Raw genomic sequence first — 72,089 nt, 5'->3', positions numbered from 1 at the left:
TGCAAGTAAAGGTAAGCCCATGGAAGCTATTGTTGAGCAAGTCCGTGATGGCAGTACCATCCGAGTTTATCTTCTTCCTGAGTATCAGTTTGTGCAAGTTTTTGTTGCTGGACTTCAGGTGTGTAGTCCTGTTTTCGTGTGAGGAGTTTACATTCGAACTTCATGGTATAAAGAGTGCTGGATATATTCCATGCAGGCTCCATCGATGGGAAGGAGATCTACACAAGAAACTGTCGTTGAGACAGATGCTGCATCAGCTCCAAATGGAGATGCTTCTGTTGAGCCTCGTGGTCCTCTAACATCAGCTCAAAGACTCGCTGCCTCAGCAGTATCGTCAGTCGAGGTTTCCTCTGATCCGTTTGCAGTGGAAGCCAAGTATTTTACTGAGCTTCGTGTTCTTAATAGAGATGTAAGGAGGAACTGCAACACATTAACTCACATGTATCTGCATTTGAAATTTAAATGATTTAACTGTGAGCTGGATTTTGCAGGTTCGCATTGTTCTTGAAGGTGTTGACAAATTCAACAATCTGATTGGGTCGGTTTACTATTCTGTTGGGGAAGAAGTTAAAGACTTGGGTCTGGAGCTGGTTGAAAATGTACGTGGTCTTAATTAAACAGTTATTTGTTTCGACATGATTATATATTGAAACTAACTGGCCAATAAATGTTTTTGACTTGTCACAACGTTGGTGGTATAACTAAAGATCCTGAAACTAGTACTAAAATTTTTCTTCCCCTATTGAACTTGTACTTACTACTTAAGGTTAAGTTCGTTGGCCCATTGTATTAGTTTTTTTTATTTTCTTGGTAGACTTAGCAGATCATTTCTGTTATATGAAACCGCTGGAAATTATGATATTGGATGGTGTTGAATAAAAGTTATGACACTGGTTGCTGTTCCTTTTGCTCAGGGTCTTGCGAAGTATGTTGAGTGGAGTGCCAACATGATGGAGGAAGAAGCCAAAAAGAAGCTAAAAGCTGCAGAACTTCAATGCAAGAAAAACCGGGTGAAAATGTGGGCAAACTATGTCCCTCCAGCTAGTAACTCGAAGGCAATTCATGACCAGAATTTTACTGGAAAGGTAAATAATTGCTTGCGTGAATGTCATGGTGTATATATATTGCCTTTCCCCCTCATTTCATCAGTTCTTACTTCTTACTAGTTTGTACTCTCTTCAGGTAGTGGAAGTTGTGAGTGGGGACTGCTTAGTAGTTGCTGATGATTCTATTCCATTTGGGAGCCCAATGGCAGAGCGCCGAGTCCGTCTTTCGAGCATTAGGTCTCCTAAAATGGGTAACCCACGCAGAGAGGAGAAACCAGCCCCTTATGCTCGGGAAGCCAGGGAGTTTCTAAGACAAAGGCTTATTGGAAAACAGGTATATATTCTTTGTGTCTTCTTAGTTAAGTTATCGCGTCACAAGAGCAAGATCTCTGACTTATTTTTTCCTGGTGTAGGTTATCGTTCAAATGGAATACTCAAGGAAGATTAGCCCAGCAGATGGTGTTACTACTTCTGGAGCTGGTGATACTACTAGGGTCATGGATTTTGGCTCAGTGTTCCTTCCTACTCCTACCAAGGGTGATACAGCTGAAGCAACTCCTGGAGCTAATATTGCGGAACTCATTATCGCCCGTGGCTTTGGGACTGTGGTTAGACATCGCGACTTTGAAGAGAGGTCAAACCATTACGAAGCTCTACTGGCTGCTGAAGCTCGTGCTGTCGCGGGGAAGAAAGGAATTCAATCTGCAAAGGACTCTCCAGTCATGCACGTCACAGACCTGACTGTGGCATCGGCCAAGAAGGCTAAAGATTTCTTGCCATCCCTGCATAGAAGTAGGAGAATATCTGCGGTTGTGGAATATGTCCTGAGCGGACATCGGTTCAAGCTATACATTCCAAAAGAAACATGCAGTATTGCCTTTGCATTCTCTGGTGTCAGATGTCCTGGCCGTGGCGAACCCTATTCAGAAGATGCTATTGCTTTCATGAGGCGTAAGATCATGCAGAGAGATGTCGAGGTAAATGGACATATTTACATGGCATGAGACGTAAGATCATACTCTTTTTGTATGTGTGTCTTACATGATCTTTTATGATAACAGATTGAAGTTGAAACTGTGGATAGAACCGGCACTTTCTTGGGATCAATGTGGGAGTCAAGGACCAACGCAGCAACGTTTCTTCTTGAAGCTGGCCTGGCGAAAATGCAGACTGGCTTTGGTGCAGACAGGATTCCCGAAGCTCATCTTCTTGAATTGGCAGAACGATCTGCTAAGAATCAGAAACTGAAGGTAACACCAATAGATATCTTTTTTAACTAAAGAAAAACATCTTTAGTCCAAAACAAAACTGAACATCCTAAACCGTATGATTTCACAGATTTGGGAAAACTATGTTGAAGGAGAGGAAGTTGTAAATGGTGGCTCTAAAGTAGAAACAAGGCTTAAAGAAACATTAAAGGTTGTTGTCACGGAAGTGCTTGAAGGCGGACGATTCTATGTTCAGACGATTGGAGATCAGAAAGTAGCTTCGATTCAAAACCAGCTTGCATCTCTGAGTCTTAAAGACGCTCCCATTGTTGGATCGTTTAACCCTAAGAAGGGTGACATCGTCCTTGCACAGTTTAGCCTCGATAACTCCTGGAACCGTGCAATGGTAAATCATCAAACCCTTAAACATCTCTTCGTTTTTACTATCACCTTTGGTTATTTATATTATACCTACTTTGTATTCAGATTGTTAATGCACCCCGAGGAGCAGTTCAATCTCCAGATGACAAATTCGAAGTGTTCTACATCGATTATGGAAACCAAGAAACAGTTCCGTACAGCGCAGTTCGCCCTATCGAGCCATCAGTATCCTCAGCACCAGGACTCGCGCAGCTCTGCAGACTTGCCTACATAAAAGTACCAAGCGTGGAAGACGACTTTGGTCCTGAAGCGGGAGAGTATTTACATACCGTAACACTGGGAAGTGGTAAAGAGTTCAAGGCAGTGGTAGAGGAGAGAGATACTTCAGGAGGCAAAGTGAAAGGCCAAGGAACAGGAACCGAGCTTGCTGTTACTCTCATCGCTGTTGATGATGAGATCTCTGTCAATGCAGCAATGCTTCAGGTTCGGTGCCTCATCTTCTCTTCTCAATCCTCCAAATTATTTATTGGTTCATTATATAAACCTGAGAGTGAAATGTGTGTTGTTATGATTACAGGAAGGAATAGCGAGGATGGAGAAACGCAAGAAGTGGGAGCATAAAGACAAGCAAGCAGCTCTTGATGCGCTTGAGAAGTTCCAAGATGAAGCTCGCAAATCTAGGACAGGAATCTGGCAGTACGGAGACATCCAATCTGATGATGAGGACAGTGCTCCGGTCAGGAAACCTGGTCGCGGGTAATTGTTTGTCCACCGGTGATCAATGGTGGTTCCAAAGAGGGAACAGAGAAGCGTCGGTTTCTATTTAAGAAGAGAGATGTTGCTTGCAAAGCATCAAACTTTTTGTAACACTTAGAAATTCTCTTTTATTTATTTATAGACTTGAGGATTTTCTATATTTAGGAGTACTGGACAATGTTCTTGTTCTTTAATTTTGTTAGACAGAAGGATCTCATAATAAGGTTTAAGTCGACAACGTAAGAGGGGGCTTTTATATATATGTACTTGGGCGTCGTCATTCACGAAACCGACTGAAACCGAACCGAAATCTTGATTTATCCATAATATCCAGAACTGAATCGAATACCCGAATGCCACCTATACTTGATTAATATTTAATTGTTTTTTTTTACAATTTTCTCTAATATTCGTCTTCTCGAAGCAGTTAAAAACTTACATGTCCTTATATCGTCATTCACAATTAGCCATGGGCCAAAAAATTGGAACTGAAAAACCGAATCGGAACCGAACCGAAATACTCGAAATAACCAAAACCAAAAATGAACCAAAACACTCAAATACCCCCGAATGGTTTTTATATTTCTAAATCGGAAATAACCGAATCAGAACCAAAAAGGGAACAGGTATCCGAATATCCGAAAATAACAAGTTTCATCTTTCTGATATAAGGTAAAATGTCATCAACAATCCGGGTTGAATAAAAAGAGTGAGAACATTATTACCACCAAACCATATTATCTTTTATGTACTCTTTTATATTATAAATATATACGATGTTTCTAAATTAAAATACAGTAAATGCTTATAAAAAATTAACACATTAGTGACTCAAACTCTTGTTGGATTAATGAATATGCAAGTGTGTAACCAGTAGACCACTTAGATTAACATATTAACTATTATATTTTGTATATATATGTTTGATTCACGTATTAAACGGATAACCGAACCAAAATCTCCAAACTACATATTGGGTATAAGAATGATACCCGAAACCGAACCGAATACCCAATATGTAGGCCTATTCACGGTTAAACAGGTCATCGGTTTCATAGCAATTCAGATTACTGAGGAATAGCCTGAAGACTTCGAATCCAATCTGATAGATTTTGGGACTGCCACAAAAATGGACCAGTGAAATCTATATACTATATAAAAGTCGAAACTATAAGCCATTGAAAACGTCAATATAGGATTTTAAACAACCAATGACCAATCATAATATTCCAAATTATTTACAAAATATGAAACTTCTAAAATAAAATTTCTCCAAAATAACAAAAAAATATGGTAAATTAACAAAAACAATATTAAAAGATATGAAGTCAATATATAACTATATTTGAAATTAACAAATATTATTTTTGAAATGGACTTGAGTTTAGAAATATAACCGTTAAAAAAGCGAGTATTATCAAACATAACAGCGAAACGTAGATTTTCCTCCAACTTAATTTTCAGTTTAAAAAAAAAAAAGCTTTGTTTGTTGTTTGGGTTTGCTGTTTATGAAATGTAATGACATAAATTACAATCATTATTCACGACTCAATACATTCTATTAGTATGATTTGAATGCTCTTATCAACCTAGTTTATTTGTCTTTCTTGTTCTGTTACTAAACTCTGTTTATATGCATTCTGTTGATAACTCTTTCAGGTTCTTTGAATGTGTGATCTTATTAACATATAGTTGTATCAAGAATCTGAATATTATTATTTTTTTTTTTTTTGGATGATCTCTAGACTAATTTAGACACAATCATGGAACCAGTGGGATCAAGTATTAGAGAGAGATGAATGTGATGGATCTACAACTTGGTAAGTTAAAAGAGTGAGAATCAAGATGGCCATTGATTAGTTTTAAGGCATTTTGCTTCTTGATATGTACTCTGTTTCTGAACCCGAAGTTCTCTTTATACTTGTTCATTCTCAGTGTAATCTCTCAGTTCTAGTCTTTTGTTTGTATAATATGTCACGCAAGTCCCATGGTTTTTGTGTTTGAACATGGTTTTTGTGTTTGAACAGATGATAATATCGCTTGCAAACCATGGGATGCATTGGTTAGAGGACAAAAGTCACTGGCCTTCCTTTTGGCTGTCTACTGCTGCTAACCTGTCGAGGTAAATTCTCTGTCTATGAAATTAGTTTCACGTTTGTTGAATTTTTGTCTTCAGAGGATGGAATCGAACGAGAACAAAGTCAAACAAACATATATGTTCAGTTCTCTTCGATAATGATGTCTTAGGATTTTGAAACCCAAAAAAGGTCATAGGCAACCACTAATCTTATAGTGTGTTTGTATCAGAGATTCTTGTTTTGGTACATTGTTGCCTCGGACTCGGAAACTAGACCCATAAGGATTCTTGGTTGGTAGTGCGTGTCTAAAGAGGGATATTATGGGATGGATAATAAGAGTCTTAAGAAAAAGACTCTATGGGATCTGTTTTTGATTAGGTGGAGGATAACGAGGGATAAGAAGTCTTTTAAATAAAGATTATGAATCTGAAACAGATCCCGTATGGTCATGCTTACAAGTCTTTAGGCAAAAAAGACTATATGTGAATGGATAAAAGATATGACCAACGGCTTAGAAACAAAGTCCTTAGATGGTAAAAACGACTAAGGGCTTGTTGGATGGGGAAAAAACGACCAACTTTTCAAATAAGTCTTAAGACAAAGACTGAAATAAAAAGCCAGAATCCTTGTTTTTAGACACCTAAGGACTGATGGCTGAAACAATACATGTTGGATGGAAAAAAAAAGTACAAATGGCTTAAAAGAGTCTAGAAGGCTTACAAATCTCTAGACAAAGACAAGATTGGTCGATGCTGGATGGAAATAATGACCAGCAGCTTAAAAGAAAGTCCTTAGATGGAAATGACATAATTTTAATTCTTGGGGGATGGGGAAAAGACCAACAACATCTCAAATAAGTCTTAAGACAAAGACTGAAACGAAAATACACATTCCTAAGTTTTGCTGCCCACGGCTTACAAAAAGGGCTTAGACAAAGACACAAGTCCTCTAGAAAAGACCAGATGAATCAGGTTTTACACATGCTGGATGGAAAACACGGCCAGCAGCTTAGAAGAAAGTCCTTGCATGACTAATGACTTAATTTTAACACTTTTTGGATGGGAAAAAAAATAAAAACCAATGGCTTGAAGAAGTCTAAAACCAAAGCCAATGAACCAAAAGGCCTAAAGAACGCCAATGGCTGACAAAGTCTTAAAGAAGAGTCGTAAGACAAGACTATGTAGGATCTGTTTTTGATTATTTGGATGGAGTGGAGGATAACGAGGATTAAGAAAGCCTTTAAGTAAAGACTATGAATCTGAAACAGATCCCGTATAGTCATGCTTACAAGTTCTTATATGGAAAAAACGACTAAGGGATATAAGGAGACTTGTTGGGCGGGAAAAAACGACCAACATGTCATTTAAGTCTTAAGACAAAGACTGAAATGAAAAGCCAGATTCCTTACTTTTTGCTACCCACGGCTTACAGAAGAAGTCTCTAGACAAAGAACATATGTGTGTTTTTAAACATGCTAGATCGAAAAACGATTGATGTCTGAGACAATACTTGTTGAGCGGTTCAAAGAAGTCTAAAATGACATACAAAAGTCTCTAGGCCTTTAGACATGATGGAAGGAAAATAGGAGGGATGGCTGAAACAATACTTGTTGGATAAAGAAAAGTACAGACAGCTTACAAACGTATCTAGGCAAAAGACAAAACGGGCCTAGACAGACATATATCTCTAAACAACGATCAAATGTGTCTGTTTTAGATATGCTGGATGGTAAAAACGACCAGCAGCTTAAGCAAAAGACATACAATGAGTTTTTCAGCATGTTGGATGGGGTAAAAAAAACAACAGCTTAAGAAAAAGTCTCAAAAAACTCTTTAAGACACGGACTATGAGTTGGTTTGTAATTTGGTGGATGGAAAGAGTGACCACCACTGTCTGAAAGCAGTCTTAAAACGAAAACAACTACAAGTCTTCTTAAGACTGCGCTGATATTAGAAGTCTTTTGATAAAACACTATCAAAGGCTTAAAGAATCATAACACAATGATTCGTTAACCAGGATTATGATTCGAAAAGAGATTCTTACAGCTAGTTGGATGGAAAAATACGACTAAAGGCTTAAATAAGACATGTTGGATGGTAAAGAAGAATGACCAACACAAAGATGTTTTAAGACAGACTTTTCACTGGGAACTATATATATGTCTTTGCGAGAACCACAAGGCTCAGATAAACTATAAATTGACAATAGTTTTTGTACTCACGGCTGAAGTCCTTAATAGAAATAAAGTACAAATGTCTCTAGACAAAGACAATAGGAGTCGGTTTTTGGACATGTTGGATGGAAAGAGTGAGCAGAGGCTAAGAAAAGAAAAGTCTTTAGATGGAAAGAAGGACTAATGGTTGAGTTGAGTGAACAAAAAACGATCAACAGCTTAAAAAAGTCTTAAAGACAAATATTATGAACCACAAGTAGGGCTGTTCAATATGGTAAAACCGAACCGTACCGAACCGAACCGAACCGAACCGAAATAGACAATATGGTTTGGTTTTGGTATATACCATATAAACCGAATGAATATAATTTTATAAAAACCGTAGGATTTGGATATGGTTTGGTATATAACCGATTAAACCGAATAAATCGAACAAAACCGATTAAAAGTAGAAACATGTAAATATGTATCTATTTTATAACAATACATGAAAATCTATTTGTTATATAAGTTAAATTTCTGTTAATAACTATTACCATAATGTTATAGTAATAAAGAACCTTATATAATTTGTAAAACACTTGAATACATCGCAATTCAGACATCTTATTTTCTAAGTTTTTTTTTTATCTTTTTGCTTTATTTTAGTATTCACTAAATTAATATGAAGATGATAAATTTGATGGAAAATAATTAATGGAAAATTTTCACAACTTTTTTTTTATCTATAAACGAACAGAGTTTCGTGTTCAATCGAAAAAGCATGACTTTAATGAACACTAAATATGGAAGAGTGGAAAAACTTTTTTTTCATGTTTCTGTTTTGTTTCATATTTTTATTTTCAAAATTTCAGGCTCTGATTTTAATTATAGATTTGATGATTTTATTTGATGGTAGAAGCATTTTTACGTTTTTGTTTATTTATTTGAACATGTAATATATTTTTAATAAATGGCTGTGTTGACAATATGACTCTAAAATTCATTTTATATGATCTCAAACTAAATAATTATGTTTTTTTGGTATAAAACCGAATAAACCAAAAACGACGGTATATAAATCGAACCGAACCGAAGTAAATATGGATTTAGAATGGTAGTTATATTTTACTAACCGAAATACCGAAAACCGAAAAAAACCGAATCTAAACCGAACCGATATCCGGATTGAACAGCCACAAGGCTTAAACTATCTATACAGTCGTCAAAGACTAAAATGAAAAAAGACATATCGGTCGGGTATTGGTCTTGCTGGATAAAGAAACAACCCACGGCTAAGAAAATTCTTTCAACAATGACAATGGCTTCTTGGTTTACAATTTGTTGGTTCGAAAAAACCGACCAACAACTGAAATTAGTCAAACTTTGACTGAAATGAACAATCAGATTCTTTCTCAAACCAATCACGTCTTAGACAAGTAGTGTTTGTTGGTTTCTCATTTTCTTGCATGGAAAATGGCCAACAGTCTAAATAAGTCACAAGACAATGATTACAAATCGAGAAAACAGATTCTTAAGTAACCACAAGGATCAGAAGCCTTTTGAGAAATACTCGGAGTCGGTTAAGTTTATGAGTTGGATGGATGGAACGACCAACAGTGTCTAATCAATTAAATAAGACTTGTTGGATGAGAAGTGACCAGCAGTTTATAAAAATGGTCCTTAGATGGGGAAAAAGACTTGTTGGATGAAAAGAAAGAAACGACCAACGCTTAAAGAAGTCTTAAAACAAAAACTATGAACCACAAGGCTCAAAGAAATATTTTTGCTCAATAACCACAAGACTTGAAAGGTATACTATGATTTGGATGGATATAATAGTCATGTTCTTTTGATAAACGCAGTATCTAGCGTCAGCGTCACCAAATATTCGCATCAACTACTTTGTGAAAGAAACGCGGACAGAGATGACGAAAAAAAAATGTCGCCGTAACAGCAAAAGGAGTCGCCGCGTTCTTGTTTAATTGACGCTAGAATTTCAAGCGGTCAAATATCATCGGAAATCTGACGCCGCGTCTCGTTTAATTAACACCGGATTCAGTGGTTCTTTGCCATCATGCTTTTAAAGCAACAAAATTACAGGGTTAATTGGAGACGTTGACGCTAGACGCAGCGTCTATCAAAAGAACAGGGTTAATGACGACCAATGGGGCTAATAAAGTCGACAATGGCTGCAAAACTCTGAAGATAAAGACTAAAGAAGAATGACCAATTATCTAAAATCAGTCTTAACATAGAGACTCTAAACAAATTAAAAACTACGGTTCGGTATTGGACTTTCTGGATAGAGAAACAATCCACAACCTAGAAAACTCTTTAGGCAAAGACAATGTCATGGTTTACGATTTGCTGGATGGAAAAACGACCAACCGCTGATATAAGTATTTAGACAAAGACTGAAACGGTTTTAAGAAGTCATGAGACAAAAATTATTGACAAAGATCATGAATCGGAAAAACACATACTTACGTTATCACATTGCTTAGCAGTTTTTGCACAAAGACTACTATGGATCACATTAGATTTCTTGGACGGGAAAGCGACCAACAACTTACATATGTCTTTTGATTAAATAAGACTTGTTGGATGGGAAAAGCGACTAAAACAGCTTAAAGATGTCTTTTTGACAAAAGAATATATTGTGATAACCACAAGTATTAAAGATTTCTTAAACCAATGGTTGAGAAACTCACTGATAGCTGCACATATTCTTGGAAGTTTCTACACAAAGACTTTTTTTTTTGAGCAACTTCTAGACAAAGACTATGGGTCGGTATTTGACTTGAAGAATGAATGTCTGAAAAAGTCACCAATAACTTCAAAAAGTCTTGGAAGTGTCTAGACAAACACTATGGCTCTGGTATTCAACTTGAAGGATGATGAATAAGTCAATGATGGCTTCAAGAAGTCTTAAAAGTCTCTGAACAAGGACTATGGGTAATTTGACTTGCTGGATAGAACAACAACCCATAGTTTAGAAATGTCCCACAACTTAGAAAATATTTAGACAAAGACAACGTGTTGGTTTACGATTTGTTGGATGGGAAAAAACGACCAACAACTAAAATAAGCTTTAAGACAAAGTTTGAAACGAAAAAGAAAAAACTGATTCCTTACATTACGTATGACCCACGGCTTACAAAAGTCTCGACACAAAGACAATATGGGTTTAGAAAAAGGTCCTTGATGAAATAGAAAAAGTTCAAACGGCTTCTTAGACATGCTAAAAGGAAAAAAATACCAGCTTCTTAGACAAAAGTCCTTCGACGGAAAAGAAAAAAACTAATGGCTAAAAGAAAAAAAACTTGTTGGATGGAAAAGAAAAAACGACCAATGACGTAACTTGATGTATGGAAAAAGACCAACTGCTTCACGAGGTAAAGATTCTTGACAAAAAGATTGTGCATCAAGAAATCAGATTCTTAGACTTTTTTTTTTTTGCTAAAATAGATTCTTAGACTTGTTGGATGATAAAACAACTAACGCTTTGTTGTATGGAACATGACTGGCGGCTAATTAAGTCACACGACTAAGATTCTTGAACAAAATTTATGAACCCGAGGCAGATTCTTACTTAACCACACGCCTTGGATAAATTCCTACTTAACCACCACTGCTTAAAGGACTAAAGACAAAATTGAATAGTTTTCAGCAAGTGAAAGTAGTTAATCATGATATTCTTTGGTTTTATGGTTTGACAACATATGTTGTAGTATTGTATGTATTTTTAGGGTTAGATTTTGGAAACCTTGAATGTTTTTTTGAAAAATTAATTTTTTACCTATAAGTGTTTATTTTTGTGTATAGTAAACACTTTTGAAGTTTAATTTGATTTTACGAAGTGTTTAGTTAGTTAATTAAGTTTAGGGGTTATGTTTAGGGTCTACACGTACGACTAACTTGTAAGTCATCTGGTGAATAATTTAAACCAGACGACTTACATGTAAGTCGTCCAAATATTCCCGCCTAAAATATTTTTAAAAATTATTTTCCGCTTAGATAATTTAAACCAGACGACTTACTTGTAAGTCGTCTAGGAAGTCTTCTATTTTAGTTTCCCGCTAAAAATATTTTAATTTCCCGCTAAAAATATTAAAGTCTTCTGGGTGACTTACAAGTAAGTATTCTAGGAAGTCGTCTGAATCAAAAATATTTAACATAATTGGATTTTTTGTCTCCCTATATAAAGAAAAATTTACACATTCTCACTCTTTCTCTCAAATGGCTGCAACAAAAATGTAATGTTCATCATTCTAAAACTTTTCAACCTCTCTCTAATCTTTTTGAACTTATAAACACTAAGCTTTATATCAATTTATTGTTTTTGTTTAATGTCTTTCTCACTAATTTATCTTGTTTTTGCAGGTTTTTCATCACATGGTTCTCATCTTCCACTCATTTAAAGGTAGATCTATCAATTTTAGATATGTATTTTTGTGTGTTCTATAAAAGTAGATTTATCTAATCTTCCACTCGGTTTCTCTGTTTTTAAGCCATTTGAACGTTTTTGGATAAGCAGGTTTTTCAGATCTGGATTTGGATATGCAGGTTTTTCAGATTTGGAAGACGTCTTGGACGACTTACCAGTTAGTCGTCTAAAATATAATGCGCTAGATGACTCCCTGGAAGTTGTATGGACTTCCTGGAAGTCGTCTGACGGAGTCTTCTCCCATGTTTCTCCCTTTCATAACAGATCTGAGCGTTTTGGTAAGTTTTTATGTCTGATTTTTCTTCATTTGGTAACTTTCTGTTGTATAAAGTTCGTACTTTTTTCTCAAACTAAAACTCTCCAAACCCACTCTAATCTCTTTGACTTGAAAAGACCAAACTTTATATGACTTTTTCAGTTTTGTCTCATGTCTTTCTCACTAATCTATCTTTTTTTTGCAGGTTTTTAATCAGATGGTTCTCATCTTCCACTCATTTAAAGGTAGATCTATTAATTTTAGATATGTATTTTTGTGTGTTCTATAAAGGTAGATTTATCTAATCCTTCATTCATTTTCTCTGTGTTTAAGCCATTTGAACGTTTTTGGATATGCAGATTTTTCAGATCTGGATTTGATATGCAGGTTTTTCTGATCTGGAAGACTCCAGGGACGACTTACTTGTTAGTCGTCTAAAATATAATGCGCTAGACGACTTCCAGGAAGTCTTCCAGATGACTTCCAGGAAATCTTCCAGACGGCTTCAAGGAAGTCGTCTGGACTTCTTGAAAGTCTTCTGACGAAGTCTTCTTCCATATCAAGTGGAGTCCAAGCTTGTCTTTGTAGAAGAATTTTTTGTAAAATCAGTAATATATGTGCTAACAATGTTTTAGGCGGGAATATTTGGACGGCTTACATGTTTTAGTTGTGAATTTTTTGTAAAATCAGTAATAATGTTTCCCAAGATGTAATATATGTGCTAACAATGTGTTTACATATTTACAAATCAATGAAATAATATACTTCAATAGCCTTTTTCTTATCTTTGGATCTCCCATATGCAATAATAAACTTCAATAGCCTTCTTCTCATCTTAATACACAACAATGTTGGTAGCTTTATATTGATACAACATTTTAAGAAGTATTTTAACCCTTCTTCCAACTCATAACAATAATCATCATTGGTGTCTATAACAATAATACTTAAAATATGGAAACAAACAATAGTAACTAGTCAAAACGTATCGCATTTTTTACAAGTTTGTGTTGAAAAACTTAGTCAAATTTAGTAAAGCTAAAAGAGAGAAAACATATTTTGAAAATATAAGTTTTACATATCTTGAAGTTACTTATCACTCTTAAATATACAAGTTATTCAAAAACTAGCGTAGAAGACTTAAAAACTAGCGTAGAAGACTTCCACGGAAGTCTTCTCGGATCAGTTAGAAACTTTAATTAACGTGAATGTTGGTAACCTCATAAATATCACCAATTAAGTTATAAATTTCATTCAGTAGCCCTAATATTGACTAATATACATGAATTAACAAAAAAATATTAAAAAGTCTTTGTAGGTTTAGAGAAAATGAAAGTTTATTAAACATTGACACAGACGACTTCCACGGAGGTAGTCTAGACGACTTCCACGGAGGTCGTCTGGACGACTTCTAGGAAGTCGTCCATTTAGGTTAGTTTTGCAATTGATTTTTAACCTAGACGACTTACAGGTTAGTCGTCCACCTTTGTTTGATAAAAAAAAATCGAGATGACTTACATGTAAGTCGTCTAGGGAAAACAGGTTAGTTTTGCATTTGACCGGAATGTGTAAGAAATTTGACTTTTCCTGGACGACTCGTCCTGTAGAAAATTAAAAAATAATATTTTGTTTTTTCTAGACGACAAACTTGTAAATCGTCTCAGGTTAGTTTTGCAACTGAATTATTAAACAAATTTTTTTTTTCTTGACGACTTACACGTTAGTCGTCTCGAGTTTTTTTCCTAGACGACTAACATGTAAGTCGTCCAAGATAAGCAAGGTTTGACCAGAATCTCAGAATAAAATCATGGATGACTTACATGTAAGTCGTCGGACGGACGACTTCCGTGTAAGTCGTGTGGAAAAAAAATATTATTTTTTTAATTTTCTACTGGACGACTAACTTGTAAGTCATCCAGGAAAAGTCAAATTTCTGACACATTCTTCTCTGATTCCTTATTAACTTTTTGTTTGTTTGCTTATATTAATAAACATGATATATAATATTTTTAGAAAACTGATTTAAAATTAAAATATATTTATTTAGAAAGAATAAGATTTATAAAAATAAATAAATATAATTTTAAAAGACAAATAATAATATAAGTCACTGAAGGTGTGAGCATCAGATTTTAAACCACTAATCATAATATGTCAATTAATTATATATATAATTGTAAAACTTCCTAAAATATTTTTTTCTCAAAAATAAAATAAAAATTCATACAAAATCAGGTAAGCTATCAAAAAATTATTAAAAAGAAATGAACTTAATATAGCTTTTTTTGGGACAGCCGAACTTAATATAGCCACTATTTTGAAAATTAACATAAAACTAACAAATGTTGTTTTTATTTGAAAAAAATATATTTTGAAACTTTTATGTCAAATAAACTAAGCAAACAAAAATATCATTTAAATTAATAAAGTTAATATATTCTATTTTTAGAACTTTGACATAAGAATAACCAAGTTTACTTAAGAAAGAAAAAGATGTTTAAAATATATATAAACAAAAACTATTTAAAATTAACCAATTTGACATTTACTATTTTTATAAAATTGACATAAAATTCACAAAACATTTTTAAGAAGAATACAAAATTTTGAATTTCAAAGCTATAAGAATTTAAATCACATATGATTAAAAAAGGTGAAGCTACATAAATAGTGTTTCACATAAAAGTTCAAATATCAATAAAATATATAAAATCACTATTTGAATTTAATATTTTAAAATGTTAAATTTTTAAAAATAGTTCATATATATAAAGTAAATTAATGTTATGTAGCTCGTTAATAACTTTTATAATTTAACAGTTAAAGATTAATAAAAAACTTATGTCCTAAAGTATGTTAAGAATATAAATATCATATGTATCAAACAATATATTATTAATATCAAATATGCTAAACTTATAAAAGTTTAAAATAAATCAATATGTATTTTTATATGCCATGTATATTGAATGCTATAAGACATTAAGGGTTTTTTTTTTTTTTTACAACAAAAGGCTAAGAAACTAAGAAGATTCATGGTCCGAGAGCTACCTCTGAGGAACTGAATCAACATAAACCTTGTCCGCCAGAGTATTTTGCGCCCTTAGGATATGTTTGATAGTAAAGTTAGGAAAGAATTCCTTACATCACAGAAACTCCTTCATGTATGTAGTGAACGCCGACATTAAGGTTCTCACTTAGGATTTTGAACTATTAATCATATAAGGGGAATTTTCATGTTTATAACATTATTGATATTATTATTTATGTTTACCTTCATTGAAGAGACATTTTCACAAATACTTTATTCATTAAGAAGCAAAAAACTTTTATACCCTTGCTTTTTATATATAATAAATAATTATTTAAATAAATGAAAAAATAAACAAAAAAAGAAAAAATAAAATTTATTTCTTATTAGTTTTCGAATCATATGTTTTCAAATTCGAAATTTTTATAAAAATGTTTTATATATTTTTCAAATTTTCTTTTTAAAAGTCGAAAATTCTTTTGAAAATATTTTTATAAACATTTTTTTTAAATTAAGTATTTATTTATATATTTATTAGAATCTTAAATTTCATATTCCAAAACTCCACTCCACCGTTCAACTCTAATCCCTATGTTTAGATTAGTTAACAATCAATATAAAATTAAAATAAGTGTTATTAGGAATGTGGTATTTTAGGCAATTTCTCATCATATAATATGCCAAATTATTACTTTCAAGTGTCATAGCCTTCAGAACAATATTTTTTCCAAAGTAAAAATGGAAATTCGTATAAAAATTGTTAGCTAACAAAAATATTAAAAATTAATCAACTCAATATAGATACTATTTGAAAATTAACATATATTTTAATTTTTAAGAGAAAATATGATTTTACATAAAATATAATTTCACCAGTACATATAAAATAAAATAAACTAACAAAACAAATATCACTTAAAATTAATCAACTTGATATTTACTATTTTATAAATTTGACAAAATAAAATATTTGAAATTTTATAAATCAAATATAATTTTAAAAGTCAATATAAAATAAACAGAACGAACAAAAAAATATCACTAAAATTAATCAACTTGATATATACTATATCTATAAAATTTACATAAATTAACAAGCAAATTTTTAAAAGAATACAATATTTTATTTCAAAAGTATAAGAATTTTAATCACATGATTAAAAAGTTCCAGCTAAATAATATTAAAAATAAAATATTAATAAAATATGGCAACCCATAATTTTATTTTAATATTTTAAAATGATAAGATTTCCAAAAATATTTCTTAAAAAATAAATGTATTATTAGTATAAAATTTCCAACCTAATACAATTAAAATAAAATCAATATGAATTTTAATATATATTTTATTATTTCTAAAGCATTTTTAAGTTTTTGTTACAAAAAAAGTGCTCAAGAAAGAAAATGACCAAAATAAGATTTAGTAAAGAGACAAAAAACTCTTATACCTTAAATATATAAATAAAAATAAATACATAAAAATAAATACATAAATACATAAAAATTTATAGATTCAAATTATATGTTTTCAAATTCAAACTTTTCTAAAAAAAACTTCAAATTCTTTTTTTCAAACTTTTTCAAAAAAATTCAAATGATATGTTTTCAAATTTAAACTTTAATATATTTTTTATTTTTAAAATTCTAAACCCTACCTCAAAACTCCACCCTTTGACTCTAAACTCTAAGCTCTAGATTAGTTAACTCGAGAGGTATAAGTTTATATTTATCTTTTTAATGAAACATTTTGGTCATTTTGATCTTTAGAGACTATACTTGTGAGTTGTGACAAAAACTTTTAGGAGAAATTGCCACAAATAGCATATTCATAGTACCACTTTTCATGTTTATACTAAACACTTTTACCCTTACTTTTAATGAAGGGTAAAAGATACTTATACCCCTAGGATTAACTGATCTAGACTTAGGCTTTAGAGTTGAAGAGTGGGGTAGAGTTTTTGAAATGTGAAATTTAGGATTCTAATAAATATTTTAAAAAATATAATTTCAAACATAATTTTCGATTTTCAAAAAGAAATTTTGAAAAAAAAAATTTGAAAATTAAAATTCAAATAAAAAAATTTATAAAAAAATTCGAATTTGAAAAAATATAATTCGAAAACATAAAAAAAAATTGCTTTTTTATTTTTTTATTTTTATTTTTTTATTTAGTAACGATTATTATATATAGAGAGAACAAAGATATAAGAGTCTTTTGCCACTTAATGAAGAAAATATTTTTGAAAATGTCCATTTAGTGGTGGTAAAAATGAAAAGTGGTAAATAAACATGAAATTTCCCCAACTTTTAAGGGTTATCTAAAGGTATTTTTCTAAAAAGTTTCTATAACAAACTAAAATACTGTTTAATTTCAATGGAAATTGCCACAAATACCACGTTCACTTTTACCCTCACTTTTAATGAAGGGTAGAAGACACTTATTCCGGTAAGATTAACTAATCTAGACTTAGGGTTTAGAGTTGAGGGGTGAGGTAGGGTTTAGAGTTGAATGGTGGGGTAGAGTTTTTGGAATATGAAATTTAGGATTCTAATAAATATATAAATAAATACATAAAAATATAAAAACATTTTTAAAAATATTTTTAAACATCATTTTCGATTTCCACAAAGAAAATTTGAAAAAAATAAAAAAAATTCGAAAAAAATTCAAATTGAAAATGTATAATTCGAAAATATATATTTTTTTAATTTATTTAAATAATAATTTATTATATATATAGATAATAATGGTATAAGAGTTTTTGCCACTTGTTGAAATTTCCCCTAATTTCAACAATTTTCTTTCTACGGAGGCATTTAATTTTTTTTTTGGTTTTTATTGAATTTATAGAAAAACAATTGCTGGTAAAAGTAAGCCACGGTTTTCAATTATTCTTTAAACCAAAACCAATAAACGAATTTATTAATTCATAAAAACATATTTTTACAAAACACTATGATCTTATGTTTTGACACACATTTTTAAATTAGTTACAATCAATAACTTTCATATAAATTTATTTAGAACATAAGGAAACAAATCTAACATGGTATAGTTTCCAAGGTTTTTTTAATATATCTCTTTTTTATTATTTGAGGAGCATTATTAACAATTAACCTTATCTCCATGTGTGATTAACCAAAATGCCATTACTTATGTGTCATCATGAGAATCATTTTCACAACCTTTATTAAATAATTCTTCCTTGCCTAGACTAATTACATGTAATGCCATTATTTATTATTTGGATCCTTTCATACAATATACAATATGATTCTTTATTGCATTACTAAAAACCAATTGATAGTTGTAAATAATATATGAATTGTGATTACATTACTAAAATTATGGTGTACACTGACGGTTATTAACAATACACTTAGACAACTACGAAAGGTTGTCTTTCCCTTAACTTTTGCAACAAGACATTTTTATTACAAAATTAACATAAATGCTGACAGACATCAATTTGGAAATTTATATAATTCTTTCCGGTTAAGTTTAAAGTCAAATATCATGTTCTTTACGATTCATAAATGATACATGACATTTTTTAGGGACACGATTCATAATTCTGTTCTACTATAAACATTGGTACGTGCCATTAATTTTGATTAATTTGTTTTGTATTTGATGGGATACGTGACATTTATTTTGGGATTGGGCAATAGAAACTCGATTATATTGTAAAATCAAAATATATTCTATAAAAATTTTAAACGCAATCTCGAGTGATTGTAAAATACATTCAAAAAGGAATGACATATTAAATTTCTTTCAATCCTTTAACTTTTGCAACAAGATTTTTTTTATTACGAAATTAACATAAATGGTGATAGACATTAAATAAGGAAATTTATATAATTCTTTCCGGTTAAGGTTAAAGTCAAATATCATTTTTAATATGGACTTCTTTTATTTTGGCTTCTTTCAAAAATCCATATTTTTATAATATATTGTTAATAATCATGTTCTTGAGTGATTGTAAAATACATTCAAACACGAATTCCATAATAAATTGTTTGCAATCCCTTAACTTTTGCAGCAAGACTTTTTTATTACAAAATTAACTTAAATACTGACAGACATTAATTTGAAATTTTATATAATTCTTTTCAGTTAAGTTTAAAGTCAAATATCATGTTCTTTACAATTCATAAATGATACATGACATTTTTTAGGGACACGATTCATAATTATGTTCTACTATAAACATTGGTACGTGACATTAATTTTGATTAATTTTTTTCGTATTTTATGGGATACGTGACATTTATTTTGGGATTGAGCAATAGAAACTCGATTATATTGTAAAATCAAAATGTCATATATAAAAAATTTAAACGCAATCTCGAGTGATTGTAAAATACATTCAAAAAGGAATGACATATTAAATTTCTTTCAATCCTTTAACTTTTGCAACAAGAGTTTTTTATTACGAAATTAACATAAATGGTGATAGACATTAAATATGGAAATTTATATAATTCTTTCCGGTTAAGGTTAAAGTCAAATATCATTTTTAATATGGACTTCTTTTATTTTAGCTCCTTGCATATAATACTTTCTATAATTGTATAGAAATGTACGAACAATTAGGGATTTGCAACATTCCTTTGTGACAATGGGATATTCATTTTTTTTCAAATCTCCTGGGTCAGAACTTTATTAATTGTGTATATATATCATACTATTCTAATATCTACGGTATTACAACCTAAACGTTTCAAAACTAGCAAAGAAAATGAGTGGCATGAATTTCATCTCTGATTTGAGCCAAAGAAGTCTTTGTGGAAGATGGGTGAAAGTCATAAAACTTTGGAAGCAGTATTCGGCTGCTAGTGGAGAAACCATTGAAATGGTTTTCTTATGCTATATATTCTTTAAATCTTAAAAAAAATCAAATGTTACTTCTGCTAATCTATATAGGGGTGTTCAATTTTGATGTCGGTTCGGTTTCTTCGGTTTTTTCAGTTTTTCGGTATTCCAGTTTATAAAAAATAGCTACCATATTAAAGACCATATCTATTTTGGTTTGGTCTGGTTTATATACAGCCAGTTTCCGATTTATTTGGTTTTATACCAAAATACCATAAATATAATCTTTTATAACATTTTGTCTTTAATAACATTTTGTTTCATAAAAAAAAAGATCTTTTATAATTTTGTAAATTTTACTTTATATAATTAAATATTGGCTTTAATAAAACACGAAGATACTTTCGTTTTTAAATAGACTATTTTATTTTAAAATTTAAAATAATTAGTAAACATATTAAGTTGATAACAATAATATTTTCTATAGAATAGAAATATTAGCAATCCATAATATTATTAACTAAATATTAGTGTACATATATGTCAGCGTAAGAAAAAAAAAATTTTGTTTTTTTTTTATTTTTTTAATTTGATAAAGATGAAATATATCTTTTGACTTAAAAAAAAATATTAAATTAGTAAAATAAAAATTTTAAGTATGAAGACCATATCAATAAATAAATTATGTATATGTTACTAATTATATTATAGAATTTACATATAATTATACAACATATTTTCATTTTATTCGATTTGATCAGTATAATTAGTTTATATGCCAAACCATATCCATATAGCGCATTTTAAAAAAAATAACATCCATTCGGTATATTCGGTATTACCAAATTCAAAACATTTTTTTCTATTTCGGTTCGGTTTTACCGGATTGAACTCCTAAATCTAAACCATGTATAATATCTCACTATTGCTTTTACCTATTCAATATCTATTGATTAAATTTATAATTTTTTTTAGGCTACTCATCCCGCGCAGGGCGCGGATCATCACCTAGTTGTTATTAAAACAAAGTACACGATGAATTCTCATATATCTTTAGTCTGATTTACTTCATGTAGCATATAAATTTAAGATGCAAAAAAACGATATTTTGAGAATACTGTTTATAAGACATGAAAAAAAGTCTTAATAGACATGTCAAATAAGTTGGTTAAAATTTTCAATGAAATTTATATGAAATACTAATAATAAAATAGAATGAAGAAAATATAAAAGCACGATATAACAAATAATCAAAATATGAAATTTATCTACATACTAATACTATCTAAGGATTCTAATCAACAAACTAAAGACACAAAAATTTCACAAAATTCTACATTCAGAAAGAAAAGTTCCAATATTATAATGAAAACGCTATCTAAGAGATTTGATATATTATCTTTAGCATTTATGTAATTTCTAAAAAACAAGTTTTATTATACCAGAATAGTAATTATCATACAAAAATAAAATATAATCTATTGCATTGCATTATAGTATATTACAGAATCATACAAGCTTTACTGCTATACAACATAATATCAATTACAACTTAGAAGATAGATCTAATAATTTAAATTCCCTATATTATTATCACGATCATTTAAATTTGTTTAAAGTTAGTTAAGAGTTGAGACTCATAATATTTATTTTAATTTTATATTATCTAACCAAATCTCACACAGTATAAACATTAAAAATAGAACTATGAATGTGGTATTTTTGGCAATTTCTCTTCAAAAATACATATATGTTCATAAACATAATTGATACATTTATAATTACAAAAATAACTATCTAATAAGTAATTATTTTAAAAGATATAATTTTATAAGGAAATACAATAATAAAAACAGAAAAATATATTAAATACAACAAATCATATAAATCAATTATATTTTTAGTTCAAAACTAAACTAAATTTTTAATCCAGAGTTATCATTTATTTATAAAATACCAAGATACAAAAAGCTTACAATCCTTAGGGCATGATTAACCCTAGCACCCCAAATGGGGTGCTTAATTTTTTTTTTTTTTTTTGGTTTTTGTCTAATTAAAAAAAAAAAATTAAAAATGAACCAATCGCGGGCCGCCACGTGTCAGTGGAGCCCGTGAACAGTGGGAACAACCGGCGCTTACTGCGCTTGTTTAAGCGCTCTGCTTCCATTTTTTTTTTTTTTTTAAAAAAGGTTAAGCACCGGGGTAAGCACCCCGGTTAATGGTGGCCTTGGTTACTATTCAAAGAGGTCCACGACAGTTACAACTTGCAACTAAAACTTAATGTCTCTGAAGTGTAAAAATTTATAATCATGCTGCGTTGAATGATCTCACACAGGATGAAACATCATAGGAATTATTAAGTTCAGTAAACAGATGACTATTAAATCGACAAAACTCCACAATGTCGAAGTGTTTCCTCTACAAATTAGTGAGACAAAACGATAAAACAAAGCTTTTAGCGATGAGCTATAACAATTTGATCCATGGCTGCTAAAGTGTACCAGCAGGACTTTGAATCATACTGGACTTTAAATAGTAACCAGATGCTTTTTGGACAAGGAAAGGAACAGAAACTACAATTTGGCTAAATCAAGAACCGTCTCACTTACATACTGTCCCTCCTGTCCAAACTTGGTCTTACACCTTAAAAGGCTACAGCAGCAATTAACATTCGAACAAAAGCACAAATCAAAACCAACACGAGAAAAAAAATCTGATCTTCCTTTCAGCGCATCCGAAAACTTTCCTTTCCTTCTCATTCTAAAACACTTATCTAATTATCACGTCTCGGTTGCCTTTTGCGTGGAGCAGCGGTTTCTTCCTTCTTCTCTGCCTCATCTTCACTTTTTGAGCTCTCTCCTACTTCTGGTTTCTTCTTTTCCACAGTTGCTGCCGCCTGTAAACAACCCCATTTTTTATTATTTCTTTAGCACCTCTTCCACTTGTCCCCCATATATTACGAAATCCCAAAACAAAACAAAAATGACAATAAAATTTGTACCTTCTTCCCACCGAAGATAAGCTTGATGAAGAGCGAGAAAAATACTACGACAATGGAGACGAGGACACCAATGGTTAAGTTTGGTTGTTCCTCAGCTTTCTCAATCAGTTCCTACAAAACGACACCATTTTCAAAATCGCTTTAGGTCCCCTCCTCAAGGTCGAGTCATCATGATAACAAGGTAACATGGTTTAAATGAGGGAGAACTAACCGTGATCTTAGACTTGTACGCACTTAGGAAAGAAATGTCTGCAACCTTGTTCAAGAGGTCGAACACAACCTTCTGCAAACAATCATGAACAGAGATGAATAAATGTATATATTTTACGAGAAGCCATATATTTTTGCTTCTGTTGGAAAATCAAACTTACCTGGTAGCTCTTGAGACCATCTGCAGAGCCAGCAGCTTCCTCTTCTGCCTTTTGTTTCTCTTTCTCAACATCAAACTTAGGCTTCCAAGTGGTCTGTCTGTAAGTCTCGGCGACCTTCTCGTCTTTCGCTATCAACATGTTGTCAAACAAGATACCGTCTTGCATTGTCCAGATCTCTATACCTATGGCTGCAATGGGTTCGTAATTGGGTCTGTCTAGCTCAAAGTAGTCAGGGTTAGGGATGTCTCTGGGTTTCCAGATTCCCTTGTAAGCAGGGTTATCTATGAGAGGTGCACTCCACTTGCCCTTGTAAGCAGGGTTCTTCTTCATCGGTCTCTTCCATTCACCACAACCTGGTGCTGTTTCACACTTGGGGTTGTCAATCTTTGGAGCCTCCCACATACCATCTTCCTCATCATCCCAATCTTCAGGTTTGGTCGCCTCTGGGTCGTCAACCTCCTCAGGCTCATCGTCTAACCATCCTTCTGGTTTCTCAGCTTCCTCATCTGCGATCTCCATGGGTGCATCCTCGTCCCAGTCGTCAGGCTTCACGGCACTAGGATCAGGAATCTTGGCTCTTTCATCCCAGTCTTCTGGTTTCTTGTCCTCAGGGTCAGGGATGGTCTTGTCAGGGATCAATGCAGGCTCAAAGTCTTCTCCAGAGAGTAAATTAGCCTTTTTCTTCTCCTCTCCATCAACCAAAATTCTAACCTCGTTGTCGGGCTTCACGATGGCGGTGTAGACATGGGAAAGCTTGTCATGAGGAACAGAGGGAGGGAACTTGAGGTGGTGCTCGACGTACTCGCCACTCTTGGGATTCTTGTGCTTCAAGATGAAATGCACTTTGTTAGTGGCTCCACACTTGTCAGGCCCAAACATGATAGAGTAAGGAGATTCACTATTGAACCCCTCAGCAGTCCATCCAGCTTCTTGAGGACGGAGGTATTTCAAGTAAGCACCACCACACTCAAGCCCCTCCTGGAAACGAACCTCGTACTGAAGAACAACTGTTCCATCCTTGAGGCTTAGGGGCTCGTCAAGCTCTTTCACAATACCATACTTACGGGCCTTCTCGCTTACGAGAAGTCCATAATCATCATGTCCCTCACTCTTTGCATGCTTCCATACACCTGAAACAGATAAAGAGGTCTTAACAAAGAAGAAGCTTATACGCAAAAGTGGGATAATGATCAACAGCTCAGGTTCGACAACTAGAGAAAGATTCAAGTTTTGCAGCAGAAAAAGCAAAACAAAACATGCATTCTCCAAATCCGTTTATAAAAGAGGTTACAGATTATCACTAAGAAAACATTTTGCATGAGAAGAACAACCATTCAACATCATAACGTGAGGCCACGAATTAACATTCTCGATTTGATTCCTCTATATGATGAATGCAACACATTACAACTCACTTCAATAATTCAAACTCTGAATCATTAAACTTCCTAAAAGTGACGAAGATCACAAACACATACTAACTACAATGCACTGTGAGTTTACGGATATACAATTACCTTCGTAATCACCATTCTTCGAAACGATCCAGCGACCTTCGAATGGCTCATCGAACGATTCATACAACACCTGAACAGAAAACGAGAATCCAGTTAAGTCAATCACTTATCTAAAATCTTCAGATCTACCAAAACCATTTTCTCAGAAAATAAAAAAAAAATTACCGTCTGATCGTCACAGTAGCAAAGCTTCTGGAGCGAAACGAAAGCTAAGATAAGCAAAAGGCCGGATAATAGTTGCCGGTTTCTCATCATTGGAAACCTCAGGATCTAGTCGTTCGTACACCGGAGAGCAGATCGGAGAAAAGAGTAGAGTGTTAGTATTTTCCAAAATACTTTCTGAATAATTAGATATATTTATTCAATCCCGTAGACTCGGTCGTGAGTTTCAATTTGTTGTTTCCACCAATGAGATCGCTTGCCACGCGATGATAACCACTCATATGCCGCCACGTCAGTCAAAAGCGAGCTCTCCTACGTGCATGTTAATATTGCTATTATTGGGCTGGGCCTACCAAACAGTTAATGAGTCTTTCGGCTCTACACTTTGAGAACTTATTAATTTGTGAATTTTAATCAATTTGGAAATTCAAACTAAACTGAATTGTATTTCTTCTCTGATTAAAAAATTTATGCAGAAATCCCCTTCTTATTATTTGGGGAGCATTTAAAATAAATAACCTTTAGTTTATGTGTTTATTACAAGTATGTCATTTTTCTTACGTGGTAACTCCACAAGCTCTCTCACCTATTCTATTTAAAAACCCTTTGTTAACTAGAGTAATTACACAACATGCCATAATTACCTTAGCTTTATATACATATATTTGTATCACATATTCACATATATACATAACACATTAAAAGTTGTTATCATTTATTTCTTGCGTTTAATTACCTTAACCGAAGTTTTTTCATTAATTTGTTAATTAACTTAACTGAAGTTTTTTCATTAATTTGTTTCAATACAAAAACATTACTCTTTTCTGGACATACGTATTGGTCTCATTTTTTATTCAAAATGAATATACATGCCAATAACCAAGTTTTATATTACAACAAAGTAAATTATAAGAAACGAAAAAAGTAATGTTTGATGATCAATCAAAGTTTGTTTTCTTAAAAATATTAAAAAATATTTGATGATCAATACGTGCTCAAGTGATTGATTTTCTATTATTAGTATTTTTATATTATGTGCCAGTAATGTTTGATGATCAATCAAAGTTTGTTTTCTATTTGTTTCCTATACCACCACCTCTTTCTGATTGATTTCTTTTACAGAATTTCCTATATTTCCTTTTGATGTTTCCTATAATATCTCTGCATTTATCCCTAAGTCATTATGATTGAATTTTTTGGTTCGAATACACATTTTATTCACGATAATCATGCAATACTTGCTGCACAAGTTCAATCTTTGACATAATGTAATTGAAGCAAATTGACAAATTTGCATCTCTAGTAAACTTAGTTGTTCGAACTAGCCAAATATGGTAACAACTGATTGATTGCTCAATCACATTATACACCTTATGTTTAATTAAAACGTGTAGTATAATTTTTTTCACTATAAATATATTGCTAATACAATTCATCGACTCATATCATCATTCTTCTCTACCTCTCTCTCAAGCAGAAAATTATCTCAAGCAAACTCATGGCTGGATTTAACTCTGTCTCCGATTTGAAACCTTTCAAGACAATTTGGAGAATTATATTTAAATTAACATAGGCCGTAGCGGTCCCAAAATAATTAAATTACATGGAGAGAATTATCATGTGATAGGGAGTAAGTATTTCACGTTTGAAATTCAAAGTTACTCATTTAATTACTTTCATATTGCCTAAATGAATTTTTTTCACTGATTACAGTAATGTTGTCATCAAGTGTGTCGCTTATGGAACACTTGCTCATGTTTCCCAAGACTTATGGAATTCTACAAGTGCAAATGTTGTACTCTGTGTGTTGCAATTTTTGCAAATTAATTGGGGAGTAGGTAATATATTGTACTAATTTGTAATAAACAAATTGTTGGATCTGATATTCCCTTCATATATTGCTGAATAATTTTTTTTTCATTTTAAGGTCGACTGAAGCACGTGACCAACATTGATAGGTTTTCCAAAATTATTTTTGAACCCAAAGATGTTCCAAAAATCAATGCTTTCAGAAAGAGGTATATCCCATTAGTTCATTTTGTGAATTTGGTAAGTAGGTATGTTTAGTTTGTTAAACTACTTCTTAGTTTTTTCTTGGTATAGAGTTCATCTTTTCCGCGGCATTTTGTTTTTTCAGATTTTTATTTATTTCTTTATAATTTGGGACCGTTAGTAATTTGTTTTTTTACCTATGTTTCTTCTAATATTATAATCATAATTTTATTAAGACATGAATAATTCTATTTCTTATGTTTTGTTTTGTCTTAAATTCATAATAAATTAATATAAGTTATTGCACACTATTATACATTTTTTTCCTTACAATATATCTAATTTACACATAACCAATTAAACAATCTTTTTTTTAAACAATTAAGTTTACATTATGCACGATTTATGGATTAAAGAAAAACTCTTTTCGGTCACTCACCCCGCGCAAGGCGCGGGTTATCAGCCAGTTATGTATTATTTACAAATCATAATTTATACCATATGTTATTTATTAATAAGACTAGGTGCTCCACCCCACGCACGTGCGGGATCGTGTTTCATATTTTTACCGCATTTTAGTTTATTCATGCATGTAATATATGATTTGCTTATGGTTTATCCATTTTTAACTTCTTCTCTTTTTGTTTCTTTTCTTCCAGTTTTTAACATTACATTATGTTATTTTATGTATATTGGCCTTAATTGGAGAGTGTTATCAGCCTTAATTGCACATATGTTTTGAAGCACTGGGTTGCGACGATAAAATGCCCAAACAAATATTATTAATTGCTAGAAAAAGAAAAAATGTGAACCATTTATTTAATAGATTAATAGTCTCTCTAAAGAAAAGCAACACTTAGTAGATATTTAGTAATTTACTTATTTTAAAAAGCTAGGATTAAACGTTCAATTGAAATGTTTAATTCTTCAATGGGTAAAGTTCGAGGCTTTCTTTACAGACACAAAGCAAAAGCAACTCTAAAATTTGACAATTTATAACTTTTAAAGCAGGCTAAACGTCTTAACATGTTTAATTCGAGTCTCTCTCACCACTTGATCAACTGAATTTCCCTGTGTGAGCAGTTGAAGCTAGGACTGGATATTTTATCCGATACCCGAACCCGAATCTGAATCCGACCCGAAAAACCCGAACCGAAGTAGCAAAATACCCAAACGGGTTTTGTATTGAACAAGTTTGGATATCCGAACCCGATCGGGTATATCCAAAACCCGAAGTAATACCCAAAGTCATCCGAACATATGTATACTTTAACCCAAATTTACATCTTTTATCCAATATGCAATGACTGGTTTCTCTTAACCGATTTTGATTCAATTAATATTATATAAAATCAATACTAAATCACTATTTTCTTAACCTAAACGTGTGCACATACACAATATAAATATGTATCTTCTTCTTAAACGTGAGAGATTAAGGCACCATCTGCATATCCATCTCTCATCTTCTCTCCCTACAAGATCTTCTTTTCTAAATATTGTTCTTCTCACGATCCATGTAAGGTTTTTCGGAGACATTAGTGGTTTCCGTAACAACCAAGCCACCTCGAAACATCTTGTCGTTTTTCATACGGAGGGGTAGTTTCCATCCATGGAGCTTCCCTTGTTACTCTCGATCGTGTTACGTAACGAAAGCAAGAGAATGAATATTTTTTTTCCAAGAATTATGTGGTTTTAATTTTTTTTTATCAGTAGTTCAAAAAAAAATTATCAAATGCTTTGAGTTTTTTTCGGTTATATCCGAAATACCCGAATCCGAACTAAAAATACCCGAACTCGACCCGAAGTGTAGAAATGCTCAAATGGGTTTTATGCTTCTATATCGAAATATCCGAACATTCAAAATACCCGACCCGAACCCGAACGGGTATCCGAACGCCCACCACTACTTGAAACATCTATGACAAGCCTATATGATTTTCAAAGAAGGCTAAGCGTTTTCAGCTGTGAAGTTGGTGGCGACCATTCAGATACCGTCATTTCCCAGCGACATCCTTATTCCATAACCACATACTCCTAGAAATGCTAAAATAAAAACTAGACGAAACGAAACATGTTGCTAACAGAGAACATTATTAGTAGCAGAAATCTCACCATTGTTAACATTCTTTTAGTGAGAATATGGTAATGGTGATCCCAAAAATTGCTGACGAACCAAGGTTGCAACCAATATGTTGTAGAATATGTCCATAGCTGTAAATAAACAGCGAACTACGCATGATATTATGAACAATTCAGATTTTCCTGCACCCACAAGACAACCACAACATCTACTAACTGCACTTGCACAACCTTCCGTACATGCATGACAGCAATCTGTTCACATGCACACAGTTCTTGCTAGATTGGTAAATGGCAGTATGTGCATATCATGCATAAATATTTCAATATATGGATAAAGGCAACACAAATAAAAAAAAACTAATTATTGATTTATCTTTGCTTCTCTGCCAACTGACTTGAGAGAAATTAGAAAGAGTCGTGATAGGATCTAGAGCTCAGATTCAACGAACACACACTCACTTCTCTCGATCGAAACTCACACGAAAAGAAAGCACACAAGAACACAAAAGAAGAACACACGAGATTTAACGAGTTCAGACCCTCTGTTAAGAGTAACAACCCTACGTCTCGAGCTGATCAAACTCATGTAATTCACTATCTCTTTTTCTGTACAATGGATCAACGAAGAATTCCTATCTTGCTCACTCTGAATGTATCTCACAAGGGAGAGGGGATTAACCACATAAGCCCTTTATATATCATGGACTAATTACGCATATTAAGCTGACTAAACACGTCATAAACCATGAGCTTAACCGCCTTAACTGAACCGGACGTCTTCCACTTCAGTCCAGCAGCTTAATTGACTATACCAGTCTCAGTTTAAGCCTAACCAGATTGATCTTCATCACCAAAGCTCTACAAAACCCCACCTTGATGACATCAATCTGAATAAGCTCCTTAATATTGCAAACTTATGCATTCCCAATGCCATAGCTAACACCTTAGTGCTTCGCTACTCCAAGACAACTCAATGCCTTCTCAAACTTCTCAACATGTAGAACCTTTGTTAACATATCAGCAGGATTCTTCACTGTCGCTATCTTTAGCACCTTCACATCACCTTGTGCTATGATATCTCGAATGAAATGCATCTTCCGGCTTATGTGTTTCGTCCTCTCATGATGGACGTTGTTCTTCGCAATACAAAGTGCACTTTGTGAGTCACACCACACATCAACACTCTTCTGCTCATAACCAAACTCTTCAATCAAACTCTTTAGCCAGATGCCTTCCTTTACAGCTTCAACCATCGCCATGTACTCAGCTTCAGTTGTAGATAACGCAACTACATCGTGTAAACCAGACTTCCAGCTGATAGTAGTGCCTCCTGCTGTAAACACATATCCTGAAATCGATCTTCTTTTGTCAAGATCAGACGAGAAGTCTGAGTCACAAAACCCTTCAACTTTAAAATCCTCTTTTCTTCTGAACACAAGCTTCAAATCCTTTGTTATCGCAGCACCCATTTCACAGCCAACCAATGATCAGAACTTGGATTGCTCATAAACCGACTGATCAAACCCACTGCATACGCTAAGTCGCACCTTGTTCCAACATTGCATACATCACACTGCCAATCGCATTAGCATATGGTACATCATCTCCTACCGGTTCTTGTCCATCTCCTTCTTTGATTGCCGATAGCCTGAACTGAGTTCCAATAGGAGTGGTTACTGCTCTAGTTTCACTCATGTTAAAAACTTGAAGAACCTTCTTAACATATCCTGTCTAAGACAATAAAAGTACCCCACCTTCACGATCTCTCTCTATGTCCATACCAAGTATTCTTCTAGTTGGAGCCAGATCTTTTATCTCAAACCTACTTCCCAACCACTTCTTAACCAACTTGATCTCTTCCAAGTCCGTTGAAGCTAGCAGCATGTCGTCAACATACAAAATAAAATAAACCTTAACACCTGCTTTAGACTCCTTAATGTACACACAATGATCAAATTTGCTGCTTCTGAACCCTTGATCAACAACAAATTGATCGAAGCACTTATTCCACTGTCTCGGTACTTGTTTAAGTCCGTACAAAGCCTTGTCAAGCTTGCACACATAATCTTCTTTTCCTTTCACAACGTAACCTTCTGGTTGCTCCATGAATATTTCTTCTTCTATAACTCCATGCAGGAACACAGTTTTAACATCTAACTGCTCCAACTCAAGATCTTCATGAACTGTTATTGCAAGCAACAGCCTGATAGAGACGTGCTTGACAACCGGAGAGAACACTTCCTGCTAGTCAATACCTCTCTTTTCGAGTAGCCTTTGGCCACCAATCTTGACTTGTGTCGATGCCTTTCCACTCCAGGTATCCTAGGCTTTAATCTGTAGACACATTTACAACCTATAACCATCATGTCCTTAGGTCTTTTCACCAACCTCCAGGTTTTATTAGTTTCAAGGGAGACCATTTCTTCATTCATTCCTCCATTCCAGAGTCTCTGCTTCTCATTGCTTCCTGATAATCTCTCGGCTCATCATGACTAACTTCAATAGCCGCAATTAGACCAAATGCTGCTAAGTCATAATCACCTAGCCTTGCTTGAGGTATTATCTCTCTTCTTAGTCTGTCTCTGACTATATTATAAACTTCATGGGTCTCTGTATGAGTAACACTGCCCTCGCCTTCTTCGCTATCTGAGTCAACTTCTTCCACTTGAGTCTCTAAAGATAATGTTGTTTTGACAGCTTCTCTTTGATCTTTATCAGTCTTGGTATCAAGTGTTATAGAGCTTCTTGTCTCTGTTTCTCTAGACACATCTTCTCCATTTAGACGTTTTACTTCATCTTTGTAGATTTTATCTTTGGTAAAGATCACATTTCTACTGATTATGCACTTCTTCTCTTCCAGAAGTCACACCTTATACCCTTTGACTCCAACATGATAATTCAGAAATACTCTTTTAACTGATCTCGGCTTCAACTTGTCTTGATCTTTATGCACATAAGCGACTGAACCAAATCTCTTCATGTGGTTATAACCCGACTTCTTTCCTAGCCACAGCTCCTCTTGAATGTTGCTGTCAATAGCTGATGAAGGACTTCGGTTTTTTTTGATACATGGCTGCAGACACTGCCTCAGCCCAAAACTCTTCTTCAAGACCAGACTCATCCAGTAGACACCTCACCTTCTCCATTATTGTTCGGTTCATGCGCTTTGCAACACTGTTGTGTTGTGGTGTGCAAGTGCATGTTTTGTGTCTCTCAATGCCATGCTCTCTACAGAAACCTTCAAACTCAGTATCACAGAACTCGCGCCCATTGTCTGTCCGCAAGCACTTCACTTTCTTATTTATCTGATTCTCAACAAGTTTCTTCCATTCACAGAACTTCACAAAGGCTAAATAGCAAATATATTATATAACCTGAAAACCCTAATTTATGCAAACCAGGTTTAGAAAACCACTAATGTTGTATTTTACAAGATTATTCTATCAATACACATCAAAATCTTGTTAGTTAATTATACATGGAGTTAACTCTAAATCATCATACTCTTGTTTTTAGCATATGCAATCTTCTTCCCTTGTTTTAGTAAAAGAAGTTTATGTTGATGAGAAAATCCTTTTTCATTTGATTAAATTATGAGAATGAGAATAAGAAAGCAAGAAAATTTTGTATCTTTTGTTTAGTGTATTTTTCCGTGTTTCGGCATTTATATATATGCAATTAACATTTTAATAGAATCTTAAGAATCTACATATTAAATTTATCGGTTGAACATTAGTTACCATCTAAATTATAGCATAATGAATGTCTTTTAGTAAATTTATGTGTTGGATCTTCTTTATACCCGTCTAACAAAGTTGAAATCAATTTTGGTTTTTGGCAACAATTCTAATTGTTGAAATATACACCCATTTTATATTTTTTTTCATAGAATATGTATAACTATGAACTTATAATTTCAACAATCAATCAAAGTTTGTTTTCTTAAAAATATTAAAAAATATTTGATGATCAATACGTGCTCAAGTGATTGATTTTCTATTATTAGTATTTTTATATTATGTGCCAGTAATGTTTGATGATCAATCAAAGTTTGTTTTCTATTTGTTTCCTATACCACCACCTCTTTCTGATTGATTTCTTTTACAGAATTTCCTATATTTCCTTTTGATGTTTCCTATAATATCTCTGCATTTATCCCTAAGTCATTATGATTGAATTTTTTGGTTCGAAGAGTTAGCATATATATCAAGTAATCATATTTTTATTTTTGTTTTGTTTTGTTTTGTTTTTTTAGAAAATTTAAGACTTATAAGAATATTAACTTAAGATGCTGACTTTAAATATTTTTATTGGTATTTTCAGTTATTTCTGATTTTTAAAGCATATAGTCCATATCGTATTAAAATATCGTATTAAAGGTTACGGACATAATTAGATTTTTTCTTGTCAAGCTCTTATTATATTAAGCTTTCAATAATTAGCTATAAATATAAATCTACCTTTTAAAGATAATTTTTACAAATTTTAATTTATCTTTTTATATTTTTGTGCTGATTTTTATTTATTTTTTCAAACGTGATTATTTATAAATAGTTTTTAAAAAAATCTTTATTTCTTTTTGAATATTTTATTTTTGTTAATTTTTTGTTTAATTTCAAATATATACTTATTTTATATATCAAGTTAATTATTTTTCATAAAATAATCTCTATATTTACTTTATCAAATTAAGATGCTGATTTTTATATTATTATAATGATATTTTAAAATTCTATGTGAACACTTAAATAATTTATATCCTCAATTTTGAAATCATATGTTATTTAGATTTATATGTAATGAAAAAGTGATTTAGATTTACATTGTCTTTATTATTTGAAATCCTTATATTTTTAAGATTATTTTTGTTACTTAATTTTATGTCGATCTTCCAAACATTTACTTTTTATAATAAACTGATTCTTTTAGTTATTTGCAATTTTGTTTACTAAATTTATTATTGATATATTTTTGAAAAAAATAGCTTCCATTTTGAAATCATATTTTGTTAGATTCATATGTAATGAAAAGTGCTTTAGATTCATATTGTTTTTATTATTTGAAATTCTTGTATTCTTTAAGATTTTTTTTGTTAGTTAATTTTATGTTGGTCTTTCAAAGGTTTACTTTATATATCAAATTGATTCCATTAATAATTTTGTCTTTTCACTAAATTGAATAGTAGTTTCCTTTTTATTTTGAAATAAACATTTTTTGAAAATTTTGAAAATTTTAAAATAATATGTGGATATTCTCAATGATTTATTGCATCAAATTACATATAGTACATATTTTTGTTGAATATTTTCAGCAGTATATAACCTAAATTTTGTAAATCATGTGTTTTAGATTTATATAGTTATAAATGTTTGAAAGTATTGCATTTTTAAATTAACTATTATATTTTTTTGTTATTTTTATTTTAATTTTTGAAACTTTATTTTATTTAGTATAGATTTGTACATGATGTTTTTAATTTTGTAAGTTTAACTTATTTGATAATTATTTATATTTTATTTTGAAATAAAAAATTTCGTAATATTAACATTTTTAGAAATACCAAATTAAAAAAATGATTTGGTAAATTTTTGGTACTTTAAAATAATATTTGAACATTTTCAATGATTTATAATATCAACTTATATATAGTATATATTATTTTGAATATTTTCAATAGTATATAACCTAAACTTTGAAAATCATGAGTTTAAATTTAGATTTATATAGTTATACTTGTTTGAAAGTCTTGTATTTTTTAATTTTCGAAAAATATTAAACATTATGTATTTTTTAATTTTTGAAAAATATTAAACATTATGTTAACTTAATACAGTATTTATATTTTTGTAAATTTACCTTATTTGATATTGATTTATATTTTTGTTTGAAATAAACATTTTTTTTTGTAATATTAACATTTTTAAAAATAGTAAACTTAAATAATGATTTGTCGTACTATGATTGGTCGTTTAAATCCTATGTGGACTCCTTCAATCGCTTAGAGCCTAGAGATTTGATTTTGCAATTAATATACAAAACTTTATTAGTTAAAATGCAAACATTCAACTGTGGAAAAAATATTAGACTTTGTAAATGCTAATAAAAATCCAAATGACGATGGTTACGACTCAGGACATAACTGTACTAAATCCAGCACTCTTGTTCACTCTCTCATCTCTTTCCATCACTGCCCTAACTTTAACCACGTCCTCCCATCTCTCAGCATTTGCATACATCTCCAGCATCACTTTATACACTCCTCCATCCTCTGGACTCAATTTCTTAACTCTCTCTGCAGCTTTCTCTGCTACCTCTATGTTCCCGTGGATTCTACATCCTCCCAACAGACCGCTCCACGCCAAGAATTTCTCTCTGTTCCCTCCATCTTTAGGCATTCTCTCAATCATCTCCGCTGCTTCTTCAATCAACCCTGCTCTTCCCAGCAAATCCGCCATACACCCGTAATGTTTCATCTCTTTATCGACATCATACAGAGACCCCATTTGGTCGAAAAGCTTCTTGGCTTCATCAACTAGACCAGCATGGCTACAACCCACTAAAACGCTTATGAAACTAACTCCATCAGGTTTGATACCAGAGCTAACCATCGTATGGAAGTAATCAACAGTTAGCTCGCCGTAACCGTGCATGGCAAGACCAGTGATCATTGCATTCCATGTGAACAAAGTTTTGTCTGAACATAAACTAAAGATCTCCATCGCTGTCTCGATGAAACCACACTTCGCATAGAAATCCACCAATCCAGTAGCTAAAAACGAATCTACGAAAAGTCTGTTCCTTTTCACATAATCATGTATAGCTTTTCCTTTCTCCAAATCTCCCGACTGTGCACAGGCCGAAAGAGTTGAGACAATCGCAACGTTATCAGGTTTGAAGCCAGAAGCAATCATTTCGTCGAAGAAGCTGATAGCTTCTCTACAACAGTTCATCTGCGCATACCCAGCAATGAGACTGTTCCACGACACCAAATCACGAAAAGGCATTGAATCGAACAACTCTCGTGCACGAAAAACCTCACGTGCCTTCACTAACCCATCAATCAACACGTTGAACGTGACAACATCTCTTTGAGGATTTTCGTCGAACAGCTGCAAGGCTCTATCAACCGAAGCAGAGTAAGCACGTAACAGAGTGTTCGAAGTGAACAAATCAGACAACAACCCGAATCTCAAAGCTTGACAATGCAGGGCTTCGACCAAGGTAAAGCTAACGTTCTTCTTCGCACAAGCCTTGAATACGAAAGGGAAAGTGTGGAAGTCGGGAGGAACGGAACGACATCGCATTTGGACGAAGAAACCGTGGGGAGGCAGAGACGGCGCGTGAAGGGAATAGACTCTAATGATCGTGTTGAAGCAAAACGTAGATGGGTTTGTAATGAAACTGAACACCGCAGCTGCATAACTCGCGACGACAGAAGTGGATAAAGGATGTGTCGCTGTCGGAGACGGTGTTACAGAGGTGATAGCGAAGAGGATATTGGTGAGAACAGAGTTCTGATTCGGACCGTTGGAGATCCGACCGGAAGTGATGAACTGTGCATGAAACTGATGCACATGTCTTAGGGTTTTACACAGCTTCTGTATTGACATTTTGACTTGGAAAATGATGCAAAGCTTTCTTTTTTTCTTTTAAAGGAAAAGTACTCTTAAGAAGGAATCAACCAGATCTCTTGTTCACATTTTCTACAATCGGAAGCTAAAGTCTTTTTTCTCCATCATCGAATCAAATGAGCTTATCACTATATCTCTTTAATCAAGGGCTAGATTTTTCTTCATAGCTTCGTAAACAAGGTAGGAGATGCTTGCGGAAGGGATGACTTTGAAAAGATTGGGGAAGATTCCTCTGTAAAAGCCTCTTACACCTTCCCCTTTTAGCGTCTTCAGAAACTCTTGCCTCATGCTCGTCTTTGCGCTATCAGCTTGCATTCTGATTAATAATAGTTTTACTAAACTCAGTTCAGATATTTAAAAAAGAAAAAAGGAGAAAAATGATTAGGTTTTGATAGTTTAACCTTGTTCGTACGACTTGCAACGGGTAAACACACGATGCTCCAAGAGCTCCTGATGTCATTCCACATCCTAGTTGCACGAGAGGACCCGGCTCTGCACAATACAAAGTCTTTAGTAGCATCAGTGTGAAAGATCACGTAAAAAGGATTTTGATTAGTAAAATCTAACCGTCATGATGAATGTATGTCCTTGAAAAGTCTTTGAGAGTTTCGTAAGCAGCAAGGTCAATCCCAGCGTAAGGTATAATGCCAAGAAGAGAAGGATAAAGACCCTTGTAAAACGCTCGAGGTCCTTCTTGCATCCAAATCTCCTTGGTTAGTTTCAACAGATTCGGTGTCTTCCCAAGCTCACTCACACAAGTCTGTAACCTAGTCTTCACTAGATCCATAGGGTAAATAGCGGTTTGAGCCACTGCGCCAGCCAACCCACCAGCCAAAAGCCTCCCCTTTGTGCCAATCTCACCATCTCCTCCACCGATTATGGGCTTCAGCATCTCGTAAGCAGCAAACTTGATGGCGCTCTCAGGAGCAACTTTCGTCACATTCAGCCCGTTGCCTCTGAAGAAACCCAACAGCTTGTCTTCCCTCCATATTTTCTTGATGGTCGGGACAACTCCTGATTTTGTTCTCTGGACTTGCAAAACAACTTTAAGACGGTCTAGAGGCGCGGTTGCGGTTCTAGAAACAGCTCCGGCAAGTCCTCCGGCGAGGAGTAGTTTGCTTCTTTGAGCGTGTTTGCTTATACCGTCGGGTATGACAGGCTGCTCCCCAATGTCTATTAAGCAAACTCTTTCCCAGTGATGATAAATATTCTCAACAGTGGCTTCATGGGGGTGCAGCAAAAGAAAGTCCCTCCACTCTTGGAAAGTTATAGTTCCGTTCTTGTCCTTGTCAACATGCTCCATAAACGAAGCCAGTTCCTTATCTTCAATTTCAATGCCTACAAAAGCCATAAGAAGGGCACTATGAATCTTATAGGGAGACTAATTAAGGCATCAAAGTTTCCTCTTTTAGCAAAATACACATCACAAAGCCATAAGAGATTCCTCTTTTAGATTATTGGAAAGCAAACAGTGGCAGTAATGGAACAGTGTGGGAATGAGAATCAGAATACCAGACTTAACAAGAGCCTGGGAGAGCTCCTCGGGACAAATGTCGTCGTTGCGTTCGACATCAATGGCCTTGAAAATAATGTAAAGCTCAAGCTCCTTAGCGTCCATGTAGCGACGAAACTCCTCGTAGTCAACGCGCCCATCTCGATTCGAGTCGCAGACTCTAAGCAAATCTCTAGCGTACTTGTACTTTGGAGGAATACGAAGCGAAGTCAGGCCTTTCTCGATGTGGGTGTCGTCTAAGAACCCTAACTTGGAACTGTCGAAGAATTCGAACAGTCTTCGAATCCTGAGGTCTCTCTCTTCCTTGGTCTCGTGTAATGCCACCAGCACGTCTTCCATCGTCGTGGCTCCGGGTTTCTTAGACGGAGTTTGGTTGAGTTTTCCGGTCTCCATTGCTGAGTAACGATCAATCAAGATACCCAGATGAAAAAGTCGGAGGCTTTAGAGCTCCAACGTTCCTGGAAGAAGTGTAGTCCCGTAAGAATTCAAAAAAAAAGGATACTCATTTGAAGCGAAAACGATGATAAGATTTGAAGAACATGTTGGAGAAGTGAAAACACCGATCTGATTTTCAATCTTGTTTGTCTCTTTGTGGAAGGAAACAGCAAAATATCTACCACCACAACTGCTTCATTATTTTCCGTGTGGACCACTTCCAATACTTCCACGTTCACACAAAACACTCCAGTCAAATTGAAGCCGGTCTAATTTGGTTTTAAATCACAGCAATGATTCAATTGAAGCCGGTTTAACTGGGTTGATACGTCGGAAGGAAAGTTCCTAAAATCATTTGTAGTTACTCTTGTTAAAATCGTAGTGTCGAGGTTGACAATCGTATAATATTAGGTGGTTATAATGTTTTGCTAGAAACCGTTTATAATCTATGAATTTAGAATTCATTACTAATATTATATGATCTTACAGGGTCACACACCTAAGCAAATTGGATCAATGATAGTTGGTTTTAGTTTAGATTAAAATCAGTGTTGGATTTATGAATAATCATATGATATATGGAATCTTATAAGTGCACATTTATATAAATATATATGTAATGGGTTACGATGGGAGGAAACTAATTAATTAGCCCAGCCCAATTATTAGACCGTATTGTAGGTCAACGTCTCCCTCCCATATATATATATATATATATGCATGTTATAAGATGAAGTTAATTAATTAACTTTCCAACCGCTTTTCATTCATAAACCCTAGTACCAACGAATAGTTCATTGGAATTTTGAGATTTGATCTCAACGGTACTAGCATCCCGTATCGATCCAGTTTATGTGTGTGTGGATACCGGTAGAGGCACGACGTTTGGAGTGCTAAAAATCTCGACTTGGTTTATTCATCCTTTCGCTGCAGAATAACCAGGTATATTCGAAACTCTAATATCTAAGTTTATTTCAGTATTGACATGAGATTCTAGGCATATAAATTCATAAGTTGATTTATAAATAGTTATAAACCGGTATGAATTCCAACAGTGGTATCAGAGCATACTTGCATAATACTGAAAATAATTTGAGATAACTTCAATGTGTTTATAGAGATATACATGTCCGTTGTTAATTAGTTTGTTTATGAACAAAAGAAATTGTGTTTGATCGGATATATCTAGCTAATTCAATTAACCAGTTTCAAGTGATTTAAGAATATCTAGAAATACGCGTTGTCATGTGATGATTATGTATGTTGTTTACACATGGTTTATGCATGCATATAATTTAAAGAAAGCACTCTTGTTATTGTAATACTTGTTAACTTTATTTTAGATAAAATAATATGTATCATGGAATCATGTGATTGTGTGATCGTCACCGAGAATTGGTTTCTGAAACCCGATTATTCAAACAACATGCGCACGTCAAAGAAATTGTTTCTGTATAATTGATTTCAGAAGTCAACGTGTATTATTGTAACCTAGTTGGTCAGATTCTGTGTAACCTTTTAAACCGGTTAAACAATTTTTCTGGTTTATTTGGTTAGCTTGACCAATTTGATTCGATCGTTTCTGTCCCTATGATTTAGAATTCTAATTTGATTAGATTCTAAAATTAATATAATTATTCATAATCCAATTAAAGTACATATAATATATGTATTAGTTATATTTATCTTTTATATTAGATATAAAATTTTAAATATAAAGTTAAATTGGATAAAATTAATTTCTCAATCAATTTCAAGTATTTTTGATGTCTATCCAATTTTATCAACCATCAAGGCTCGTTTCATTGTAAGATGGACTTGCCAAAGCAAGGTGTTTGCAATTACATGAGTGAGGTGGATGGTAACGGTTACCATGTGAAACAAGATTGGTTTACTTGACTAGACTATCAAAACGATTTTGGGCTTAGAGACATAGGTTGGATAAGACATAAGATGTCGTCTGACAACCAAGAATTATATTGGATATAATTAGCAAAGTGTTGCTTACCTAAATAGCTTTATATTCGGGCGATGAGCCAAAGCTCACTCGGATTTTAGTGAAATATGGATCTTGGATAATTATATTCATTTGAAGAAAATGTTTTGAATATAATAAGAGTTTTCTTAATTGTTGAGATTTCTCTAATTCCTGAACATCATATTAATATTCGTTATTCTTCTATTCCAGCAATGTTAACTCCCCACAAACCATTTTCATTCCAATATGCCCTTAAGAAGGACAAATTGAATGGATCAAATTTCCTCCAATGGTATCGAAATCCGAGAATTGTTCTCAAACAAGAGTTTAAACCCTACTTGGAAGATCTGAAAAAGAAAAAGACTTTTGAAACATCGTCTAGTGGTATTTATGTTATAGAAGTAAATGTTACTACTTCTGGTTCTACTTCATGGGTATTGGATACCGGCTGTGGTGCTCATATTTGTACGAATATGAATGGCCTAAGCAACAGTAGAATTTTGGAGAAAGGTCAAGTGGACCTACGAGTGGGAAATGAAGCAAGAGTTGTTGCATTAACCGTGGAAACATTTCACTTGTCTTTACCTTCAGGCTTGGTTTTAGAACTTAAGAGTTGCTACTATGTACCTTCTATAAGTAGGAATATTATTTTCATTCCTTGTTTGGATTTGGAAGGGTTTCAGTTTTCGATCAAAAACAAGTGTGTTCCTTTGATCGTAATGATATCTTTTATGGTAGCGGTCCATTAGAGAATGGACTTTATATTCTAGACCAAAGTGTGCATGTCTATAATATCAGTACCAAAAGATTCAAGTCTAACGACACGAATCAGACTTTTCTTTGGCATTGTCGTTTGGACCACATAAATGAGAAACGCATTCAAAAGCTTCATAGTGATGGACTTTTGAGCTCATTTGATTATGAATCATATGAAAATTGTAAATCTTGTTTATTGGGTAAAATGGCTAAGGTTCCTTTTACTGGACACGGTGAAAGAGCCAAAGACTTGTTGGAACTTATACATACTGATGTATGTGGACCAATGAGTATACATGCTAGAGGAAACTATCAGTACTTCATTACATTTACTAACGACTTCAGTAGATATGGTTATGTTTATCTAATGAAACATAAGTCTGAATACTTTGAAAAGTTCAAAGAATTTCAGAATGAAGTACAAAATCAGATTGACAAGAAAATAAAAGCTCTTCGATCTGATCGAGGTAGAAAATATTTGAGTCAAACGTTTAATGATCATCTGAGATAATGTGGAATTGTTTCACAACTCACTCCTCCAGGAACACCACAATGGAATGGTGTGTCCGAAAGGAGAAATCAAACTTTATTAGATATGGTTCGATCTATGATGAGTCATGCAGATCTTCCACCATCCTTTTGGGGATACGCTCTAGAATAGATGTCCATCAAAATCAGCTGAAAAGACTCCATATGAGATGTGGGCTGGAAAGGTTCCAAATTTGTCTTTTCTGAAAATTTGGGGTTCTGATGCTTATGTCAAACGTATGTTTACAGATAAGCTTGGACCAAAATCTGATAAATGCTTTTTTGTTGGTTATCCCAAAGAAGCCAAAGGTTATTACTTTTACAACCCCACCAAGAACAAAGTGTTTGTTGCTCATAGTGGTGTTTTTCTTGAGAGAGAATTTCTTTCTAAGAAGAACAGTGGGAGTAAAGTACAACTCGAAGAAGTTCGAGAAACATAGGAGATGGTTTCATCATCTTAGGAAGATGATCAATTAGATTTACGAAGAGTCGTAGAATCTACACTTGTGAAACCTGAAGTGCGTAGGTCCGAAAGAACACGTCACGAATCTGGTAGATATAAGGTTTGGGTGACGGATCATCATGATCTATTGATAATAGAGAGTGATGAACCTACGTCCTTTGAGGAAGCTATGATCGGCCCTGACTCCAATATATTGCTTGAAGCAAGCATTTCAGAGTTGGAATCTTCGTTTTAATGAGGCAATCAAAGAGTTTGATTTCATTAGAGATAAAGAAGAACCTTGCGTTTACAAGAAGACTAGTGGGAGCACAATTTTCCTTGGTGTTGTATGTAGATGACATACTTTGAGGTTGTTTCCTAATGAAAGACATGGAAAAAGCTACATATATCCTTGGAATAAGAATCTATAGAGATAGATTAAATAAGACTATTGGATTATGTCAAGATACTTATATCGATAAGGTCTTACATAGATTCAAGATGCATGATTCCAAGAAAAGTTTTTTGCCAATGCCTCACGGCATAACTCTTAGCAAGACTCAGTGTCCTTCGACACATGATGAGCGAGAGCGCATGAGTAAAATCTCATATGCTTCTGCTAAAGGATCTATCATGTATGCCATGATATGTACTCGTCCAGATGTTGTATATGCTTTGAGCATGATGAGTCGATACCAATCTGATCCAGGTGAAAGTCACTGGACAACAGTCAAGAATATTCTCAAGTATTTGAGAAATACTAAGGATAAATTGTTGGTCTATGGAGGAATTTATGAGCTGGTTGTAAGTGGTTACAGCGATGCCAATTTTTCAAAATGACAAAAGTGATTTTCTATCACGAGTTGGTTTCATCTTTTGTCTTAATGGAGAGTGGTGGGTTGGAAGAGTTCCAAGCAAAGCACCATAGTATAGTCTCAATGGATGCAAATGTTGTTGATCCATTGACCAAGCCTCTTCCATGGCCTAAGTATGAGAGTCATACTACAGCCATGGGTATTAAGTATCTTAAGATGTGATCTTGATTTTAGTGGGAGGCTTTATGTTTATGATATGATGTTCATATTGACATACATTTGATTATGTATTCAAACAAATGAAATTGTTTCAGATTTATTTGATTATTGGATAATTAAATAAATGTCCCAAAATAATTTATATCATTCTTATAGGTCATCAAGTATGTGACTTGATCATGAAACTCTATAAGTGACAGATGCTATAAATTATTGAGGTCTCTGGTCAAGGTTGTTAACGTGGGATATTAATAACCATGAATGGCTAGTATGTGAGGTGATTGATGACTAAGTTTCATGTAGTCATTCAATATGTGGTATTGAAGTCAATCACATGGATATGTGTTAGAGAACACATGATCGGACTGACCCGCTATGAGAACTCTACAAGATTGTTATATGAGTGTCATAAGAGTTTCTCATTACGACTATAGAGTATAGTCCTTAGACCTGAGTTCGTCATGATTCTTTATTTATGGATTAGTTCACTTTGACCTTGTCAAACGTCAGCCGTAACTGGTGATTATAAAGACATTGATTAGGTGTTCTATGAAGTTTGTAAAGAGCAAGGATGGAACAAGATGGGATTTGTCCCTCCCATATAACGGGAGATAAATATCTCTGGGCTTATCGAAGATTTGATACTGAGAAATGCATGGTCATGCTCAAACGAGGTGAATGTCAGTCGTTTGTTTGATCAGTATAAATCGGAGTTCGATAAACGTGAACTAGCTTAATAAGGATGACACTAGCTCTTGCCTTATGCTGAGATCGAGATATAGAGACAAAGGGATTATGAGAATAGATGATTCTAGTACAAGTGGGAGATTGTTGGGAATGTCCTAAAATTATTTGTACTTACTCTTGTTAAAGTCGTAGTGTCGAGGTTGACAATCGTATAATATTAGGTGGTTATAATGTTTTGCTAGAAACCGCTTATAATCTATGAATTTAGAATTCATTACTAATATTATATGATCCTACAGGGTCACACACCTAAGCAAATTGGATCAATGATAGTTGGTTTTAATTTAGATTAAAATCAGTGTTGGATTTATGAATAATAATATGATATATGGAATCTTATAAGTGCACATTTATATATATATACGTAATGGGTTACGATAGGAGGAAACTAATTAATTGCCCCAGCCCAATTATTAGACCGTATTGTAGGTCAACGTCTCCCTCCCATATATACATATGCATGTTATAAGATGAAGTTAATTAATTAACTTTCCAGCCGCTTTTCATTCATAAACCCTAGTACCAACGAATAGTTCATTGGACTTTTGAGATTTGATCTCAACGGCACTAGCATTCCGTATTGATCCAGTTTATGTGCGTGTAGATACTGGTAGAGGCACGACGTTTGGAGTGATAGAAATCTCGACTTGGTTTATTCATCATTCCGCTGCAGAATAACCAGGTATATTCGAAACTCTAATATCTAAGTTTATTTCAGTATTGACATGAGATTCTAGGCAAATAAATTCATAGGTTAATTTATAAATAGTTATAAACCGGTACGAATTCCAACATGATACAGAACAACGACTCGTTGACCCTTAGATTGTACTTTTGTTTTCTATAATGGTAATTCTTGGATTTTAGCGTGGCCTTCGTTCTTTGTAGTGACACACCACGAATTTGAATGTGGAGTAATTCATAATGCAAGTAATGAATATCGAAAAGAGTTGCTATAACAGAAAATTTTGTACACGTAAGTAGCATTACCAAAATATAGCGGAAACGGACAACGTTTTCTTTTATTTTGATTCTTTGGTATATAAGAAAAAAGCAGACCACGTATAAAAATCCACTGTTGTAGTCAACATAGTTTTACTCTTTAGGTGCTAAGTGATTGGTAACCATCTTCCCGGTTCTGTCTCCGGTATACCACAGCGGCTATTAGAACCACAACCGCCACCACCACCGTCGCTGCAAGAAAGCTTAAAAAGCTCACGTCTTTCCACTACAAGAAAACATCACCTTAACGAGGGCGGTTTTCCTCGTTATTTCGTCGTAAAAGAGACTTTACGACGAAATAGCGAGGAAGCGCGTTTGCTCGTTACTCGTCCGTCGTAACACATATTTCCTCGCTAATTCGTCGTAACTTAGCGAAGAATATATTTCGTCGTAAAGACGAAGTAGGGCGATTCGTCGTAAAGACCACGTCAATATTCCACGCAAAGACGTCGCTACAATTCCTCGTAAATACCTCGAAATGAGTTCCTCGTAACCTACACGTAAATACCTTGAAAGAGTTTCCTCGCAAAATACACGTAACAACCATGAAACGATTTCCTCGTAAAATACTCATAAACTTTTCCTCGTTATTTCCTCGCAAATGTTTCCTCGTAAAATAGTCGTTAATTGTTTCTCGTCATTTCCTCGTAAGGTTTCCACGTAAAGAGGTCGTACATTAGCTACGAATTTACTTCGTTTTTATTATTTTTACAGAATTTAAAAATATAATTAAAAAATAATTAAAATTATTTAATTTAATAATAAATTAAAATTTAAAATAAAAATAAATCAAAATGAAAATATTTTATATATAAATAAGTTTTGAATTTATATAATACAACAACCAAAAAAAAAACTAAGGGTCGTTCATCGCCCGGTAGAATTCATCACTCCTCCTCGTAACATCCGCCTCGTTATGTACGTCGGATGACTCGCCTTGAATGGGATGTTGTTGTCGCATGTTCCTCAACATGGACTCCCATTCCGGATTTGTGGCCGCAATAACGTCCAAGAAACCCTCGACTCCACCCATACGAGATTTTGTCGCGGTCAACTCGTTACGCAGCTGAGCGGACTCTCTACGCAGCTCAGTGACTTCATCATCCCGTCGCTGACCATAAGACGATGTCGCTCTCGGAACATCGTTGACGGAACCAATACCCAACGTCCGTCCCTTTTTTTTAGGGACAACCTTAAAAACAAAAAATAAATATTGTAAGTAAAAATTTAAAGTTAAATTAAATGAATAATAAAAAAATATTTTTTTGAAAATTTACCTCCTCGTAAATCTTATCCACGTCAAGTGTGGATAAGGTGACGGGTAATCCGTCGGTAGACTGCTGGGTCAGCTGAGTCTGGCGGTCTTCAACCCGAGCAACTACGTCGTTGTAGATTTGCTCGGACTTGCCATCTACAAATACGCCCGCCTTGTTCTTGTGGGTCCTCTCGTAAAGTTCCATAAGAGAAGGGAGATGTCCCGTCTCTTTGGCCTAAAAAACAGTTTAGAAAGTTAGAATAAATTAATATATATATTAAAAAAATTATTTAATAAAATATTTAATTACCATTTCCAAACGGACACCGGCGTGGGGTTTTTGGCCCGTAGTGTGAAGCATCGGCCCGTTCCCGTGCTCATCGACCGTGTTACGGGAGTTAGAGCAAGCATGGGCGATTCTAATGGAATCAGGAAGGCGCCAATAACGGATGAGGCCATCCCACACATCCGTGGTGAGCTCAGCGGGTTTGCCACGCTCATACCCCTTCACGATCCAGTCACCCTTCCAGTTGGAGACCGTGTCCAACAAGCGAACTTTCGCCTTCGCGTTAAACTTCTTCCTCACCCTCTCAGTGATCCCCAAGGCCCAAGTATATTTTTGCTGTTGGAAAAATAAATTAACAATTAGTTTTTTAGAAAGTATATATATAAATCATGAAAAAATTAAAGTATATATAATTAATTAATAGAAACTTACAGCGTAAATTTTGAACCACGTCTTTCTGACGTAGTGAGGCGTCTTACTCCAGTTTGGATGTGGCATGGAGAAGTAACCCTTGATCGTGTCGGTTACGTCCGATGCAAGACATCCGTCAACCCCCCACCTGGAAAATACAAATTTAAAATATAAATTATTTTTTAATGTTATAAAAGAAATTTAAACGAATTAAAAAAAAATTAATGCAACATACCACAAAGTTCCGTCCGGTCGGTCTGGGTCGATGACTGGTAAACCTTCTCTGCCTGGCAGACTGAGAATGTCCTCTACAGTGTACTGCGAGTAAGGAGCACTCGGAGGCACCATCAAATCAGGATGAATATCGGCGGCCATCGGAGGTGCCATCGGAGGAGGCACAGGAGGAGGCATCGGAGGAGGCACATGAGGAGCCGATGGTGCAGTAGAAGAAGTAGACCCAGAGACTCTCTGAGTGTACTGAGTCTCGGGGACAGTCTCCTGGCCCGAAGAACTGGGAGCGGAAGAAGAGGCCGGGTCTAAACGACTACCCGGCTCACCGAAGATCTCTCTGTAATGGGCAGTAAGTCTTCCTTTTCGAACCTGGAAAAAAATGAAATTTTTAAAATTAACATCAACAATATATTTCCCAACATTATCCACATAATCAACACTAAACAACATAAAATCCGCAAACCTATCTAAATTCCCTATACTAACCACCTAATCTATCATAAACTAACCAAATTAGAGAGGAATCAGAGAGGCTAACCATTGCTACGAAATGGAGAGGAAGTAGAGAGGAAGTAGAGAGGAAAGAAAGAGTGAGCGCTCGGGTGTATATATAAGATTACATATCGTCGCAAATTGCTCGTAAGTTTACGACGAAATAGCGAGCAGTTACAAAGGCCCGTCTTTTTTTTACGAGGAAATTGCGAGGAATCACAAAGGCCCGTGTTTTTTTATACGAGGTATTACATTTACCTTACGAGGAATTAACGAGGCTTGCTTTCCTATAAATATACCCACAACTCTCACTCTCAAACCACACACAAACTCCCAAATCACACCTTATCTCAAATCACAATCCTCAAAAAAATCATATTCAAATTATAAATATTTGAAAAAAATAGGAAAAGGAGAAGATATTAGAATTCATGTGGGCGAGACTTACGTATTATAATTGCTGGAAGTCTTGCCACATGTTAATCTGGTATTTCTCTCCTTTTCCTTTTTTTTTCAAGTTTGTACACTACGAGATATTTACGACGATTTGTACTTACGTGGAATTAACGGGTTTATGTATAAATCCGTTTACGTGGTCTTTACGACGATTTCTGCTTACGTGGAATTAACGAGTGTTTTGTTTAAATCATTTTACGTGGTAGTTACGACGATTTCATACTACGAGGACTTTACGACGATTTGTGCTTACGTGGAATTAACGAGTGCTATGTTTAAATCCCTAGAATCCGAAACCCGAAACCCGAAACCCGAAACTCAAACCCGAAACCCCATACCCGAAACCCCAAACCCCAACCCCCAAACCCGAAACCCGAAACCCAAACCCCCATCTTTAATTTTCTACTTCATATATTCCAAACCCCATATTTAATTTTAAGTTTCGTCGTTATTTTTAACGAGTGTTATGGTTAAATCCCTAGAACCCGAAACCCGAAACCCGAAACCCGAAATCCAAAACCCGAAACCCCAAACCCCGAACACCTAAACCCGAAACCCCAAACCCGAAACCAAAAACCCGAAACCCGAAACCCGAAATCCAAAACCCGGAACCCCAAAACCCGAAACCCCAAACCCGAAACCCGAAACCCGAAACCCCAAACCCCATATTCCTTATTTTCTACTTCATATATTCCAAACCCCATATTTATTTTTAGGTTTCGTCGTTATTTCCTCGTTGTATTACGTTATATTTACGACGATTTCATCCTACGTGGTTTTTACGACGAATTCATCCTACGTGGTATTTACGACGATTTAGTCCTACGTGGAATTAACGAGTCCTTCTTCGTTATTTACTCGTTGGAATACGAGGACTTTACGACGATTTAAGCTTACGTGAAATTAACGAGTGTTATATTTAAATCCCTAGAATCCAAAACCCGAAACCCGAAACCCCAAACCCCATATTCCTTATTTTCTACTTCATATATTTCAAACCCCATCTTTATTTCCATTCCAAACCACAATTCCCACATTTGCTTATTCATAAAACAAACTCCCACATTACCTTATTCATAAAACAAACCCCACATTATCTTATTCATAAAACAAACTCCCTCATCTTATTCATAAAACAAATACATCAATCGGATACATCGACATTCTCGTCATCACTAGAAACATCATCATTTTCATTAAACTCGTCTTCAACAGCTTCGTCTGTGGCATCATCGGTAAGATCTTCGTACTCGTGATTATGCGGATCAATGAGAAGGATATCATCAATTTCTTGTTCAGGTTCCTCAACTTCATTTATCTGTTCTTCTTGCAATGGTGGTTCTTCTCCACTGATGATTCGTCCTCGAGGTGTAACTTTGATTACTGCTAACCAATTTATACCTGAATCTCTCATCCGAGGGTATGGAAGGAAGCTAACTTGGTCTGCTTGTGAAGCTAAGATGAAAGGCTCGAATTTGTTGTACCTTCGTCCACCGTTGACATCAACTACACCGAATTTGTTAGACCGAACACCTCTGTTGACGACGGGGTCGAACCATTCACATTTGAAGAGGACGCATTTCAGCTTCAGTATCCCTGGAAATTCGACTTCAATAATCTCCGTCAAGATCCCGTAGAAATCTGTTTCCCCTTTCACACATATTCCATAGTTACTGGTCGCCCGTTGTCTACCATAGTCATATGTATGAAAAGTATAGCCTCGTGTGAAATACATCTGTGATGTGGTGACCTTTACAAGTGGAGATTGAATTACTTCGTGTAACCACTTAGGATAATCTGCATCGTCGTCGTCATAATCAACCTGCAAAAATAAAGAGAATGTTAATGAAATACAGATAATGTATGAAATTTTTTTTAGTTAATACCTGATTCCGCAACCACTTAATGAAGTGTTGATCTTTCCTTTTGTCTACGTCACTTGTGGATATACCAGGAAAATTTTCTTCGACTTGACAAACAAATAGGCTGTAAAATCACATTTTATAGGAATGAATCTCTCGCAATTATACAATTAATTATACTTATATGTGTTTCGAAGTGTCAATATATGTTACCTTTCAAAATAACGAATCAATGGATCTTCGCAATTGAGTAGAATATAGGTGTGTGCACTATGAGCGTCTTGTTCACTCGACCACCAAACCTCTTTAGACTTCCCACCGAGTCGCCCAATCTGGCTAAAGATGTCTGGAACACCAGCAACTGCATATGTTGGCGCAACACCACCATCATCATATCTTCTTGGAGCTCTTCTCCGTGTACGTACTTTTGACGCAAAGTAGTACGATGTGAAGTGAGAAACTTCTTCCGTCAAACTTCCAGCAATTATAGAACCTTCAACTTTGGCGAGGTTCTTTGCTTTTCCCTTCAAATATTTCATGGCTCGCTCATACTGATACATCCATCCGTAATGTACAGGTCCACGAAGCAATGCCTCATATGGGAGGTGGACAGCTAGATGCTCCATGACGTCAAAAAATCCGGGAGGAAATATCTTCTCCAAGTTGCACAATAAGATGGGAATGTTCTCCTGAAGCTGTTCCACAACTTCTTCTTTAAGAGTGCGTGTGCTCAGATCCCTGAAAAATGCTCCAATGCCTTTTATATTCAAAAAAAATTAAACACATTGTTAGTCATATATTATTTTGTAAATTATTGTGATATAATACACTACGTACCTGCAAGTGCTTCATGTACGTTTGTTGGAAGTAGCTCCGCAAATGCAAAGGGCAGTAGTCGTTGCATAAATACATGACAATCATGACTCTTCATCCCGGAGAACTTTTGACCCTTTTCAACACATCTAGAGAGATTCGAAACATACCCATCGGGGAACTTCACTTCTGATGCCACCCAGTTGAACAACACCGACTTTTTTTCTGAAGATAATCTGAATATCGGAACGGGAACTTGTCCATTGCTTTTAATATGTAACTCGCTTCTTGAGCAAATATCCGGCAAGTCCAACCTCGATTTTATGTTGTCTTTTGTCTTCCCTGGGACATTCAATATTGTATTCATGATGTTCTCAAAGAAATTCTTCTCTATATGCATCACATCGAGGTTGTGGCGCAGAAGAAGATCCTTCCAATATGGCAACTCCCAAAATATACTCTTCTTGTGCCAGTTGTGATGAACACCGTAAGAATCTGGCATATTACGAGGGACATGCCAATTACCACCCCAACGAACTGTTTCGTTAGCTCCGTAGTAGTCGATTTGCGCTTCAATTTGTTCTCCAGTTAGATATGGAGGAGGAGTGTCTCTCACAACCCTTTTGTGCCTAAACAAATTCTTGTTTCTTCGGTAAGGATGGCCAATGGGAAGAAATCGACGGTGACAATCAAACCAACTTGTCTTCCTACCATTCTTCAGTTGAAACGCATCTGTCGTTCCATTACAATATGGACAAGCTAATCTCCCATGTGTAGTCCATCCAGACAACATCCCATAGGCAGGAAAATCACTTATGGTCCACAAAAGCATCGCTCGCATCGTAAAATTCGTCTTCGTTGAACAGTCATACGTCCTCACCCCTGTTGACCACAAATCCTTCAACTCTTTTATCAGTGGTTGTAGGAAAACATCCAGGGACCTTTTTGGATGGTTCGGACCAGGTATTAATATGGTCAAGAATAGTAACTCCCGTTGCATGCACATCTCCGGTGGCAGGTTGTATGGAGTAAGAAAGACTGGCCACAATGAATATTGTCTCCCTGACATTCCGAACGGACTAAATCCATCTGTGCATAATCCGAGATACACATTCCGGATATTGCTAGCGAAATCTGGATGTACTTTGTTGAAATGTTTCCAGGCTCTTGCATCTGATGGATGAGTCATCTCACCATCCGTCTGAGTATGCTCGGCATGCCATCTCATCTTTCCAGCAGTCTGCTCTGATTGATACAATCTTTTCAATCTGTCTGTAATTGGTAGGTACCACATCCTTTGGTACGGTACCCTATTACGTCCCCGTCCTTGCGGCTTGAATCGTGGCTTCTTGCAGAATCGACATTCTTCTAGCTTCTCATCATCTCCCCAATAGATCATGCAGTTGTCGATGCAAACATCTATCATCTCCGAAGGCAACCCAAGACTATAAACCAGTTTCTGAATCTCATAATAAGAATCAGCAGACACATTGTCTTCCGGCAAGTACTCTTTAAACAAGTCCGCCCATTCGTTCATGCAACTTTCAGGTAGATTGTGATCAGTTTTAATATTCATCATTCTAGCAGCTAACGACAATTTAGAGAGACCTTCTCTACAACCACTGTAAAGTGGTTGATTCGCCGCGTTTAACATTTCGTAAAACTTTTTTGCATCTATATTAGGTTCTTCATCTTCATCATGAGCTACGAATGCATCAGCTACCATATCATGAACCCTATCATAATCTACCATCTCCTCCTGATGGTAACTATGTTCATTATGCAAATGATGATCAACCGGTTCTTTTTCCTGAAAATTGCTATTACTACTACTAGCTTCATTCTGATCATAATTAAAACCTTCTCCATGTTGAAACCAGATATAGTAATTTGCCGTGAAACCTCTATTTATTAAATGCTTCCAAACATTTTCACGATTTGCCAGTTTCGAATTGTTGCATTTCCGACAAGGACAGAACATCTTACCACTTTCTTGGGCGAGCGGTGTTGAATCTGCTTGATGCATAAATGTCTCCAGACCCGCAAGGTATTCTTTCGTCACTCTCCCGTTAGCATCTCTATGCATATACATCCACTTCCGCAACTCGTAAATAGTCCCGGAGCCAGCCATTTTTTTTCTTTCACGTTTTTTGTTGTTGGTGTGTTTAAAATGATGTTCAAACATCCATATTTATAGGAAAATTCGAATCTGGTAGTTGTAATTTTGCTATGAATTTACGACAAAAATTAATTAGGTGGGCAAAAAAAACGTGTAACACCTATAAAGTTGGTGGATTCAAAAATTTCCTCGCTAAATACACGTAAACTATTACCTCGTAAATACCACGCAAAGTTTACGTCGTATTTACGAGGAAATAGTTTTTCCTCGTAAAATACTCGTAAAATTACATCCACTTTACGACGAAACAGTTTTGTCGTTACATTACGAGGAAATAACGATGACTTTAGTTTTTCACGTAAATTCGTTGTAAACTCGACGCAAATTTACGAGGATTGTTTTTCCTCGTTAATTTTCGTAGTTAAGCATGTGTTTTCTTGTAGTGTTCTCATGTGCCTGCACAGAAATGACAACACTAATAATGTAACCACATGGTAATATCTCCCTAAAACGTATATTAGATTGAAACCGGTATGGCCTAAACCGATATTTTGTACCGGCATTTTTACCTGGAAAAGTGCAGGCAAGGAGCTCTCCGGTTCAGGCAGCTGCTGAGCAACCAGGATGTAAAAGAGTCCCATAACTCCGGTATGACCAACGGCACTACTGTAATTGAACTCCAATGTCAGTGTCTCTCCAGAACTCACTTTCACCGGTTCAGGATAACAAGAAGACATTCCAACAATGTAACCAGCTTCCTTTCCAGGCTCGTCTCCATTTCCATATTTGGGCATCGAAGTGCAGATCCCCTCACCGTCCTGATCAATCCACAACACAAGAAAGCCTCAGTTTCAATCTATCAATTTGCCATTAGCTTAAAACAAAAATCAATCTTTTACTTTACCTCTCGATATAGAGCAGCACCGATACCACCCGCGTGCTCGTGAGCTGCACCGTAGACAATATACCCGTTAAATGGCATCATTAAGCTCTTCTTCTTAACGTCAACACATCCATCGCCATTGGTTTTGCATGCTTTCACCTCATATTCCAACTGAAAATAGAAAGCATAAGATCTTTTTCACGGACTTGTATAGAAAGAATGATCTTTTAAAGTAAAGATTTTACTGACATGGCAAAAATGTTCTTGGCTAACTCCTGTTGATCCTTCCGACCGTTCCCAAGAATCAGTAACATTGATGATATAAACCTTAGCAGGTACCACCGAGCTGTCCCAATCAACCCATCTCACTGTATACTTAAGATACAGAGATCTTGTTGTCTCCTCCACATTGTCAAACCCGTTTCTCACCAAACACTGAGTCTTATCATAGCAGCAGAGTAAACCACCTTTGTAATCCGGTTTGATAGCCCGACCGTACATATCAATAGTCACATTATAGAGATCACAACGACACTCCGTGCATCCTTATTTATCCACAACACCCCTCGTGTCAATCGCGTGAATGTCGAGAAGCCATTTGAACTCATACCCATCAGGCGTCTCCTCTGGATTATCGATTTCAATTGCGTAAGGATCAGGTACACGCGTGGAGGTTTTGCGGGTTTCTGATCCTAACCCAAAGAAATGTCTGGCATTGTTCCTGCACAACCCACCATTCTTAACGAGAATGTAATCGGGACTCGAACCAAGATGCCTGGAGAACCCGTGGTTCGTAGGCATGTCTCGCTGAGAAAGGTTGAACCCTTTGCATACGTAGTAAGGTTGGACTAGCCAGTGGTGAAGATACGTCTCGTGTAGAGGGATGGGCTTGCCGCCTTGGTCAACAACTTCAGCATCGAAACCTTTTATGCCGATGTGACCTCTAGGGAAATCGATGTCGAAGAGGTAAGGATTTGCGACTGATCCTGGATTCATCACTAGTTTTGGTGATAAGAAAGTTGCAGACTTTATCTAATTCTTCTCGGTCTTAAGAAAGCTGTGGCTTGGCGATATGGTTAACGCGACCAGAAGAAGAAGAAGAAGTAAGGTCGAGATCAGTGATCTCCCGCCACAACGAGCCATTGTATTCTCATGTTTCCATTATTATAAAAGTAATGGAAAATTCTATCTTTATTCATAACATAGAAGTTCCTTATATATTAGATTACACCGTCATAGATAAATGGAAAGATTACAAATCATAATCTCTTGGTTATGAGCCATTCACAATCTGGTTCATAACACTCCCTCTTGGATGCCATAACCATTTAGAGCTTGTAATGTGCTTTAATGTTGCCTCATTAAAACCTTACCATGAAAACCCAATTGAGACAAAACCATGGTGAAGGAAAAATAGTACAACACACATTACTCCCCCTGATTTGGACATTACGGAAGGTCCCTTGGACCTCTCCAATTTTCTGCAATCTGTGGGTGATGAAGATTTTGGGCAGAATATGCTTCGTCCTCGAACATGATAGTTGGTCCTTCTTTACCATCGGTCATGCCACAATCTGATCGAACATATTGAGTCATCGACCTCAAATACACACACACGAAATCTTGGATGATGTTGCTGTGATATGTGTGTACCACCATGTGTAAAACATAACCTGTCAGAAAACAAATCAACAAAACCAAATAACCCCTCTTTGGGCTGGTTAGTATAAAATGAACCAAAATCAAAGGCTTATTCATCGTCCTTCTTATGGACCAAACATATCAGTGTCTAAAACAAGACTTCTGCATCGTCCATCTCAGGACTAAATGGACTTCTTTATCGTCCACCTTTGGACTGAATGGATCAGTGTCCAAAACAAGTGATCTCACGCCCATGTACTAGATAATGGGTGAGACTGGTCCATATTAAATCTCTTGAGTACCCTTTTCTGTATATACTATTTGATGCATAAGGATTTCATTGTTAATGTACTCAAGCTGTAATCCCAAACAAAACTTTGTTTTCCAAGATCTTTCATCTCAAACTCTTTCTTGAGATATTCAACTGTTTGAGAAATTGTATCCAGAGGTTCCTAGGATATTCAGATCATATACTTTGATGATTATCAATATTGTTCTCGAGAACTTGCTGTTCTTTCAGCTCAATACCCTCTAGTACTTTCATTATCCAGTGAACCATATAAATATGCAGTCCCTACATCAATTTGCTGCAAGTCTAATTTTCTCTCCTATATAGCCAGACTTATGAGAAATCTAAAAGTAGTTGCATCCACCACATGGGAGTATGTCTCCTCGTAATCTATTACTGGTCTTTGTGAGAATCCTTGTGCAACATCATCTTTATATCTCACGATTTCTATTCCTCACAAGACTCATTTATATCCACTGGTTTTAACATCATATGGCGTCTTAATCATATGGTCAAATACGTCTTTCTTCTTTTAACTATTTAACCCCACGTTTCCATTCAATCCAATCTGTTCTACGAGTGCGCACTCTTATATTGACGTGGGTTCATGATCCTCGCTTATATTCATAAATTCAAGTGCTACCTTGTATGCAAATAAAAATCATCTTATATCGACATTCTTTATTGGTTCCATTATGTTCCAGACATGATATAATCGATTGAGATTCATTATTATCAGGATCTTTAATACTTTGCAGCTTGGCGTCCCAAGCTACATTGTTTGGTACTTGTACCTTAGAGCCGGCCGGCCTTATCTCCATGTCTGGGATGGTTTCCTTAGTAACTTCGGATTTGGATTTTGATTATCATTCTTTTGCACCTTTATTTTGTTTCCGAGGATTCTTATATTTTGGAACCTATTGGTCTATCTTGTATAGACTCTGTAGCAACTTGACTGTGTCTCTCTTGGACATAAATTTCGTTGGTGCTTTACAAGCTGGTTTATATATGACTTAGTCATTTTTTGGGTCAGCAAATGTGTCTGGCATTTGATTAGCTAGCTTTGTAAATGTATAATCTTTGGACGTCTATTTCACATTCTTTAGTCTGAGGATCTTGCCAAGACAATGATGGTCGATGCCAATATGTTTCTCTTACCAGCTTATTATTTTCTCTCCCTAATGTTGGATAGTCGGATCCATTAAACTTTGCAATCCGTGTTCTTGGCCACTAAATAGATCACCCATATTTGGCTCAAGGTACTTCATTATTTGTGGGAGATTCATATCCAACATATATCCCCATCCTCATCCTCTTCTAAGGATCCATCTTAGACGACACATATATTTGTGGTGGCTTATCCAAATATCTCAAGATGTTATATGTCTGGCTCATGACCCGTAATAAATTTGAGATGGGAATATCTATGCTCACTTAATGGTCTGATGCTTATTAGTTAAGATGCATGTAAATTTGTGTGTCCCCAAGTGATATGATCATGGACCAGCCAAACAAAGAAGATAATGAGAGCATGGATGATCCAGCTGATGGAGGAGCTCTAGCCATATCTGAAGGTCCTATGACTCGAGCCAGAAGCAAGCAACTCAAAGAAGCCATTGGAGGATTACTTAAGACATCACTGAAGCAAGAAGAGAGTCTTGGAAGAAGCTTGATCAACCAAGACACACTTGCCACAATTCAAGCCATCTCAGCTCCAAGATAGACATCAAATGAGCAAGTAACATATGTGTGCTCTTTTTCCCTATCTTTGGTTTTGTCCCACTGGGTTTTCCAAAGATAGGTTTTTAATGAGGCCATATGTTGCTTTCCTATCACTCATTTGATGATCTCAGTTCAAGACTTTATTTTAATTATTTATCTTTGATAACAAGACTTGAGAATTAGGCTGCTAGACTTGAGAATTAGGCTGCTAGACTTGAGAATTAAGCTGTCAGACTTGAGAACCCTTATAAGGTTTTATAAGGTTTTTATAAGGTTTTATAAGGTTTATTTTTAAAGCTCATTTAGAGACCAAGGAGCCTGTTCCTTGCATTCTCTATAAATATGTGTCTGAAAACCCTAATAGAACTATCCAATCTTTTATTTTCAGACTCTTGTCTCTCTCTGACGGCTGCAAGTCTTCTTGTAGATCTGAGATTTCTTGAGTCTTTGTTAGTGTGTCATATCTAACAAAACCACAAGAGTGATTGTCTTGGTGTGTCATATCCAAGGGATTCACTTAGGAGTATCAAGGAGACCTCTCACATCTCTTTGTGTCACCATTCATTCCACAAACCTTGAAGCAGATTGAGTTTTTGATTCTCTGTTTGCAAGGATCTATCCCATTCCAACCAGAGAAGCATCCTAGGAGTGTATTATGTGGTATCAGAGCAACTCTGGCTAGGGAAGTTCTCGTTTTCTTTAAGTTTTCACTCAAATCTGTCTCTTGGTTTCATAACTATTGATAGATCTGAGTTTTGTTGTGTTGTTTCTGTCGATTTGATTCACTCTGAGTTCAGTATTGCTAGATCTGTTGCTGTGTGTTTTTAAATTGATAGATCTGAAAGTTTCTATTTTAGATCTGTGATAGATCCGATCATCTCTTGTTGTTTCTTTGATTGATCTATGATTGTGTTGTTGAGTTTTAATAGATTCAAGCTTGTTGATCTCGTTTCTGATAAAAACTTTTCATATTCTTGTTGCAGAAGTAATCGATTTGCTTAATCTGTTTCTGTTTTGAATTTGTGTGATTCCGATCTGTTCGTATTGCTTTGAATATAATCTATCTTGTTTGGTTGATTAGATTTCAAATTTAATCTGTCTCTGTTTAAGATTGATCGATCATATTGCGTTGGTGAATTGTTCTGATTATCAAACTATTTTATTTGATTTGCTTGTCGTTATAAAATTGATCTGTTGTTAATTCTGAGTGTTGTTTCTCTTAGAACTAGTTACTGGTTTCTGTTTTATTTGTGTCTCAGGTATCAATGGAGAAGGAGCACAAAGGAAAACATCAGCCAAAGAAAAATAGAGAATGCTCAAGATCAACCAGAGATGAGTACAGGCAAAAAGAGTTTGATCAGTTTGACAGGAACCGGAAGCATGCTGTATATGAATTTCAAATCCCTCCATTCCATGGCATGGCGGCTCCTGAAGCTTATGTGAAGTGGGAAAAGAAGATTGAGTTGATTTTCAGTAGTCAACACTATGCTGAAAGAAAGAAGATTCAAATGGCTACTGCTGAGTTTTGAGGTCATGCTTTAAGATGGTGGAATCAGTTGATAAAGTGCAGAAGACTTGATGGAAAAGAACCAGTGGAAACATGGCTTAAGCTGAGGGCTTTGATGCGTAGAGAGTACGTTCCAAGACAGTACCACAAGGAAGTTTTCCAAAAGCGGCCTGAGACAAAGCTATGTTCTTCATTATCAGTTCAGAAACAACCAGACCGCAAGAGATCAAGTCCATCTAGTAACCTGGTTTCATCAAGCAAAACATCAACCCATTCCTTTGAAGATAGCATAAGGAAGGCAATTTCACAAGCGTTTAGGGATGTGGAGAAACAATTTAAACAGTCCAAGACTATATCTCCATCCTTAGAAGTACAGAACCAAGCGCCTTCCTCAACTGTCTCAGAACTCAAAGATGCAGAACCAGACTCAGTTGCACAATCAGACTTGGCTGCACTACTTCAAGAAGATCAAACTGAGATTCCAACAATCACCATTCAGAAAGATGATCAACCCATCAAGGATGACCTGATTCTCTTCGAACAGGATGTAATAGAAGAGGAGGCACCCATGAAATCAAAATCAGATAGTGGAGTAGAGCATCTATTTGTCACTGATTCAAACGGTTTCCAAAGGACATTCTTGGGTACTTTTCTCATCAGTCCTTTTTTGTGGAACAAGACCAGAGCAGTAGAGATTTCAAGACACGAACTGGGCATGGAACATGTTGTATTTGAGCCTGGAGGAGAGTTGTGGAATCACAGGAACAATCCCTTAGTGATTGAGAAGAAATCGGCAGCAACAACAATTGTTTTTGATGATCTTTTACCCTCTGAAGCTAAAGGGATGCACGTCTCTGCTCAGCAAGAGTTTCACTACGAAACCAATTGGAGAATGTTACCCACTCTTTCCTGGATCCAACAAACCAGAAAACGCAGCAAATGGTCTCCTGATCATCAAGATATTGTCAATTCCGCAAAACATATCGGTTTAGCCAAATTCTGTGAGCTGCTTATATCAGATTGGGGTGGAAGGTTACAGTTCTATTTGTGGAAACCTGGAGCATATGCCAGCATACTTATCATCCTTGGAGAGTGCTCTGCTCGTGCTAGAACCAGCTTGGGTAATAAAGATTTGGAAGCTGATCAAAATGTCTTGCTTCTTGATCATGTCAAGGTGTGTAAGCCACTAGATTTGCAAAAGCTTCAATACCATTTCAGAGATTGTCAAACCAAGAGTGGAGATGGAGATTTCATTAGAGTAAATGGTGAAGTGATTACTGGAGTAGGAGGAGAACTCATGTTTTCTTCTCAAATCAAGGAGAAACCACCAGATGGACTCAGTCTACATCAATCTCTAAATAAACCAACCCGAGGCTATAGTAATGATCAGAGTATCAAGAATGGATCCTTGGCTAAATTGGAGATGCAACAATCAAATCTTGGAAGCTGTCTAGCCGCCAGCTTTGACATAGGAGCAGTCCGAGGATCATATCTCAACAACCAAAAGGAATTAAGCAACAAACTCGACTGCAATAGAAACTTAACTCATCTGGGTCTCACGTCGAATTGGAATCATGTCCAAACCTTTTCAGGTGAAATAGTTATGAGTTTTAGAAGTCGGGTGATCCTGTGTTTGCTTTGTTTGAAATTTTCTGAGTTTAGAACATCTCAATTCTATCTATGGCGACCAGGTGAGTATGTTAATATAAGTGATCATGTTCTCAAGAATTCTTTTATCACTGATTATACAGATATGATGCACTTGTTTTTGTCAAAAGAGCCATGTGCAGATTTTAAGAGAGCTTGGAAGCATATAAGAAGAAACTACAAAAATGAGGAAGATAAGAGATTCAAACCACCTGATCTAGACCAGGATAACCACCAAGACGTCCCTGGCTTTATCATCATCAAAGAAGCACCTCCAGATGCAGCCTACAATCCAAAACCGAGCAGAAACAAATTTGGGATAAGACTCTTACTTTATGACAACTTCGCATGTGCTAACTTGTTTTGTTTTAGTGTGTGTGAATCGGGTTTGGGGAATGCATCAGGAGTATGGAGAGCCCAACGTATCAGTTCCTTCTACCAAACAAATCCAGTCAGCAACAATGCCTATCAAAGAGGCTTGCAAGGTAACTGTAATCTGATTATCAACGTTAATGTTACTCACTTGGCTCCTTTTGTTGCAGATGAGCTAGATTTGAGGACAAATCCTTTTCAAGAGGGAGGGGATGATATGATCATGGATCAGCCAAACAAAGAAGATAATGAGAGCATGGATGATCCAGCTGATGGAGGAGCTCTAGCCATATCTGAAGGTCCTATGACTCGAGCCAGAAGCAAGCAACTCAAAGAAGCCATTGGAGGATTACTTAAGACATCACTGAAGCAAGAAGAGAGTCTTGGAATAAGCTTGATCAACCAAGACACACTTGCCACAATTCAAGCCATCTCAGCTCCAAGATAGACATCAAATGAGCAAGTAACATATGTGTGCTCTTTTTCCCTATCTTTGGTTTTGTCCCACTGGGTTTTCCAAAGATAGGTTTTTAATGAGGCCATATGTTGCTTTCCTATCACTCATTTGATGATCTCAGTTCAAGACTTTATTTTAATTATTTATCTTTGATAACATGAAGCAGAATTAGGCTGCTAGACTTGAGAATTAGGCTGCTAGACTTGAGAATTAAGCTGCTAGACTTGAGAATTAAGCTGCCAGACTTGAGAACCCTTATAAGGTTTTATAAGGTTTTTATAAGGTTTTATAAGGTTTATTTTTAAAGCCCATTTAGAGACCAAGGAGCCTGTTCCTTGCATTCTCTATAAATATGTGTCTGAAAACCCTAATAGAACTATCCAATCTTTTATTTTCAGACTCTTGTCTCTCTCTGACGGCTGCAAGTCTTCTTGTAGATCTGAGATTTCTTGAGTCTTTGTTAGTGTGTCATATCTAACAAAACCACAAGAGTGATTGTCTTGGTGTGTCATATCCAAGGGATTCACTTAGGAGTATCAAGGAGACCTCTCACATCTCTTTGTGTCACCATTCATTCCATAAACCTTGAAGCAGATTGAGTTTTTGATTCTCTGTTTGCAAGGATCTATCCCATTCCAACCATAGAAGCATCCTAGGAGTGTATTACTAAGCCTTGGACTGAGAGTTTGGACCTATGGGTAATGGCCAATACAGATTTGTAAAAGGATTCAGCCAAGCTATATATAGTATGGACATGTGCGGATTTGTCCTCACTGCCCCCTCATGGACATACTATAATCTTTAAGTGCTTTGGGACATCATGGCCTAATGAGTTTCCCTTGTGTTCATGCTACACACGTGAGATTCTATGGGATAGCTCTTTGTGCCCTTTCCAATATCAATTTCGCATCATGTTTTAGACCAGGATGGCCAATCTGGTCATACCATAAAGTGTATAATTTCGTGGGTAAACCATTCTGGTTACCATGACTATTGCCTCTATCATACTGATCTGGCATAGTTTAGATCAATAGAGAATGCAGGTATAGTTTTTTTTTAGGACTCATTATGGCCTTGGGCGATTTTATACATATATCTGAAGGAACTCTTTGTTTCCTTCGCCCATTGTTTCAATATGGTAACCATTCATTCTTATATCTCTATATAATCTCAATGGGTTTTTTTGGGTGAATATAAAGCATCTAAATGCTTGCCCTTATACATATCTGGCCATAGCCCTTAATGTGTACCATACCCGCAAATCATATTGGCGTTTTCAAAAATTATTCATTCCTTTTATTAAGTTTTAATAAAACAAGTTCATAGAAATGAAAAACATAGAAATGAAAAACATCAAAACAAAGAACATATAATTTAGATTACAAATGTCGAAATTAATCTTCAGTTTTTTTTTTTTTTAGACAATCTGAAGTTTCATAATCCATAAGTTCGTCCTTCTCATGATTGAAGTCGTTTTCATCATCTTTGTAAGTCATATGGGCTTCAGGATTCTTCCCTTTCAAGCTCTCTTGATAGAGGTCAACTAGATGCTTGGGAGTCCTACAAGTCTTAGCCCAATGATTGCTCATTCCACATCTATGGCACACGTATTTCTCTGATTTAGTCGAGTGTTGGGGTTTGAAAGAAGATCCACGGCCACGACCATGGCCTCGTCCAAAAGAGCCACGGTCCCATCCATGGTCTCGACCATTTCCACGCCTACGGCCAAAGGATCTTCGACCGCGGCTACGTCCATTCGATTTGTCTCGACCACGGCCATGCTGGCCGTTTCCTTGGACGTGGTTGGACTCTTTATTGTCCTTTGTAGCGTGTGCATCAGGTAGTGGAGCTGATCCAAGTGGTCTCATCTGACTGTTTCTCATTAGTAATTCATTGTTCTACTCAGCGAGCAAGTGACAAGAAATAAGATTAGCATAGGTTTTGAAACCTTTCTCTCGGTACTGTTGTTGTAACATCACATTGCTTGCACGGAAAGTGGAAAAGGTTTTCTCAAGCATATCCTGTTCCGTAATACTTTCACCACACAGTTTCATTTTAGAAACAATCTTAAACAGTGCAGAGTTATATTCGTCCACAGACTTATAGTCTTGGATCCTCAGATTCGTCCAATCAAACCGAGCTTTTGGTAAGATCACCGTTCTCTGGTGATCATATCTCGATTTCAATTCATTCCAAAGATCTAGTGGATTCTCAATGGTTAGGTATTTATCCTTGAGACTCTCAGCTAGATGATGACGAATGATCAAGATGGCTCTGTAACGATCATTTTCATTGGCATTATTGTTCTCGGTGATACACTCACCGAGTCCCTTGAATTTCAGGATGATCTTAGCATCGAGCGCCCACTGAAGGTAATTGTCTTCAGATAGATTTAGGGCAGCGAAATCAAGGTTGTTGATTTTCAACATCTGAAGTTATAGATTAATATTTTTGGATCTTTTAGGAATAGTTTTTAATGTTTAAATGATTAGGGTTTTATGTTCAAACAATCAAACAAGCCTTCACAGCCAAGATATATGCCTCACGGCCAATGAGCAAGCCGCACGACCATGGATGCAAACTAGTTCGTTTTTATGCATTTAGTTTGTCGTGTAATTGCAATCCTAACATGGTTTGTTTCTATCAGTTCATGATGCAATCAAAACAAGCAAACATATCGGCCAAGCAAAGATCAAGCCACACGGCTATTTGATTCAATCCAACATCATTCCTAGAATAAGTTCTAAGTGTAATTGAAATCAATCAATGTGATTAAGTTATGGTATGAATGCAACAAGGCCACACGGAAACGAGTATGATCAAGTCTATAACAGTTTAACCTAATATGTAGTTTCAGATTTCGATTTTAAAATAATCTAAACTAGGTCATTAGGGTTTTAGTTTAAACAATCCTAACAATAGTTCTAGGTGATCAAATCAACCAATCAATGTTCAATTTCAAACAATCAAAATCTATTTTCAGAATTAGGGTTTTAGGGTTTTAGGTTTCGATTTTATTAACAAGCAAATTCAATTTCAGGATGATCAAATTCAATCTCAATCAATCAATCAATCAGTTTAATTAATCAATAGTTTCGAATTAGGGCTTAGGGATTTCGAAAATTTGATCTTAGATCAAAGGGATTTGATTTGAGATTCAAAACCTTTAAGGTTCTGATTTTAATTGATCAATGGATCAATCTCGATTTTTAGGGTTTGGGGATCGAACTTATAGAGCTTCGATTTACTCGCTTAGGGATTGATCTATTATATTATGGCTTTCATCTTAGAGCTTATATTTTAGGGTTTCATTCTTTACAATCAACCAAATTCGATTCATTATGTTCTTAGAATTCGAAATACCTTTAGTTTAGTTGTTTGTAGAAACCGGACCACCAAGAATGAACCTCGAGCTTAGACACGATCAGGACGCGAGCTGGCTCGGACGCGAGCTGCTTCTATCGGATCGCGAGCGGCTCTGATGCGAACGGGAGTTGTTGCTGTCGGATCGCGAGCTGTCCTTGATGTAGGATGGAGCTGAGTTCGTCTAGGATCAGGAACGCCTTGGGGCTGGAGCTGATCAGGTGGACACGAGCTGGAACGGAGTCGCGAACGGATTAGGGTTCGTCGGTATCGTCGGGTTCGGATTAGGGTTCCAAAGCAAATTGGCGCGCACTGTATCTGTGCGTGACGGCGCGTCGGTGGTCAGATCGACAAACGGTTTGCACTGACTGATTCGTCTCGGCCAGGGCTCCGATTTGATATCTTGATCGTTTTATGGGTCCTCGCGGTTTGAGAGAACGTCCTCTTCGAAGTTCCGAGGCAGATTCCTTTTCATTTAGGGTTTTAGGGTTTTAGCGATTTGGTTTTAGGCTCAGGGTGTTAGAGACTATTGTGCTGATAACGTGTTATAAAAGTAATGGAAAAGTCTATCTTTATTCATAACATAGAGGTTCCTTATATAGGAGATTACACCGTCATAGATAAATGGAAAGATTACAAATCATAATCTCTTGGTTATGAGCCATTCACAATCTGGTTCATAACATCCATATCATTATAGAGAGATAATTCGTAAATACGGATAGAATATCTCACACTAGAGTCTAAGGGTATGAATGGTGACCAAGGAACGGCGAATAATAATGAATTCCCTAACGTTCCTAAAAAAAATCATCATTCACAAGGAATAATAATTACCTCTCATTCCTTTTCATTCCTTTTTTTGTAGAGAATTAAGGAACAAAATTATTCTTTGTTAAATTTAATAAGGAACAATCATTCTTTTTCATTCCTGCTATTTTATTTTCGTACATTTTTTTTTTATTTGTTCCTCTTGTTTTCGAATGGTCACATCCTAAAACATTTAATCATAAATTCCAAAAAAAGTTCATATCTTTTTCCAGCAACCAATCAAAAAAGACTATAACAGGTAAAGCAGATGAACAAAATCAACATAAAATCGGTTTCAGAATGTGTCGGAAATAAACTAATAAAGACTCTACCTCTCTTCGATGTTAGTGTAATAAAGTGATCCACAGGGACCAATTCTAAAGTTATCTATTTATCATGGGAATGAGAATGGGCTCCTCGTATAAGGATGGCCAGCGCAGAGAGACGCCGCTTTCGTTATAAGTGACACGTTTAAAAAGAGGGTTAAAAGAATTTTAAAGAATTTTTCTTAGGTTCATCCCCTTGGTGAATTTTTAAGTTCAATATAATATATCTATCAATATAATATAATATCTATCTATCTATCTATCTATCTATCTATCTATAATAATAAAGTAGACTTTTCTCCTTCCTTATGAAGCCATATCAGCAATATGCATAGGGCAAATTCAAACACGTGGCATCCCATAAAGTTCATTCTGTGTTGCGTTCCGTCATCTGTTGCTCTATTTTTTCAGAAAGTAATGGGCGACAAAGCATTTTTGATCAGGGCTTTGTCTTGGGCTTCGCTAAATTAATGTACCTTTTAGCTATGGCCCACTTGATATTGTCTTTTGGCGGAGCCCTAGCTTCACTTTTCACAGGAGTAGAGAAGATGCACTGAAAAGCCTCCCTATCTCTCAGACTACGTTAAACTCTTCAATGCTTCATTAATTTAGCCTTCACCACCTTCGTTGCACATAAATACAAACCGTATGAGAGACGAAGCATAATCCGTTTGATTTTCCTAATTCTGAGCTTCTGTTTATTCTCATTGAAACGTTCAACCAACGTTCAACCATGGCGACTTTTCAAGTACATTTCATGGAGTTCACATCAGACTACTTTGATTTTGGAAGGGCCGTCATGTGAAGAAAGGCGGGGAGCTGATGGACATTGATATAGTACTTATTGATCCGAAGGTTTGTCAGATCCTTATTTCAATTATTAGTTTAAGATTTTGAGTGTTTTACGTTTTTGTTAACTGGTTCATTATTTCCCAGGGGACGCTCATCAACGCTGCTCTCGTCTTGGACCAGTGAGTGTTGTAGTTTTTGTTTCTGATCTTTTAGACTGTGCTTTTTAGGTTAGCTTTTGCGTGAAATTTTCCTCGAGTCTGTTGTTGGGGTTTTATTTTATGATTGAACCGCATAAGTGAATTTTAAAACGTTTTTTTTACTCTGCTCAGTTGATTTTGCAGAATGATAACTGCAGTTTCATGGATACAAAAACGGGCTGCAAAGGCAATGCCTGAATCCTGATGATGCTGAGCCTCATTCTAAGGAAAAGATCAATGAGCTGTCGAGAATGGCACCCTCAAGAAAAGTTGAATTCTTTTCCATTTCCTGTTTCTACTGTCCATTTTCTTTAAATCACCCTTTGATTTGTGGTTACATGGATATCATCTGCTATCTGAGTGAAATGCATGGACGAAGTTGAAAACGGGATGGAGCGTGAAATACATAGTGGCGACGGTGCTCATAACAAGGCTGTAGCCAAACCTTTTGGAAAACCATGTTCCAAAAGCAAGTACAATTCTAAACACTGTAAATTGATCAATCTGATCGTCATTGTCTCTCATTTATCACAGTCAACTGAGTTTGATTGTTCTCTGTACCAGCAAGCTGATCGGGATTCAAACTGATAACTGATGGTGTTATATTTCATGCTAAAAATTCTCCAAGAAGCTTAGCTATAGTGAGGGGTATCTTCCTTCTCAACGGATCAACTTTGACGACGAGTATGCCGCCATCTGTAGCTACCTGAAAACGTAAATCTGCTTACTATTACTTACCCTTATAACATTGTTGCCTTAAACGTAACCTAGGAGCCGGTTTGTTTGATTTGAAAACAGGAACAGGTTCATACTTTTTCCGAAGCTAAAGTGATGTTTCATCTCAACAATTTCATTAATTGTTAGTGCTCTCTTAGTTTCAATCTAAGAGATTCATCATTTTCTAGCGACTCAAACTGTTTCTCAATTCCCAGTTGTTATATGTTTGTGCCGTAGTCTCTTTTTATTGAATATATATAACTTGGGCCAAGGTGTTTGTTCAGTAGTCTTAAGGTAATGCTAACATCATACAATTACTTCGTTTATGTCACAATGTTTTATCTCTTTCTCTTTGGATTCACTCACAACATTTTCCTCCAATTGTTATTTTACGGGTCAGAGGAAACTTAAACTCGTCTCATGTAAATATACTTTCATCCCTTACGTGGTTAGTAAACGACTGAAACATATCTGAAAATTCTTTTTACTTTTGTCTTTTTAGCTCTATAATTTGTTACTTCCTTCTCTAGTTTGAAGACACTGAAAACTTATGATAAATACTTAATGGCAAGCTTCATGTATGGAACGGTGAGCACAGTTACTAGCTCTAGCTTCTATGTATACTTACTAAGAGATTTCGAGAGCATTTCGATCTTTATCTACAGAGCCAAACCTTTCTCTTTTCTTAGATCAGGCTAATCCAAGAAGGCTACATGGAGATTCTACCAGCCTCAGTCTAGGTTTGCTTTCTCAGTTCAGGCCCTACTGTTTTAAGGTTTAATGGTCATAAGGCTGCATTACTCATGCCATGAATATATACAGAGAAGCTTGTAATTCACTCAAGTCTAACCAAGTAGAAGCTGAAAGTAGTCAGAAAAGTTATTAACCCATTGACCACAGCCAAAGCACGTGTGAACAATGATGGTGTAGCCAACACGCTGATTCAACACCAGTGGCGTCCATCACTAATTGTAGTTTGTCAGACACTTGGGATCTTGCAGTTTCCACAACGAATAATCCAAAAGTTGATTTTGGCATGGCACATCAGGTGCTTTATCTGTGGATGCTCACCAAGAAGAATTATATCAGTTTTCAGAAAAGTGACTGTTGACATTCATGTTTTTTTTTGTCTCCATGCCCTCTTCAGTCCATCCATAATATGATCTACTCAGGTTTATCACCATATTTTTTTATCAACCCTCAGGTTTATCTATATAAGTTTTTGATTACTGTCACTTTACCTTTTCATTAAATTTTCTATTGTAAACTGGTGTAAAAATCAAATTAAGGATATACACTATAATAGAGAAGATTTGAATTAAAAAACCTTTAGTTGATTAATTTGCTGAATAAATCTGCATTGATCTATCATCATAGAAAGGTACATTCAAGCAAGATAAATTAATTAAAATGTCCCTGATTAAATTTGTTTTTTTAACAACCAATCTGATTTAAATTATTTTTAATTATAACTACCTAAATGGTGCAGCGAGAAGAAGTCGACATAAGTGCGCAGTGGTAGAAAATACTTTATGCATTTTCATGAAGCTAACAAAAAGTAAATCTCCTTCACTACTAATTAATTTACGGCATGTTTAAACTTACATTTACATCTTAACGTTACAAATTTTAGATATGGCTTAAAGATTGCAATATATTCCAACATAGCACTCAAAACTTTGGTCTACTCCCTTCTATCATCCTCCACACCGATTTATGTTTATGGATTTTTGGGACTACGTCCGCATGCAAATCTATCTTTAACAAAAATTAAACTATGTTTTCGTTTCTTGGTTATATCACAACACATTTGTGATCTACCTGCATGAACCTTGACGAATCTCTTAAAAACAAAAAAAAAAGGTAAAAGTCAAATAGGGAGCAATAGAAATCACTGCGCAGTATCAATAGAAATCCACCCATCTAAGCATTTAACCAATATACTATTTGCATAGTGCGAGCAACACAAATTTAAATTAATGCTTTGTAATCGATGACATATAATGATTTTTTTGTAAACTATATATATACAATGATCATGCAAACCTATTTTGTGTATATATATATATGAGAAAGAACTTCAGTTACATATCATGTATTAGGATGTGATATCCAAAGAAAACTATAATATAAATTTTTAACCACACAAAATTTGTTATACTCTGTCAATAATTATTTTTTCTCAGAAAATAACAGTATTATGCAAATACGATTATGAACATTATTCAAACTATATATATAGCAAATACATCAACATAGATGGAGGACGAGGAGGAAAAAAGGATAAATGTTCTAATACCTTTAAAAGCTATAAATTTAATGGTTCAAAAGCCAAAATAAATTTTAAACGGATTGCTCATTTAAAATATATTTTAACTAAACTTAAATAAGTACGATAAAAAAATATTGAGATTAAGCTAAGCTTAAATCATTTTTATATGATATATAATTTACAATAATAAAAATAACAAATTTGAGTAGTAAAAATTCAAATCTAATGGACCAAACAAGTAAAAAAATTAAAAATTAATTTTTCAAAAACTGTCTAATGATTTATATTTTAATAATAAACTTTAATATATACAAAATATGTAAATAATGTAAATGATAAAATTAAAAATAAATAGTATAGAAAAATCCCGGGCGTAGCCCGGGCCAACCCCTAGTAATCAATAAAACTTTGTCAACTCATATTATATTTATACAAAAAAAAGTAAACACTAATTATAAAACAACATTAATTATCGGAAAAACAAAAATTTAATGTTGTTAACATTAGGCATGGGACAGATAAGGTATCCGGGCAATTTTAAAGTATCCGGATTCGGATCCTTATCCGGCAGTTCCATAATTTTATTATCCTTATCCGGATCCGGAGTTCTCGGATATCCGCATGTCGGATATCTTTCTAAAAATTATAATACCCGGCGGGTATCCGGATCCGGATTTGGATCCTTAAATAAATAAAAATAATATTAATATATATAAAATATTAATAATAATTTAAAAATAAAAATATACATAATGTCTTTAATTATTTCTATGTATAATATTACAAAATTTACATAAACTTTGTATATACTATTATAAAAATGAAAATATATTAAATAAAATTAATTTTTATATATATATTACTATTTTTGAAATATTTATTAATAATACTTACGGATTCGGATATCCGGATTTAAAAATTAAGATATCTGGATCCGGATTCGGCCCCTCCGGATATCCGGATTTTCGGATCGGATCTGGATCGAATCTCGGATCGAATCCGGATCTCGGATAAAAGTCTCAGCCCTGGTTAACACCGTAAAAAAACACTAAATCTTAAACACTAAACTTTAATGCCGTCAGCAAAATCTTAAACACTAAACCCTAGGATTTAAGGTTTACCCAAGGGTTTAAGGTTTCACCACAAGTTTAAGGTATATCCACGGGTTTATGGTTTCGTGTTTACGATTTAGGATTTTAGGATTTTCTGCGTTAACATCATTAAAAAAATTTCATTTTTAACAATTATTACTATATTTTTATCTTTTTTTTATTTCAAAAATATAATATGACTTGGCCATTTTTATTGGCTATTATATTAGTGGTGAACCTAGAGGTAAGATGAACCCAATAATAACTCTTTAAATATAAACAGTTTACTGAATCTAGGCATGAGTGTTTAGATATCCATTTGGTTTTAGATCGGGTATTTGGGTTTTCGGGTTTACTTCTAGGTCCCATTCTAATATATTATCAGTATGGATTGGCACTACAAGAAAACATCAAGGATTCTGAGGGAAAAAATCGTCGGAATTTCGTCGGAATATCGTTATTCCGACGAAATTCCGACGAAACACGTCGTCGGAAATAATTCCTCGGAATTTCTTTTTTCCTCTGAAATCCTTCAGAATTTTCCGACGGAATTCCGAGGAAATAAATTTCCGAGGAAATTCCGAGGATCCCTTGTTTGTCGGAAAAGTCCTCGGAATATACCGAGGTAGAACTTCGTCGGGATAATTCCTCGGAAGTTCATCGATCGATGCGTGTTTGGACATATATACATCGATCGATAGGAGTAT

General features: G+C 35.0%; 4 protein-coding genes and 1 pseudogene across 5 annotated transcripts in view; 1 reads left to right on the top strand and 4 right to left on the bottom strand.

Annotated features, from left to right (window-relative positions):
* The window catches only part of LOC106421943 (ribonuclease TUDOR 2), a 5,710-nt gene extending 2,059 nt beyond the window's left edge, over positions 1-3,651 (top strand). The window contains exons 6-15 of the mRNA XM_013862772.3: positions 1-118; positions 197-409; positions 492-599; positions 915-1,085; positions 1,183-1,380; positions 1,460-2,023; positions 2,108-2,296; positions 2,385-2,660; positions 2,741-3,118; positions 3,213-3,651. The exon at positions 1-118 is cut by the window's left edge and continues 89 nt beyond it. Coding sequence (XP_013718226.1) covers positions 1-118; positions 197-409; positions 492-599; positions 915-1,085; positions 1,183-1,380; positions 1,460-2,023; positions 2,108-2,296; positions 2,385-2,660; positions 2,741-3,118; positions 3,213-3,395 — 2,398 coding nt within the window. The 3' untranslated portion in view covers positions 3,396-3,651. The remainder of the gene's footprint in view (positions 119-196; positions 410-491; positions 600-914; positions 1,086-1,182; positions 1,381-1,459; positions 2,024-2,107; positions 2,297-2,384; positions 2,661-2,740; positions 3,119-3,212) is intronic.
* A 19,090-nt stretch (positions 3,652-22,741) lies between these two features.
* Positions 22,742-25,457, bottom strand: LOC106421940 (calnexin homolog 1). The gene is made up of 6 exons (XM_013862767.3): positions 25,232-25,457; positions 25,067-25,136; positions 23,550-24,679; positions 23,390-23,461; positions 23,179-23,289; positions 22,742-23,073 (listed from the first exon to the last, which is right to left on the bottom strand). The coding sequence occupies exons 1-6, from the start codon at positions 25,319-25,321 to the stop codon at positions 22,951-22,953; spliced, it is 1,596 nt and encodes a 531-aa protein (XP_013718221.2). The 5' UTR covers positions 25,322-25,457; the 3' UTR covers positions 22,742-22,950.
* A 9,809-nt stretch (positions 25,458-35,266) lies between these two features.
* On the bottom strand, positions 35,267-36,915 carry LOC106421947 (pentatricopeptide repeat-containing protein At5g61800). The gene has a single exon (XM_013862776.3). It carries the CDS (start codon positions 36,913-36,915, stop codon positions 35,434-35,436), a length of 1,482 nt encoding a protein of 493 aa, XP_013718230.1. The 3' UTR covers positions 35,267-35,433.
* A 14-nt stretch (positions 36,916-36,929) lies between these two features.
* On the bottom strand, positions 36,930-39,048 carry LOC106421948 (calcium-dependent mitochondrial ATP-magnesium/phosphate carrier protein 1). 2 transcript variants are annotated; one of them, XM_048751640.1, is made up of 4 exons: positions 38,449-39,048; positions 37,504-38,274; positions 37,338-37,444; positions 36,930-37,252 (listed from the first exon to the last, which is right to left on the bottom strand). In XM_048751640.1, exons 1-4 carry the CDS (start codon positions 38,840-38,842, stop codon positions 37,241-37,243), a joined length of 1,284 nt encoding a protein of 427 aa, XP_048607597.1. In that variant the 5' UTR covers positions 38,843-39,048; the 3' UTR covers positions 36,930-37,240. The 2 variants fall into 2 exon arrangements, with proteins under 2 accessions (XP_048607597.1, XP_013718234.2); XM_013862780.3 differs by having other exon boundaries at positions 37,338-37,428; positions 38,449-39,046.
* Positions 39,049-44,963: 5,915 nt separating this feature from the next.
* Positions 44,964-55,441, bottom strand: LOC106421910 (annotated as a pseudogene).
* Between the last annotated feature and the right edge of the window lie 16,648 nt (positions 55,442-72,089).

Source organism: Brassica napus, chromosome C3 (assembly GCF_020379485.1).
Source record: "Brassica napus cultivar Da-Ae chromosome C3, Da-Ae, whole genome shotgun sequence".
Lineage (NCBI taxonomy): Eukaryota > Viridiplantae > Streptophyta > Magnoliopsida > Brassicales > Brassicaceae > Brassica > Brassica napus.
This window is presented reverse-complemented; position numbering and strand designations above follow the sequence as displayed.

Excerpts from the sequence above, each read along its gene's own strand:
- LOC106421940 (XM_013862767.3), bottom strand. The coding sequence starts at position 25,321 with ATGATGAGAAACCGGCAACTATTATCCGGCCTTTTGCTTATCTTAGCT. Across the intron at positions 25,137-25,231 it reads GCTACTGTGACGATCAGACG|GTGTTGTATGAATCGTTCGA; the intron begins GTAATTTTTTTT and ends TTTTCTGTTCAG. Across the intron at positions 23,290-23,389 it reads CGTACAAGTCTAAGATCACG|GAACTGATTGAGAAAGCTGA; the intron begins GTTAGTTCTCCC and ends GTCGTTTTGTAG.
- LOC106421947 (XM_013862776.3), bottom strand. The coding sequence starts at position 36,915 with ATGTCAATACAGAAGCTGTGTAAAACCCTAAGACATGTGCATCAGTTT.
- LOC106421948 (XM_013862780.3), bottom strand. The coding sequence starts at position 38,842 with ATGGAGACCGGAAAACTCAACCAAACTCCGTCTAAGAAACCCGGAGCC. Across the intron at positions 38,275-38,448 it reads CCAGGCTCTTGTTAAGTCTG|GCATTGAAATTGAAGATAAG; the intron begins GTATTCTGATTC and ends TGGCTTTTGTAG. Across the intron at positions 37,429-37,503 it reads GACATACATTCATCATGACG|AGCCGGGTCCTCTCGTGCAA; the intron begins GTTAGATTTTAC and ends TGTATTGTGCAG.